General features: G+C 36.9%; 1 pseudogene; it reads left to right on the top strand.

The window, feature by feature from the left end:
- Nucleotides 1-32,581: 32,581 nt before the first annotated feature.
- Nucleotides 32,582-46,322, top strand: LOC102952349 (annotated as a pseudogene).
- Nucleotides 46,323-72,089: the final 25,767 nt, after the last annotated feature.

Below are 72,089 nucleotides of genomic sequence, written 5' to 3'. Positions count from 1 at the left end.
ACCTTTTTAAATAGAAATTCCAATCTAAAGCATTTATTTTATTTTCACTCCCTTATTTTCTTCTTATTTTTTCCTTTATTTCTGCACGTTATGCTGATTAATTTCCATGATATATAGGATTTAGGGCTGGGCTAGGAACATATAGGCAGCGGGAAGAGTGCAAGTCGACTTGGTATTTCTGAGGAGGCTTTGGAAATTTTGGTATTTTACGGAAGGCATAAGGGAGCCAGTAAGTATTACATACACTCCTGTACTTAGTGAAACTGTTACTGTCACAGAGCAGGATACTTCGACCACCCCAAATCTCATGTTCTCAAAGTGCCAGTCTATCATTACTAGCTTTGAGGATATAGTGTGATCAACGGTCTGTTAAATTTCAATGCTGTGCTCTGAATTAAAAAGGTACAGTCTTTTCCGGCCTTCCACAAAACTAAGGAAAACATGGAAAAAGCTGATAACTCATTATAGAACTTAAAAGTACAAACAATAAGCAACTTGTTGAAAACTATGCAAAGTCTTCTTTATAGGCAAATAGAACTAAAGTTAAGAAAACCTAATCTGGCTTGATATTATAATACCCTTAAATTTTGCCTTGCTTCTTAAAAAAAAAAAAAAAGCAGAAAACGATTTACAATTTTTCCACAATGTCAATGGACTTGGAAATTCAAGGTCTGAGCCAACCAAGAGAAAGTATTCTTTCTCTACTCTGCTAAATATTTTTTGCCTCTTCCCTCTTGCTTTCTCCACCTTCCTTTTCTCTGCTAACACTGACACAATCATCCAGAGAGAGTGACTTTCAGAAAACCAGCAGATTGTAAATAGAGACTTATGTACTAGGTTATGTTCCCTGCAAAACCAGTGAAAATAAATCCATACTGATATTCACCTTGGGAAACACCAAAACAAGAAATATAAAACAAAATAGTATAAAATATGTAAGTAAACAAAAACAAATGAAAGTTACCTATGGAGGAATAAAACTGAAGCTAGTTTTTTTTTTCTTCTGACAAACAGCAGTAGACAGTTGTGGTACAGAATTTACTGCCCAACAAATATCTGTCTTTCTGTATGTTGTCTAATCCTCTTGTAATGGGGCACAGGCAAGTGATTGGGCTCTGAGTAAAAGTCCCTTCTGTGTTGAAAATTTTACAAGCTTGACTTAATCTCACAAAGGTTTCAAAAGACCCACAGATCCGGCTTATGGAGATCTCAGATCCTAAATTGAGAGTTGGAATAAACATTCTTGGCCACTGAAAAATCCCTACATTGCCTCCCTATGTGTGGAGTGAGGGCTATCATGATAGGAGGATGGGACAAGAGAAACTCCTGGAACTGCCCCTTACCTCCAAATCGGTAAAACAAAAGGCTATATTCCTTGATATCCTTTTTATGGCTTCTTTACAAGTCAGATTCTAGGTAGCAGGTGAGAACAGCACCTTCAAGGCCTCTTAAGGCTTAGAGTTAGAAGTCTCACAGCATCACTTCCGTGGCTTTCTGCCAGTTCAAGCAAGTTACAAAGCCAGTTCTGATTCAAGCAAGGGGTGGAGAAATAAATACATGCTATTTCACATGAAGAATCGCAAGATCCTATTGCCAAGAAGTGTTGTATAGGGATGTGAGGTATTATTGCTTTTACGTTTGCAAGAAATCTACCCCATCACAGGAATTGGCAGGGTGATGGAAAGCATTTCATTTTCACCTGACGTAAGTAGAAGTGTCCCTTCACTGTCAAGGCTGTCTTTTCAAATCTCTTTATTTAATATAGTCTAGTGAGATGTTGATTCTTAGAAAGAACAGTCCCCCACACTCAGTCTTTCAACTCCCTCTCACCATGTAAAAATGGGCCTTGGGCTTGGAACACCTCCTTACCAAGAGACAAATAGTCTACACAGTCTGTTGCAGGCTTATCACCTTGTGTGGGAAACTGTTTCCCTTTTTCAGGGTCAAATAATGGTTTTTTTGGGTCTTTATTCAAAGTATGTGAGATATATGGCACCTGGCCGAGCCCACTGTTACATCTGTCCTCTGCAAGGAGAAGACAAAGTTTTTCAACTATGGTACAAGAGGGGTACTGCAGGCAAACTGCTCTGTATAGGCCACAGGAAAAGTCCTGAAGCCATGGGAGAATAATACCCATTACTGAAGCTGATCTTGCTCTGCCTGTTCTCTATAAAACTTAAAAATTTTTCCACCCAGTGCTTGACTGGATTGTGTTCTTCTTGGTGACGCTGATAGCGAGATGCAATGGGCAGAAAGATTTAAAGTTCCTCCCTGGGATTGGCAACTGATGCGTGGTAATCTGCTCCAATACTGATCATATAAGCATCTTTTAGAAAATCATGCTGTGGTGCACTATGTTGATGACATCATGTAGATTGAGCTGTTGAGAAATAACAAGTGTTCTAGACTCCTTAGTTGGATACATGTATACTAGAATTTGAGAGACAAGTTCTATTTAGGGACCTGCCTGGTCAGTAAATTTGGGGAGTGCAGAAGTCTTAGGCTTTTTGTGATAACTCTCCCAAATAGAAGGTGAGATGTTGTACTTTGCACAGCTTACTATTAACAAAGGAGTATAGTGCTTATCAGACTTTTCTGGAGGGCTTTTGGGAGCTATGCTTTATTCCATTTAATGAGTAACCTATAATTCTGCATTTTTTGAGTGGAAGCAAAGCAAAAGAAGATTCTACAACAGGTTCAGGCTACTGCAAGCTTCCCTGTCATCCATCAACTTCAATGATGTTCCCAGTATTAATAATAAGTCAGGATGACATATAAAACCTCTGCTAATCTACATTAAAGATGAATGGACAGTTCCTGAGGATTGGCAGGAAAGTCTTCTGCTAATAAGGATTTGATTTTGAGAAGCAATTCCTGGCTTGTTATTGAGACCTGGTAGAGGCTGAATGTTAGCTCATTGGACACCAAGACACTATGTAACCTGAGATGTCCACTATGCATTAGGTATTATCAGATTTATCCTTAAGACTGTGAAGGATCAATCACTATGACTTATTGGGTAACTGTGGTCTAGAGTATCATGGTCTAGACTCATGAATATATGGAAGGAACAAGAAAACTTCATGGGCAGTTGGTTCAGACTCTCATGACACCTACTCATGCTGAATTGTCATGATTCTTTTCACCCATACCTATGGCTTCATGGAGATTTTCTTGAAAGTAGCTGACTTATAAAGAAAAAGCTGGCACCAGCTGGGAATGATATATTGCTACCTTACATGCTCACTCAGAGGTGATGGTCTAGTAAAGGAAAAAAGAGGCAATATATATAATTTTCCATTTTGTTTGGAAGGACACATGGCCTAAGGATCTTACTCATGGGTGGTAACAAATAGCTTGGCTTGTTGGTAAGGAACTTGGAAAGAACAGGATCAGATGATTGATGGTGAGAGGGTCTGAAGAAGATGTATGTGGATGGACTTCTATAATATGTACAAAGTGGGATGATATTGTGTCTCATGTGATTTCTCATAAAACTATAGCCACTGTAGAGGAGGCTTTCAAAAACCATTAAGGTAGATAGCTCATTTTATGAATGCTGGCTTCTTTCTCCAGGCATCCAATAACAATGCATAAAGTGGCTATGTAGCAGGGATGGAAACTTTGCAAGGATTCAACAACATGGCCTTTACTCCACCAAGGGTGATAAGGCTATGGCCTATGCTGGCTGCCCAACTTACCAATAGCAGAGGCCAATTCTAAGGACCTGATATGGCTCTGTCTCCCAGGGAGACCAATTACATTCTAGTGGTAGGTTAATTACACTGCCTCTCTTCCATTGTGGAGAAGGCAGTGATTTGTCTTCACTGGACTAGATATTTATTCTGGGTTTGAATATTCCTTCCTTACTCACAATACTACTACTAAAAGCAACAACAACTGAGGACTTAGAGAAAGCCTTATTCATCATAATGATATCCCACCACAAGTTATGTAGCGGTGAGTTTTTATTCCCATGGTAGAATGTCTCCAGTAGAGAAAGCAACAGTGGCTCCACCAAACTAGAAGTTCAGACCACTGCCTAGGTTTTTGACACCTTTTAAACCACAGAATTCATAGCTAGAAAAGGAACTGAGATGATTAGTCCTAATTGCAAAGGGGACAATTGAATTGCTTTTGCAAATGGGAGCAGTTGATATTATTTTACAACCTAGGGATGAACTGAGACACTTCTTAGTAATTTCATGTCTGATAGTAAATTCAGTGGAAGAATAGAGCAGCTCAACAGAGACAGGAGCACTAAGGACTCAAACACTTCAGAAATTAAGATTTAGATTATCCTCCTAGTTAAAAATACCAATAAGCAGAGGCTCTGCTGAGGGCTAGGGGAACATAATGACAGTAGGAATAAGAAACTTAAAAATATGGCCTTGGAACTAGGTACACACTCAAGAATTATTATATATATATATATATATATATATATATGAATGCATTATTACATATATATGTATATATCCTAAAGGTATATATGACTCCTCCTTCCAATATTATTTTTTAGATGTGATGTTGACACTTTAATTCATAGGTCATGGTCCATAGGTAACCATATCTAGACCTGAGTGATAAGGACTAGTTATCTTAGAGATCGTAAACTTGAATTTGATTCAATGGCTGATGGTTCGTAGTGTGTCCCCTTGTTGGGAAGTGGATGAGATTATCTATATTTGTACAATGGATAAGTGCTTGTTGGTCAGGAACTTGGTGGAAACACGGAGTTATTAAATATTAGTAGGATGAAAATAGATGCTGAATAATAGAAGAAAGTGAACAGTGAAAGCCTTGTGCCTCATGGTCCTCAGATACATTCCTTATCATCTCCTTGTTCTGTCATATATCACATGGGTCTAACTCTCATCAACCACTCTTTTCAGCTGTCTCCTTCCACAGGTTTAGCCAATGCTAGGCCTCAGTAGAAGATTTAAAGAATGAAGGTAAGTAGCTCCCGCCACAGCATAACTAGCCAAGGTTGCATCTCCAGGATGGGTCCAGCTCTGTCTGGACAGGCCTATCATAATTACCATGGGTGACCTAGGCCAGGATCACTGCCTCCCCTCATATCCATTCAGCTTAGGGACAGTAGTGTCTCCTTGCTTTTGCTAATCTCAGGGTTACTTCACTGTCTTTTACTTGGTTTCTCAGCCAGCTCTTTACCTGTGCAGCCAATTTCTTGCATTAAATTCTTTGTGTCTTAAGGCAAAGTGGTTTCTATTTTTTTTTTTCTTTTTTACTTTGACTGACCAACTAGTTAAATATATAAAAATAAAATTGTTATAAATCTGCTCAAAAACTGAACAAAACCAACAAAAAACTTTTCTCAAAACAAAAATAGATATTATATAAAGAAAAGATGAACTAACAATTTCCTGGAATTAAAACTCTAGATAAGTCTAACACAGATCAAGAGGGCGTTGGTGAATAAACTGTTTGGACACATGTAGTCAGACAGGAATTTCACACATTTGAAGGAGGAAGTCAATACACAAATTATACCATTTTGCTCTTGGTTGCAATTTTAATTACAGTGCAAGTTTAATGCAGTTTTTCAAAGTCTTAAAAGTTAATAAGCAAAGAATGGAAATAAGATATACACCTTACAAAAACAGAACAAGGAGGCTAAGAAAATATATTTGTATACAAGGAAAATGGCAACAAAAATAATATCAAGGCAGCATTTAAAGTATGTATTAAAACATAACAGATGGAAGTAAAGCAAGAAGTAAAGTACTTATTTTTAAAAACATAAAGGAATTAAACCAGCCTGTGAAATAAAAAAGAAAATCTCAGTTTGGGTCAAAAGCAAATATATTTAAGCACACATAAATATTTATTAAATGAATAAAAATAAAAGTAAACCAGATGATACAGCAGTGTCCTGAAACCGAGATTTTATATAAAAAGCAGTTAGTAGATCTCAGCAATCACAAGGTAAACACATCTGTCTAGCATGGTTCCATTTTCAGCAATACCTGGCAATTCCTGGTCTAGAGACTTCCACTTTACCCTATCCAGAGGATAACCCTTCAGTGTTTACTGGAGGCCTGGCAGGAGATTAAAAGGTGGGAGGAAGGGAGAAGCCAGTGCATTTACTGGGTCTGGGAGCAGTTGCTTGATGCTTGAAGTGAAGGAAAAGGTGGTCAAGGCCAACTGTTGATTCCTACCCCAACTTTTAAACAACCCTCCACGTTAACAACCCTCCACGTTAACTCCACCTTTAGCCTCACCCCTCCCCCCCCCCCGCCCTGAGCTACCTCCAGCTGCTATTCTTAAGCCTTTTGGGTTTGCAGCATAAATGATGATGCTTTCCTATTTTCCCCACTGCTCAGTCAGGATTCAGTTTACTTAGGATTACTGTATCAGTTACCACTGTCCATGGCTTTCCTGCTTCCAAAGTGCAGTTGCTAGTCTCATCTCCTAACCCTGTTGCCTTAGTGGGTTGCATCTTTTCCTCTCCTTTTTATCCCTTCACTCTTGTTTCCTTAATACCGTGAGGGGTGAGGTGGGGGGGTAGGATGGGAACTCAATGGTAATGCATGAGTGTAAGTGGTCATCTTTAGACACAAGAACACTGCCTGTCTATTGAGCTTCCATATTCTGTTTCTGTAAGGTGCATATCTTATTTCCATTCTTTACTTATTAACCTTTAAGACTTTGAAAAACTGCATTAAACCTGTACTGCAATTAAAATCAGAGCTCTCCACACCTAGAACACATTCAAGTCTCCCAGAGAAAACAACCCAAGTCCTATACATTGATTGTGTCCAAAGAATTGCTCCCCATGACCCTGTGACTTACGACCTGGCTAATGTGTTATCTGTGGCCTCCTAACATCTAACACGCAATGGAGAGTTTGAACTAGTTAGCTGAGAATAATTCTTAATTGGAAGAGGGAAAGCAGGAAGCACACAGCAGTCACTGCATCATAGCCATAAAAAACAATCTTGCTGGAAAGGACCTGCATTGACTCCCTGCTCTGATCATGGAGAAATTTCTCCCTTTCGACATTGATTATGCCCCCTGGGCAGAACTCTGTAACCCATTATTCCGCGTGGCCTTTGGATGTGACCTCTGAGGGCAAACATTACTCCATTATCTTTTGTAGCTGCATCAGAAGTAGTACTGGAAGTTGAACAGCTGTCACCACCTGCTTCCTGCTGATTTGGTTTGGCTCTAGGGGATTATTTCAGAAGATAAAACTGTCACATGCTTTTGAGGGTCAGGCATATGATTTTTTTGTAATATAATTGCCCTTTCTGACTTAGTTCAGGTCCTGGTTTATGTGTTCAAAGATGTCCTTCAAAAAATTGTTAAAACTTCCAACATTCCTGTTTTGTTATATTGCCTTTTGCCTGACTCTTCATTTTCTACTTCAGTTTTATTTGGACTACCTTGACGCCATGTGCAAACTTAGGCTTCATTGGGCATACAACACTCTTCAACTGATTTTTCGTGCTGGGTTGCCTCCTACTGTCTCTCATTAAAAAAAGAAAAAAAGAAAAAGAAAGAAAGAAAAGAAACGAAAAAAACCCCTCTTAATTCAAGGCTCTGAAAGCTGAAACTTTTTCTCCAAACTTCTTATAATATAGCTTCTATAATCAACTACTTATTATAATTAGCTTGAGTAGAAATTAGCTGAAAATAGTAAAGAGCTTCCAGTACACTCACCAATAAATTCTGCTAAAATTAATAAAACTCTGTGGACATATAGTCCACCTTTCAACCTGCAGAAAATGACAGTAAATTTATCATGGCACGATAAATATCAACTTGTCATCGTGCAGCATTGTTGCCTTCACTACCCACTAATAAATAGCTAACCTAATGCTTTTAGGCTTACATTTTGACATCACTATACATTCAGGTACTTTTATCGTGGTATTTAAGGTAGAGGCTAAGTAGCTATAACTAAGACAGCCTACAATCCAGTGGCTGATACATGTGATTTGAGGGTGGCAGGGCTGAAGGCAGCTGAGCCACTTACCTCTGGGCTATTGCAACTCTGAGTCTATAGTTTTCATCCACTCCCAGCCAGTACAATACACGAACATGGAAAGGCTGATCACTATGTGGCGCATATCTCTTCCCTTTTCATTCCATTTGTCAGTTAAACGTCCTCATCAACTTGCAGGGAAGACTTTGGAAATGTCATGTCTACTTGGACATCCATCTACCCAGTAAAAATAAGGAGGTATGTCTTTAAATTATTATTAAAGAAAGGGTGTGTGGATATTTTTGACAATTAGTCTCTGCCAATTGGAGGCTAAGCCATTAGCATATTACCAATGACCTTCTTTTACCCCTCTCACTCATCCTTCTTTTGGGGAGGAACATCAGTAATTGATGATTTAGAGATGAAGAACTGGCCATGCACAGTTCTGCCTCTTCCTTTCCCCTTTTCTGTAAACATAGTATGTGCTCAATTGCTCATGGAGGTGTGATCAGCTTAGTGGTAAAGAATCAGACCTTTCAGGGTAGGCCTGCAATGATGTCTAATGATACTGATGACTGATTTGGTATGAGTGTCTATTAATGGGATTCATTAGCCTACATGTCCACAGAAAAGGGCCATTTTCCCTAATATCAGCTTTGATAATTTAATCTTCATTTGTCTGATCTTTTTCTATTTCTGAATTGGTTCAGCACATGGATAGAGAAGAAAGGTGCTATGACTAGGCAATATTGCATCTTAACAAGTTGGTTCAAGGAGAGCAGAACTAAAATGTTCTTCCCAGACAACAACAACAGAAACATATTGGTCCATAGAATTAATTATTATTATTATTATGTTATTTAGTGGACTATACTTATCTTTCAATGTATAATTGCTCTCTTGTTTTTGGTTTTTATTTTTTTATTTTCATTTTATTTATTTATTTAAATTCAAGTTAGTTAACGTAAAATGCAGTATTGGTTTCAGGAGTAGAATTTTGTGATTCATCACTTACATATATAACACCCAGTGCTCATCCCAACAAGTGCCCTTTTTAATGCCCATCACCCATTTAGCACATCCCCTCACCCACCTCCCCTCCGGCCACCCTGTTTATTCTCTGTATTTAAGAGTCTTTTTTGCTTGCTTTTAAAAATTAAATTATATTTTGTTTTATGGTCATAACTGCCACTTTTTCTTTCTTTATCTTAGCATTTTCATGCTACATTCAATTATTCTTTGTCATGTTATTTTAAATAAACCTTTTATAAATTATATGAAATGGATTTCCATCAACCTGACATGTGCTTATTGACTTACTGAAAATTGTTGTCATATTTTTGTGTTTACTTGTACCTGATTTTTTACTCCTGTATTATTTTCTGTTGAATTCATAAACTATTTTTTTCTTCCAACCTTGAGGTTTTGTAGTTTTGTACTTTATTTCTATTCTAAAGTTAACTTCAAACTTTTCAACATTTTTATTGTATAACACACATAGAGAAAAATGAACAAATCATATTTTACTGCACAATAAATTTTTATGAAGTACATTACTACTTATAGCTGAATAATCAGCATATAGATGAAGAAACAGAATATTATCCCAGAAGACTTCTTCATACCCGTTTACAGTTGCTCTCCTCCCCCACTCCCAATATATGACTGTCCTGATTTCTATTTCCTCCATGTTGTTTTTTAACTTAATACCTCCTTTCTTTATGCTGCACAGTCCCTCACTTATAAAACATTCTGCTGATCTTTGTGGGTATATGTTTATATTCATTGTGGTTTTAAGTAGTATTTCCTTATTACATGGATGACATTTACATGGGTTATATTAAAATGGGGTTTAGAATCTGTTTCACATGTTCATTGACCATGGTATTTTGTTTGTAAAAAAAAAACTATTTATGTCTTTGCCCAATTTTCTGTCATATTTTGCCATTTCCTGATTGACTCATTTGATGTTCTTTATGTATTTTAGATACCAATTTCTTGTCAGTGACATGTATTAGACATATTTTTTCAGTTATTTTCTTTTCATCTGTTTATGCTGCCATTTGGAGAGCAAAAATTCTTGAATTTAATACGGTTGAATTTATTAATCTTTTCCTATATGACTTCCACTTTGCTATAGATTAAATTGTGTCTCCCCAACACCCCAAGTTCATATGTTGAAGCCCTATTCCTTACTGTGATGGTAGTTTAAGATGAGGCCTTTGGTAGGTAACTAGGCTTAGATGACTTACAGGGATGGGTCCTCATGATAGGATTAGTGACCTTATAAGAAGAAACACCAGAGAGCCTTCTCTCTCTCTCTCTTCCTCTCTGTCTCTCTCTCTGCCATTTGAAGCCCCAGAAAGAAGGTGGATGTTTGCAAACCAGGAGAACGGTTTTCAGGAGAACCAACTGACAATGTTGGTCCCCTGTCTTGTACTTCCAGCCTCTAGAACTGGGAAAAAATTAATTTTTGTTGTTTAAGCTACCCAGTCTATGATATTTTGTTATGGAGGCCCAAGAAAACTAATAAAACTTCTTGAGTCTTGCTAAAGAGTCTTTCGTATTCTAAGTTTGTACAGATAATCAGCTATATTTTCTTCTAAATATTATGGATTTTTTTTCATTTAAATGAAGCTGAAGAATTCTAGGAGTTTCAGGCTGTCTGAGATTATAGCAGCAACCTACATTGGAATCACCTGAAACATCCTACTAAAATCCACATACAGTAAAAATAGATCAAGTTAACACTCTCTCAACTACCATACGGTAACTGGGAGACTGAGACAATTATAAACTCCTATTTGCGTGTACTTAGGGAAAAACACACAAGACAAAGTTGTTGCCAGAACCCCTAATATTGCATAGAACCCAGAAAAAAATTTCACAGAATACTGTGAAGTACAGAGGCATACCGGCAGTGGTAGAAGCCAGAAAACATGACTATAGGGGTTTACTTCTAGAAGGTAGGAGTCCCACCCTAAGGGAACTGCTAAGAGCAAATGTGTGATAGGGTGGTTCAGAGGACTTACAATGGAAGAGTTGAATGGAACAGGCTTCTAAGTGCATGGGACTGGAATTGGCAATCCTAGGAATGAATCAAATCTTGGGTAGAAAGAGTAACAACCTGGAAATTGGAGGTGTCCTTTGAAAACAGCAAGCAGTGATTAAAAAGGTAAGTAGCCTTTCTAGAATATGATAGGAATGAAAAGAGAAAGGCCAGAGAAAGGCTGGCCACAAAAAATGACATGCAATATAACAACTTCCCTTAGTTGTAGCAACAGAAGAGGAAATCTTCAAGCTGAAAAATCAGAAAAGCCACTTCAGTCACCTGCTATACTTCAATCCATAGAATCCCCTTTCCAACTAAAATACCAGGAATATCTAACATCTTTAAAAAAATAAAAACCAAAAAGCCCGAACTAACGTGCAAATCCTGCAGAGATACTATAAGAAAATAGTAGATAATGAAGTTAAAAATTATTTTGCAAATAAAAGTACTTGAGAGAAATGCAGACACAAAACACAAGAAAATTGTAACAAAAATAAAACTGAAATAAAAATAAAGCATTCAAACATACAGAAAACCATTAGGAAGGAAAAATGCAAACAAATTAGAAGAATGGCTGAAACATCAAGAAGATGTAAAAGAATATCTTAGAGAACTAAAAATATTTTTTGAAAGGACAAAATCATCTCCAAAATTAAGATAAATTATTGACACACAAAGATGAATGAATATAACTATACAATAAACAGACATGCATGACAGAAATGAGGAAGGTCAAGAAAACTATGCAGGTATAAGGAAAGAGACCAAAAAATCTGAGAAAAAATTGATAGATATGGAAGAAAAGCAAAGTAAACCTAATAAATATGTAAATGAAAACCCTAAAGAAGAAAAAAAATAGAGCAGAACTAATATTTCAAAATGTAATTCAAGAAAATTCTCCTGAAATTATGGAAGATTGACTCTTCCATTGAATTGTCAACTTGGAGAATATCCTAGCATTAGACAGTAACAATAAACTTCTCTGGGTTTCTGACAAAAGGACCAAATTCTTTCAAAGGAAATCAAAGCAAGTTGGCATCTGACCTTTTAGCAACAATATTTTATCATAAAATAGTATAGCAACATCTACAATATGTGAAAGGAAATAATAAGCTAATGATATAATATCTAGTCAAGCTATCCTTCCAGGTTCAAGACTAGAGAAAAACTATTTTGAACATGCAGAATCTAAAGAAATATTATGTTGATGAGCTTTTCCTGAGAAATCTGCCAGAGTGATAAGTGGGGGAAAAATTGGTATTGAACACTAAATACAAATGTCTAAAACAATTATTGTCATAAGTATGGGTGAAAAATAGTGTTAGTTTTATATGCTCAGATAAGGTAGAAATAATAACTTATGAAGAAAAAGATAGAGGAAAATTTGTATGATGGCTACAGTGATGTTTAATTTTAGGTGTCAACTTGGCTGGGCCACAGTATATAGATATTTGATCAAACATTATTCTTGATGTTTCTGTGAAGGTGTTTTTTTGGATGAGATTAACATTTAATAGACTATAAAAAAGGCAGATTACCCTACATAATGAGTGTGGACCTCATCCAATCAGATGAAAGTCTTAATAGTACAAAAAATGACCTCCCCTGAGCAAGAAGTTATTCTGCCAGCAGACTGCCTTTGGACTCAAATTGCAACTCTTCTGAGTCTCTAGTCTTTTGGCTTCCCCCATCATATTTTGGACACACCAAGTCTCCACAATTGCATGAGCCAATTCCTTAAAATCTCTCTCTCTCTCTCTCTTTTTTCTTCTCTCTCTCTCTCTCTCTCTCTCTCTCTCTCTCATTCTTTCCCCACATCCTGTTGGTTCCATTTATTTGGGGAACAATAACTAATACAGGGATATAGGTGATCATTTTACTATATTTTAGTTTTTAAGTATGTTCAAACATTTTAATAATAAGCTATGTTTAAAATTAAAAGTTTTCAGGCATCTGCCATCCTTGTTATTGAATAACCTGTCCCTTTACCACTGATTTACAATGCCAGGTTTGTCCATAAACCAAGTTATATGTATGCATGACTCTCTCTTTTCCTAGGCTCTTTATTCTACCCTTTGCTTTATTCATTTGCTCTGTTCCAATACTACACTGTCTTATGCAACAATATTTGAAAATGAGCCCTGATATCTTGAAAAAGAAGTCTTCTTCAGACTATCCTTCCTTTTTTTGTGAGCTTTTTGGTTATTCTTGGATATGTGCTCTTCAACATTAATTTTAATATTTCATTTTCAAGCTTTATGTAAACCCTGTTGAAGTTTTAACTGTATTTTAAGGTCAGTTTGGAAAGAACTGACATTTTTAATACCTCCATTTTCTATCCTACTGTACGTTAAGCATTGCTTTTTTATGGTGCCTTATTTAATGTGCTTTAATAAAGTTTATAATTTTCTTTATGACAAGCACGAACCATATTTTTGATAGATTTATTTTTGATTACTTTTTATTTTTTGTTATTTTTTAAATGTCATCTTTTAAAAATGATATTTTCTGAATGATTTTTTTAAGTTATATACAAATATAATTGGATTGTGTATATTGATTTACTATTTGGGCAATTTATTGCATATTCAAATATTTTCTTAAGTTTCTTTTAGGATTCTACATCCTTGGTTGCATTTTTGAAAATAATAGCACTTTTCTTTGTAATTTTTTTTACTTAAAATTTTTTAAATGTTTTTATTTATTTTTGAGAGAAAGACAGAGTGAGTGAGAAAGGGGCAGAGAGAGAGAGGGAGACAGAATCTGAAGCAGGCTCCAGGCTCTGAGCTGTCAGCACTGAGCCCGACGCGGGACGCAAACTTGGTAGCCATGAGATCATGACTTGTGCTGAAGTTGGCCGCTCAATGAACTGAGCTACCCAGGTGCCCTTCTTTGTAATTTTATTTTTTTTAACCTTATTCTCTTTCTGTTTTTCTGGCCAGGGCTTCCAGGACCATTATGAAAAGAGTGGTGATATACTTAATGTATTCCTAATATTAAACAAAATGTTTTGTCATTACAAATATTATTAATTATGATCTTTATAGTTTTATACATAAACATTTTAAGGAGCTTTTCTTCCTAATTCCTAATTTACTCAAAGTTTCTACCATGAATATGTTTTTGGGTTTCATCAAAACTCTTTTCCTGCATCTGTTGACCTTGCCAAGTTTATTTCCTCTAATTTGTTAATGTGTAAATTAAATTAATCAAATTTTTTAGTATCAAGCCAGTGTTAAGTTTTTGGATAAATCTAAATTGTTCATGACATATTTTCTTTTATATAGAGTCTTTGATTTGGTTTAGAATATTTTGGTTAGGATTTTTGTATCTATATTCACCAGAGTCAACTGCCTGTAATTTTCCTTTGTTGTATTTGGCTTTTCAATTTTGGAGTATTGGTAAAAAAAAAAGTTGAAGCATTTTCCTCTTTTTCTAGTTTCTGGAAGGTTTCTCAAGATTGGGATTATCTGTTCCTGAAATATTTGGCATAATTTTTTTTTTTTAACTTGTCTGGGCCTGGTGTTTTCTTTGTAAAAATATTTCAATTACTCATCAAATTTTTTAGCATGGTTACAAACCAATTCTGATTTTCTATGTATTCTTTCAATCAGTGTAAACATTTACTTTCATTGGTAAAAGGAAGAAAATGTGGTGCCTGAGTACAAAAATAGGCAAAATTTTAGTCTTAAGTTTCAGGATATTGATTTCTCATGAAGAGAGGGATACTGGAAAGGAAGGAACATGGAGGGAATTCTTTACTGTAGGTAATGTTCATTTTTTTTGTTGTTGGGGTGTTGGTTACAAAGCTGATGCAACCTGTGGAAATTCATTGAATTGCATACTTATGAGTTGTGCACTTTTACATTTATATGTTACACTTAATTATACATTTAAAAAACATTTAATTTGACAGTGTAAAGAAAAATAAAGAATTACAAAGTGAGATTGTTTTCAAGATATGTAAGAATTATTAAGCAATAGGATCTGTATTATTATAACATCACTTTAATAGATGAAATTAAAATATAATGTTTTTTTAATATACGCCAAAGGCATTAGCAAAAATTAAAGAGTGATTTCTCTTAAAGTCAGAGAAGTCAAATATTTCTTTAACATGTAAAGATAAAATCCATAGAACAGATTTATTTGAATACATAAAAATTAAAAATTATTTTTATGTAGATAAATTAAAGGACAAATGATAAACTATGAAAAATCCCTGCTGCTTTAATGTTAGATAATGAATCAATATCATTATGATAACAGACCTTTCACAAATCAAAAAAAAAAGTATGCCTAAGCAACTCACAGGAGAAAAAAATTAATATTTTTTCATCGGTTTATTATCATTTGTTTTTTTTACATTTATATTTCATACTGTTTGATTAAAGAATTCAAGTTTCAAATGGAACCTATAAAATGTGTGGGAATTAAATGTGTAAGAAATACCATTCTTATGCATTTTCTGTGGGGATGTAAATTGGCATAAACTTTTAGAGAGCAATTTGGCAATATATCAAATGTCTAAAAACTGACTTATTTCTGACATAGCAATTCTATCAATGAAACCTAAATAATCATTAATGTTTAGAGACATCCATCAATTGTTTCATTATATTATCTTTATAATAGCAAAAATTTGGGCTCCAATTATATGTCAACAATATGGGATAGATAAACTTATTCAGTTAGAATCACACATCGGGATACCAGACAATAAGATTATGTTATTGATGAGTGCTAAATGAGATGAAGTAAATTTCTTTTCTGTTGTTAAGTGCAAGAACAGGTTAGCAATTATTTTTGTATATGTATACATATACAAACACACATAGACACATATATATGGATATTTATCTATGCAATGTATATATGGATATATATCCATATGCATATATTCTCAACAAATTTTTAACAGTAGTGGCATCCTCTGTGTGAAAGAATTATAAGCTATGACTTCTTACCTGTAACTTCTACATTCTATAAAATGAATATGTATTTTTGTTTGTAATGAAAAGAAATACGAGAGGTGTTATATACATGCTGTAAGAAATTATTTTTAAATTTATAGAAAGTAACATGGAGTGAAACCTACTTCTTAGATTTTTGTGTTGGACCCATCAGTCACAAGGCCACCATGTTCAGTATCCTTCTCTACTCGAAAGTGCACCTCACTTCCATATCTCAGTGGAGCAACACTGTTTCTTTTGCACACAAATAGGCACTGATTGGACTGGAAATGTACCTGATCCAAATGTGTTCAACACATGCCTGTGGGAATCCATAACTCCTCAGGGTATAAAGGGTTTTTCTTAACGTAGGAGCTGGTACTTAGATATCCAAATTACTCCTGTTCTCTGTGGAATTTATACGGAATGTGTTAGATTAATGGCCTTTTTTTTTCATGTTGAGAAGACAGATCATACACTCAACAAGAGGCAGAGAGGCCAAGAGAAAAAGATAACATGAGAAGGGAGGATGGGAAGAAGAAGAGATAGAGGAAGAGAGGGAAAAACTTGGGTTCATCTCCATCTCCAGCAATGGAGATGGCCCTAATAGTTTGCCAATTCTAATTTATACATATCCTCAAGGTGGTCTATGTAAACCTTTCATCCTTACTGCCCAAAACTGCCAAGTGGTCATCTTCAGTTATGGGAAGGAAAGTTGATAGATACAATCACTCCTTGGATACTACATTTAGTTTACACTTGTTTAGGCATGTGGTACTAAGAGCTACTGGAGTGCATGATTGCAGAGGGGATTGTCTTTGAGACTTCTTCCTCCACGTTCTCTATTCTGTACGTGCGTGTGTGTTTGGGTCACCTATTTCACTTAAGTAGAAGTTATATTTGGGAAAAAATTTTTTTAAACTTGTAAACAAAGGAGATGCTGAATGTGCTTTCACGATAGTGCCAGCTGGGTTTCTAGAGGTTGGGCTCTTTTACAGTTCCTTTTTTTTTTTAAGTTATTTATTTATTTATTTATTTATTTAGAGAGACACAGAGACAGTGTGAGTGCGGGAGGGGCAGAGAGAAAGGGAGAGACAGAATCTGCACTGTCAGCGCAGAGCCCAAAGCGGGGCTCGAACCCATGAAACCACGAGATCATGACCTGAGCTGAAACTGAGAGTCGGATGCTTAACCAACTGAGCCACCCAGGCGCCCCTCTTTTACAGTTCTGTACGGCTGAGGTTAGCCTATAGATTTTTCTCTGGTAGAGATGCAGATAATTTCTTTCCTGTAGAAGAGACAACCCCAAAGGATATGGCTCACTGATTTCTAAGAAACAAATCAGCTTTGTTTCTAACCCAGCTAGTCTAACCTAACAGTTCTATATTTAATTGCACATCTGAGTAGCTTCTCAAATGCTCCTTGACCTGGTCATAACATTTTACAAGTTCTCTCACTAATTAATGAATTGAATAAAATCCTTGACATGTGTTCATTTCATAGTTGTATGAAAATCCTGATTTTTACTTTTTTTTTTTTTTGAAATTATATTTTAACAGTGCTTTTCTCCATAAGTCCTCTTTTTCTTTTGGGGAAAATACTCAGTATGGTACAAGCTGACTATTGTATTTCCAGAATTCTTCCTTAATCCCAGATTTAACAATTTCTTCCTTACTATGACTCTTATATATTTAAATGGAAATATTTCATATAGGTTTTTGCTTTTGTTGTGTTTTATATGTAATTGTTGCTTGCCATCTCCAACAGATTTTGCTTGGCATAGAGCAACCCATTCATTCTTTTGAGTTTCTTTTCATGATGCTTTAAAAACAATAGGCGGTAAATAAATGTTGTTTTATATAAGCGTTTAGTAGCCAATGTTTACTCCCTCAGAATGTCTTAAAAATTTGTTTAACTTGAAGATCACTCTTTGTCACCTACTTTTAGTCATCTGTAATGATGAGGAAGTCCACTGAGTTTTTCTCACTCCTTTACTTACAGTTCCCACTTGGTAAATGATGACATAACAAATGAGATCATTTTTTTATATCCTCCTTTATTTCTTTTTCCTGTTGACAAATATTCATTGAGACCCTCCTCTGTGTTGTGTACTGATCTGGAATTTGAATATGTATGTGAATTCAGGAAATCGCATACTAATTAGGAAGGATTATTTGCTAAACACAGGTTTAAAGAAAGGGAGTTACCTGCAAAATTTCCAATTTCTATTCTAAGATTATTTTTTTTCAAGAATAAAGATGGAAGAAAGCAATGGAACAAAAACATCTTCCCCCTTGAACAATTTCCTTGAAAAACTAATAAATTCCTTCTAATTTTTCTATTTCATAGATTCAATGATGATTTTTGCTTTATGATTTCCTACTCCCATTCTGATCTAATTCTAAACACAATTCTTTTACTTAAGGTAAACAAACTTAGTTAATAATCATTGCCATTTTTCAAATGACCTGCCTTCACCAGTATTAATCTTTGCTTTCCCTAAGGAAAATCAACCAAAACAAAAACAAAAAACCAATTTGTGCTGGCATTTTTTTTTAAAAGCAGCAAAAGGGGAGCCCAAGTGGTTCAGTCAGTTAAGCATCCAACTCTTGATTTCAGCTCAGGTCATGATCTCATGATTTGTCTCATGATTTGTCATACATCGGGCTCTGTGCTGACAGTGCGGAGACTGCTTGGGATTCTCTCTCGTCCTCCCTCACTGCCCCTTCCCTGCTCACTCACTATCATTCTCTCTCTCTCAAAATAAATAAATAAACTTTTTTAAAAAGTAGCAAAAGCTTAAGGAAAAAAATCGGCAGTTAGAACTTGAAGAGAAATGTTTCATTTTACATTATTCTTTTGCTAGAAACAATAGAAGTGGTCATTCACCATAGATAAAACAGTGTAAAAAAAAAGGAAGTGAAAGCAAAATAAAATGACCCAATATTACAGTTGACCTATTGATCACTCTTTTCAATCCATACACTAACAAAGGAGTATTCATAGAAATTGACATGACATGGTGAGTCATGACCCAAAAGTGTCAATTAACATGTATGAGTTCATACAGCAGATTAAATTGTGCCTACATACAGCCACTGACTCAAAGATTTGGGGCAGAAATGTCTTTGGCAACCATCTAGGATAGGGTAAAATTATTTTCAAAGTTAAGCGAACGTTGTGGGTGGATCCATCAACATGCCAAAAATATTGAAGTCAGTAGTCATAGTTCCATTGGCTTTGTGTGATTTCTGAGGCTGGCTTGGGGGGCAAGGACAGAGACTGTTGCTGGAGTAAAATGAGAGGGAACTTGGAAACAAAATCCAGAAAGAAAGAGCAGAATGTCACCAAGTATTGAGAGAGTACTTTCCCTGGTAGTAATTAATCCAGAAGTTGTTCTCTTCCTCTGGTCTCATGCTCACTGCTGCATGAGATGCAGAACAATTGCTTCAAGCGATTTTATTTCGTTTACTTGGTGGAGTATCAGCATTCCATGCAGATAGGGAGAGCTATAGAGTATGAAGTAGTTAGAGTTTTCAAAATAGAGTTTAATTAAGCTGTTCTTTTTGAAGTCTGAACTTTGAGCAAGTGCCGTATCAGTTCTGGTCTGATAGAGTAACCATGGTTCCAGTCTGGTATGTAATGCTGACTAGATAGAAGCACACAGGATAAGAATGATGAAGAAACAGATGATATAATAAGTGATTCCAGTACAGAGGGAGAGTCTACTACCTGAAGAACTTTAATCCTCATAAGAAATCTTTGAGACAGGTATTATTATGCCCACTTTCCAGCTCAGGAAATTGAGGCTCAAAGAGATGAAAATATTTATTGAGAACCTAAGGACTATCGCCATTTTTGTTTTCACAGCAAAATCCCACGTAGCTACTCCTGGCTCAGCATTTAATCACATCTTTAGTGAGGAGAACTCTACTTACCCAGAAAACGATTTTGTAATGACAGCCATACGTAATATAGGGGCACATCTATGCATCTATATGGATAACGGCTCTGCTGAGGAATTCTCTTTGCATGCAACAACCTGACTCCAACTACTTACGGAAACCATAGAATATATAGGCAGGACGTCAGGGTCTGTCTGGAATGGGTGGTCAAACTGGAGAAACTGACAGGAATTGGGCCTGCTCTGAGGACTTCAGTATCAGAGACTTATGTTTTTCTCATTAGACTTTCAGTCACTTGTATTTCCCTTCAGATTTCCACATCCTTAGTAAGAAATTCTTCATGGCTTCCGCCATTTCATGTGGGGGTCAAGTGGGTTGTTATGAGATATGTGAGGGAGTGTTAGCAGCACTGATATGGTATGTGGGGATAATTGTTACTTCTATGTGTGATATGTATGTGCATACAGGTAAGCATACAGTTGTATTTGACTTTGGTAAAGCATAAAGACTAAATTACAGTGGATGTATCTAATTATTCTTAAGACTTTGTTTAATCTAGGGTTTACTTTTTTAGACATTACTAAGAAGAGGTGCACAAACTAGATGGGCTAAAACTATTATTTCGCAGTAAGATTTTCCTGCCCCAAGTGAGAAAATCAAGTCCCTAAAACTTGAACTTGAATCTTAAACCTGAACAAGAACCTAATATTTTTCAGAGGTTTTATACTTAGCACTTAACTATACAAAGTGTTTGACAGAACATTAATTTCCTTCCTTTCTATTCATAGTTTTTCTTCATAAAATGTGCATAGGTGCTTAGCCCAAGAGAATACACAGGAGCAGTAGTAATGTTTTTAATTTAATGAAGCTAGGCTTTTCAGGATGAAAGGCTTTGGGCAGATTAACAACCACCAAAGACTTTGTTATACATTTCACTTTAAAATATTTTAGAGCGATATCATACACATGAATTTAGTCGCTCCCACAGTCTTCTCGCTGAAGTGCCTCTTCTCAACGCTAGGAACAGCTTATCATGTTTCCTAGAAAGGAAGAATGTACTATACAATGATTGACATTGAAAAGATCAACTTGTCTATCTACTGAGAGTGATGCATTTACCAATACTGTGCCAATACTATCTTCTATCATTCTGGTTTCTTCTTCTTGTACTTTCTTGTAGAACTAATAGGTGCAAAATCCAAAAAAGTCTATTCATAATAAATACTGTGAGTTTTCTCCAAAAGCAAAATTATTCGAATATAACAAGAAAGTAATGCAAGTGAATTCGTGTTCCTTAACTTTTGGGAGGCTTAGGGGAGAGAGCGAATCATATGGAGGGGATATTTTCTTTTCTCCTGTGCAAGGGCACATGGCTTTGCTCATCTGAGCTCTGAGAAGGGAAGTAATCAGTAGTTGATTTCTCTTTATTGACATGTTTTCTGTTGATTATCAAAGTAATCTTCAAAAGGAAGTAAGCAAGAGTTATGATGTATTAGATGCCTGGGTGGCTCAGTTGGTTAAGCAGCCAACTCTTGATTTCAGCTCAAGTCATGATCTCACAGTTTGTGAGATCGAACCCTGCATTGGGCTCTGCACTGACAGTGCGGAGACTGCTTGGGATTCTCTCTTCCTCTCTCTACCCATCTCCGGCTCATGTGTGTTACATTCTCTCCCTCAAAATAAATAAATATATAAAATTTCTGAAAAATGAATTATGATGTATCAATTTCATATTAAGGAACATGAAAACACAGAATTCTGTACCCCAGAAACATTCATCCAGCATGCCAACCAAATTCTTAGATCTTGAAACCTGTAGGCACTATCTTCCTGGATACAGATCCTGCTCCTTTTTCCTATTTGTGAATTCTGGAAAGCTTCAAGAAAGCAAGATGCCAATCATAGGGTAAACTGACTTTTGAGATACAACCTCCCTTGAGGCTTTACTTTACTTATTAGCAAGTGTTTCTGGTGAAAGTCGCTACATTTTCTGATGACTTCCGAGTTAGCTACTGGTAAAAGATAAATACAAGTCAAAGTAAACTTTGAAATAACTGACTTCTGAGGGTCACCTGGGTGGCTCAGTCAGGCGTCAGACTTCCACTCAGGTCATGATTTCGCAGTCTGTTGAGTTTGTGCTTGTGTTGGGCTCTGTGCTGACAGCTGGGAGACTGGAACTTGTTTTGGATTCTGTGTCTCCCTCTCTCTGCCCCTCCTCCACTCATGCCTCTGTCTCTCTTTTTCTCTCTTTCTCTCTCTCAAAAGTAAATAAACTTAAAAAATATATTTTTTTAAATAACTGACTTCTGAGAGCTCTGCGGGCTGTGCGTGTCTGTGCATGGGGGACAAGGGATGAGGTTGTTCACTCCCTTAGCCAAGTTTTACAGTTGTCATATATGTGAGTTTCCAGAATCTTAAAAGACAGTGAAAGCACCCTATATGTAAACAGTGTTTTAAATTATTTTTATTAATGTTTATTTTTAAAAAGAGAGACGCAGAGTGTGAGTGGGGGAGGGGCAAAGTGAGAAGGAGACACGGAATCTGAAGCAAGCTCCAGGCTCTGAGCTGTCAGCAGAGAGCCTGATGTGGGGCTCAAACTCATGAACCATGAAATCATGACCTGCGCAGAAGTCAGACACTTAACTGACTGAGCCACCCAGGCACCCAAAGAAAACTGTGTTTTAAATAAGTAAAGACTTACACAATCCATGAAGGGAAATGAAAGAAAATAACCATATTCTTTCTATTTCATTTGAAAATGCAAAATATCCAGAAGCCCAGGAACTTCCCAGTTGCCAAGAATGCAAACCCTGGATTATATCTTCCTTCCCCAGACAATATCCCAAGTAGGTGTATGTTCTTGCAAATGGCTCAACATGCTGTCTCCCCAAAGGGGTAGCAGACAGTGTCTCTGTTATGTGCAGTCCTTATGTCCTTCCAGATGTATATGATTTATGATCTAAGTCTCAGAACTAAAAATAGTATATTTATGATGAATTTTTATGTAATCTGGCTTTTCACCTGTCAAACGGTAGGGGTGGGTGCAAACATTTCTTTTTTTATATATATAAAATTTTTTAATGTTTATTTATATTTGAGAGAGACAGAGACAGTTCACAAATGAGGGAGGGGCAGAGAGAGAGGGAGACTCAGAATCTGAAACAGGCTCCAGGCTCTGAGCTGTCACCACAGAGCCTGACACGGGGCTCGAACTCACGAGCCCTGTGAACCATGAGATCATGACTTTAGCCAAAGGCAAACGCTTAACTGACTAAGCCACCCAGGTACCCCTGGGTGCAAACATTTCTATTCCCAGAAGAAAAATCTCTTTGGAAATGGACTCTCTCCCTTGGTTCCCTATAGGATGGCCTGAAGATTGTAAGGGCATCTCTTAACCTCCTATAACATTGTCACTCTAGAACATGGAAGAAGTCATATAAATGAAAGCAAAGAAACATAGCTGCTATCCAGACGTAGTTGTTAAGAGTTCAAACTTGGACATCCAGCAAAGTCTAGGCTGCCACCTACTAGCTAGGTGTGCAACACTAGGCAATTTAGCCTCCCCAAATCTTAGTTTCCCCATATGTACCAATGATATTATGTATTGCATGGGAATTTGGGAAGATAAAATAAATAAAGCAAACAGCACTATGTCTAGCATATAATAATGTTAGCTAGATTATTATTGTTGTTGTTGTTACCAGCATAATTGTATTAAAATTAGGAGATTGAATCTAATGGCTTACGACATTGGTCACCCGTATCTACATACGTACTATTTTGTGTGCACTGCACAGCGATGACATTCTGCATTAAGTGATTTGTCTAGTCACAATCACCACTGATTCCACTCCTATATATGCTCTTATCTGGTTTTAACTGGGCATGTAATTAGAATGTTTTCTAAGTTATCTTGTGCTCCTATTGTTTCCTGTTTCTAATAGCATGGATCATTGTTCGGAGGACACAATATCTGTATGAAACATTGAACTTCAGGGGCACCTGGGTGGCTCAGTCAGTTAAGCGTCCGACTTCAGCTCAGGTCACGATCTCGCGGTCCGTGAGTTCGAGCCCCACGTCGGGCTCTGGGCTGATGGCTCAGAGCCTGGAGCCTGCTTCCGATTCTGTGTCTCCCTCTCTCTCTGACCCTCCCCCGTTCATGCTCTGTCTCTCTCTGTCTCAAAAATAAGTTAAAAAACGTTAAAAAAAATGAACTTCATAGTGCATGAGGAACTATGAAGGTAGTTACTTCATACTATTCTTTAAATTTAAAACTTTTCAGCTATTACATATCATATTAGCCCTTGGTGAAAACCTCACTCACTGAATTACAAATCTTGGTGAAATAAAGAGAACAGATTGCCATCTGTGTAGGAAAAGAAGCGTAGTGTGGGTCAGTGTACTTGACCACAAAATAAGAACTGGAAACAGAATTAGAAATGGTTCTTAATAACCCAGACTGGGTTCAGTTTTCCATTCAATAAAACAATGACCACCCAATTCTTTCTTCAAGGATCTCTTTCTGCATTCTAATTAGACTCAGTGGAGCAAACTTCACCAAACATTGAGCTTCTCTTGTACAGTTCTTTCCACCAAGTCCCAGAAATTAGAGCTTTCTTCCTGTCTCAAAATTCTTCAGCCATTACTCTATTGAGGCACTGCTCCTCGAACTTTTCCTAACCTTTGGCCTGGAAAACTACTAAAACTACAGGATAGAGATGAGAAAGGAATGGCAAGAAAACACATGGTTTGACCAGGACACATTAGAGAAATGATATTCACAAGCCAGGATAATAAGAGAGAAAGGATGGATGTAGATGTCGTGTACTTAATTATAATAACATGATTCAAAAGGCCAAAAGAAAATCATAGTAAAAATTCTATATCCTATCTCTGCCTAGTCACCTAGATATTTTCTCCAGAAGCAAAGTGATTAGTTCCAAAGTGTAGATTACTCATACACTTACACATCTGTATCTTTCCCTATATCAGTATTCACAAATGGTAGCATACTATATACTCTGCACTACATTTTGCTTCTTTCATCCAAAATACATAACTTGGAGGCATCTGGGTGGCTTAGTCAGTTAAACTTCTGACTTCTGACTTCAGCTCAGTTAAGCTCAGTCAAAGACCTGACTTTGACTCAGGTCATGATCTCATGGTTCATGAATTTGAGCCCCGCGTCGAGCTCTGTGCTGACAGCTCGGAGCCTGGAGCCTGCTTCAGATTGTGTCTCCCCCTCTCTCTCTGCCTCTCCCCCATTCATGCTCTGTCTCTCTGTCTCTCTCTCTCTCTTCTCTCTCAAAAATAAACAAACATTAAAAAAAATTTTAAATAGGCAATTTGGAGATTATGCCACATTAATACCTAAGAATCCCCCTAATTATCTATTTAGTTGCTATGATACCTATTTATATAGTCTCTACATATTGATATTCAGCTTTTTGCCATTACTAACAACACTACAATGAACAACTTTGAATGCATCTCTTTGCACATATGTGGGCATGCATTACTCAATGTTCATCTCTGAAAACAGAAACCACTGCATTTTAGGGAGGCAGGGGTTTCATACAGCGAACTCTGTACTTACAAACCATTAGAGGTTTTTTGGCACAGCTAGAGCTCTTAGGGTGATCCTCGAGGAGCATCTCAGACTTGACAGGCCATGGGAACTCTCCTGCAAGCTCTCCAGCTATTCCTGCAATATTGAGTTCCAAAACATATCTCATAGCTGTCATTCAGGGATCAGGAGGCTGAGATCAAGAAAAAGTTGCCACCACGGAAATTGCTTTTCCTTAGAATAGTCCAAAGAAGCAAAATACAGCTTCATGTGCATTTCTGCCTTCTAAATTTACTTGATCACATATAATTGATGGAACCCAATTTGCTTTTAGGACCCTGATCCATAGGAGTCTGAGAAATAGGATTTTGGTTTTCTAGAGTGTGCAGCAATATAAGAAGGCACTCTAGAAAAAAAGGGAGGAATCAAGGGTGTCTGAGTCAATCCAACAGAGAACACAACTGTCACTTTAATTGATGATGTTGTTCTAAAGAAATCAGAAAATCTCACACAGAAACACTGAAGATAAAAGTTTCATTAATATTACTAATTGAAATGAATGTTTTTTACTGACATTTTTGACTACCGTGGGTCAGAGCAACACTCACCTCCACTCCTCCCCAGCAACCTGCCCAACATATTCCCTTTAGCCAAAGAGGATGGTCCCAAAGAAACAAAGTTTCCTCTAGAGCAAACAGTCAGGGGAGCTTCCATATACACATATAGCTCAAGCCATGGTGATTCACTCAGGAAAGCAGCAGTGGGATTCAAGACTGTGATATTAAAGCCTCATGCCCATGGTAGGGTAAAAACAGTGGGGAAAAGGGGAGAAAGCAATACCAAGATGCTAGGCACTTGATAAAATATTTGTTTCTTGGAAGTAATCATGTTAAAGAGATTTTCTTTTTTTTTTTATTTTTTAATGTTTATTTAAATGGAGACAGAATCCGAAGCAGGCTCCAGGCTCCAAGCTGTAAGCACAGAGCCCGACCCGGGGCTTGAACTCACAAACCAGGAGGTCATGACCTGAACTGAAGTCAGATGCTCAGCTGACTGAGCCACCCAGGTGCCCCAAAGAGATTTTCTAATAAAGGTTGTCAAGTCACTGTAAGGGGCAGAAAAGTTAAGATGCAGTGTAAAGCAAAAAGACTGGATAAGCTATTGATTGGAATATGAGGTAATGGCCCATGATGCTAATAAGTGATCAAAATAGAGAAATAAAGCATAGTGATTGCTGTTATGTATTTATAGAAATGAAGAACCATGTGATCATGCTCATATTAAACTAGAATGTTTAAGATAGGAGCATATACTTACTCACTATTTGCACGTAGAAAATGACAAAGTGTGGTATGAGCAGCAGCACCAAGAAGGAATGCTCAGAAAGAATATGTTAAACTCCTCTTAGAGGAGAATTTAACTAAAAGTATCAATGCTACGACTTTGATGGAGAATCACCCTACCTTAGCTGTGGAGAACTCTGTTCTGATTTTTCTGAGAATTTCTTGGAAAGGATGAATACTAACACCGGGGCTAGGTTTTCTCTAAGCTTGGCATATCCATTCTTTCATTTGCTTGGGCTAAAATACTTGCTGTCATCTTTGTTTTTTTTTTTTTTTTTTAACGTTTATTTATTTTTGAGACAGAGAGAGACAGAGCATGAACGGGGGAGGGGCAGAGAGAGAGGGAGACACAGAATCGGAAGCAGGCTCCAGGCTCTGAGCCGTCAGTCCAGAGCCCGACGTGGGGCTCGAACTCACGGACTGCGAGATCGTGACCTGAGCTGAAGTCAGATGCTTAACCGACTGAGCCACCCAGGCGCCTTACTGGGTGTCATCTTTGACTTAGAGTTTGACTGCTTCCTTCCTTCCTTGATTGATTGATTGATTGATATTTTAGAGAGAAAGAAAGAGCATGAGTGGGGGAGAGGGGCAGAGAGTATCTTAAGCAGGCTCCACGCTCAGCAGAGCCTGATGCTGGGATGGATCCCATGACCCAGGGATTGTGACTGGAGCTGAAATCAAGAGCCTGATGGCTAACTGACCGAGAGCCACCCAGGTGCCCCTAGTTTGCTTCCTAAAAAACAAAACAAAACAAACTTAAAAAATTTTTAATTATGGTAAAATACACATATCATAAAACCTGTAATCTTAATCATTTCTACATGTAAAGGTCAGTAGTGGTAAGTACATTCACTTTCGTGCAAAGCGTCTCCAGAACTCTTTTCATCCTGAAAAACTGAAACACTATATCCCTTAAGCAACAGTTCTCTATTTCCCTCACCCCAAGCCATGCCTTTTGTGGCAACAAGCCTTCCAGTTTCTGTCTCTGAATCTGACTACTGTAGGTACCTCATATAAATGGAATCAAACAGTATAATGTGTTTTTGTGACTAGCTTATTTTACTTAGTGTAAGGTTCATCCATGTTATCAAATATGCAAGAATGTCCTTCCTTTTTAAGGCTGCTTCTTTGCTTCCTTTGGACTCAATTATCTCTCTCCCAGTCTACATCCAATTACTATGGAATCCTCATACCTTCAAAATTAATGCAGCCCTGACCAGTTCTTACTACTGTCACTGGTCCCACGTGATCCCAGCCACCATCATTTCTCACCTGGATTTCTGCAACTGTCCTTCTACTTCTTCCCTTGTTCCCTGTGGTCTCTTTTCAACACAGCACCCACAGCAATCTTGGAAAAATCAGGTCACTTCTTTGTGCAAAATTCAGCAATATCTCCTCATTTTGTTTAGAAAAGAAACCAAAATTCAAGGCGCGAGGAGCCTGCTAGCTCACCACCACCATCTTTGCTCTCCTCCAGCTCCCCTTGTCTCACCCACCCCTCTACCACGTCATACTCGCTTTCTTGTTTGTGGAACAGGCAGGCATGATCTAATAGCAATGCCCTTGCACCGGCATTTCTTTTGCTTAAGCATTTAAAGGAAATCACCTTATTGAAAGTACAGTTGACCCTACCACACATAGCCCCTTATTCCCTCCACCAGGCCTTGTCTCCTCTGACAATTATCAGCATTTAAATTGCTATGTAATCTCCTTATTTATTGTTTCAATGTTTATTGTCTGTATCCCCTTGCTATATATGTACCTTTACCCATTCTGTTGAGCAATGTATCCCAAACATTTAGAGCTATGCCTGACAGCGTGGGCATTTAATGAACAAATGACTGTTCTTACTGAGAAGATCACCTCTTCACACTGACAGCAGGTTGGGCAGGTGCTCTCATAGTTCATACAAGGCTGTGATAGTATATGAGTAAAGAGGGAAGCAATGAAATGCTCCCTATTTCTAGTACCCTTTCCACCCACATTTTCACACCATTAGTGCTTGCTTGCTTTTCAGGGTCCGCTGAAAAGGAGTGTGGTGCAAGCGAGGGGTTGGAGTCTAACTCTCCAAATCCCAGCTCCATTATCTAGTGACTGAATGGCTTGGTGGAAGTGAGACTTTTTATACTGAAGTTTCTTCATCTATGAAATGGGGATACTGTAAATTGGGTATGCCTCATAGGTTATGAGAATTAAAGGATATAATACATGCAAAATGCTGAACATTCAATAAAATACTTGTAGGTAAGTATAATTATAAAACACTTAAAGACAATGTATTTAGCATGCTATCTATTCCTCTATAATCTCACTTATGATTTTAATTTGCTTAATAAAATTCTCTTTTTATAGGAAGTGTATAGATAAACTTCATCCAAGCTCAGATCTGTATTAGCAAGAACTCTGATATACTAATATGTGAATTACTTTAGCATTTGTGAATTCTCAGAAGTTAAGTCCATATTCAAGTGAAAGTAAAAAATGTATATATATATATGTTCAAATATAAGAGAATTTTGATGGTCTATTTAGCTTTTCTATAGTGCTGATCATCAAGATATGACTCACTATACCTCCAGTTCAATGGTATTTTCTCAAAATAATATTACAAATAGATAATGAGCTCTTCATAGGTTCATCTTTCAAACAATATTATTTGATGTTTCTGTTTTTAACAAAGCTTTTTTCTTAGGTAGGCCATCTGGATTATACCAGTTTAACTTTTTAGAGTTGGTATTTCCAATTAGCTTCAATGTGTCAGTTATACATCTGCATTAAGTACTTGTACTAGATATTAGTCACCTTTGGGAACAAATACTTGCATAATTGATTAGTAGCTCTTGATATGGTAGTAATTTCTTCAAGAACATCCTTTAATTAAATGTGGAGGTTTAAACCAATTGTAATATATTTTTTTCTTATATAAATCTGGTTTTCAATTTTTGAACCCATTACCCTAATGTTCAGTGCTATTTCCCATTTTGAAAACTCATTTTATGTGTGGGTATTTGAAATGATCAGAGATATTACCAAGAAAATGACCAATAAGCCATAAAGCTACTCAACTCATTACTCGTACAATTTATTTATTGCTGGGAAAGTTCCACTTAAGAATAGTTTGGAAGAGAGTATAAGTGTATATGTAACAGTTCCCTGAGTGTAAGCACTTATTGTCCTATCCATAATTTATTCAGGGTTTCTGCACTACCTATTAAATAAGTGTAAAATTAAGGCCATCGCGTTTAAAAATGTAGTACAGAAATATGAACTTTCAGTGGAATCAGATAAGAAACCTGAGAAATGTGCACAAATCAAAGTCTTTATTTCATTCTCCCTACTTGCATAAGAAAGCTATCACCTCCAAGTAAGACATTTCAGTCTACAAATTCACCAGCATGTGGAACAGCATACAAAAAAAAAAAAAAAAAACCAACAAAAAAACGCCCCAGAAAAGCCTTCTGCAAACAGGCTTCCCCAAACAGGATACATAAATCTTTCTGCCAAGACTGAATGAATTAAACCCAAACCAAGGACTTAAATTATATCTAACCAAGGTGATTTCCATCTGAATTCAAACTTTTCATCATTTTCTGGTAACTGGAGAGGATTTTGAATGACTTGCAGGAGATCTTGGTCAAACTCTTCAACACAAAACATTTTTTTTTTTTTTTTGAGAGAAAGCATGAGTGGGACATGGGTAGAGAAAGGGAGAGAGAGAATTCCAAGCAGGTTCCACACCATCAATGCAGAGCCCTGTGAAGGGCTCGAACGCATGCACTGTGAGATCATGACTTGAGCCGAAGTTGGATGCTTACCTGACTGAGCCACCCAGGTACCCCATAAAACATTTCTTTTAAACTTGTTAAATAAAAGGAAAAGAGGCAGATGGCAGAGTGGTGTTCTGTGACCTTCCATTGGCTAGAAAGGAAGGCCCTATCTCTTAATCTTTAGAAAGCTTCACATAATCACTGAAAAAGATTTCAGGTATACTTCAGAGTATATTTACTTTTCACCTCTGCCAATAAGTGGCATGAAGGTACAGCCTATTTTTCTTTGGCTTTCAGTGGGATTAAAAGCTCTCCTTGAACATTTCAAAAACTTGTAAGAAGAAGGTGCTTTAGAGCAGCTGGCAAGTATATAAGACTATCGTAAAGCTTAGTTAGTTGTCTTTTATAAACACTTTAAAGATCTTTGGACCAAAGGAGCAATTCACAGAAAACATTTTTAGTTGTTAAATAGAGTATGTGTCCATGTATGGATTTTCTTTATTTTTATTTTAGTTCATAACTACTCTTTGCGGTAGATAGGGGAAAACAAAAGATAAATATGAGGTGTTCCCTTCCTAGAAAGCAAGTGATGAGGATGGGATCCGTTTCTAGAAACGAATAAGGTGAAGCGGGAATCACAAGCCTTTGAGACATGTAAGCTGTAAACTATGATAGTTATCATTGTTCACTGTGAACTCACAGAGTCCATGCAAGTAGGCTATTGTTCTAGATTATGGAAGAAAAGGTGTTAGAGGATGAGAAAAATTCAACTCATGATCCACCATAACAATGGCTATGAAGAAGCTCTGTCTCCAGGGAAGTGTTGCAGTGTTACAGGAAGTAGGGGTGCATCCAAATGTCTCCTAATATGAGAAAAGATTTTTAGCCTTGGTCCCAATCAGTAAGTTATTCTTCCTGACAACACTGGAGGCATGTAATCCTTTCCCTCGCTGTAGTGCAGATAGAATAATACAGGAGAAAAGACATAAGAAATAGAATTATCAGTTCATGGTGGAGAGAAATACAACACCATGGTAGAAGCCAAGAGAAAAAGCATTTCCCAGCATAGGTTGCGGGTTTGCTTGGAAGAAGGGGCACAATATAAAGGTTAATGACATGATTTTGAGATCAGTCACACTTGCATTCACATTCTAACTTATGGATTTAGGCAGGAACCCCAAGCCTCCATTTTCTTTGTTATAAACTGGAAATAAAAAGACAGCAAATGAACTAACATAGTTTCTGTGAGAGTTAAGTTGTATAATGCATGTAGAATGCTTAATTAAATGCCTGATTAAAGGCTATGTGTACAAGGGCTCTAGAGTTTGGGGCTGCTCTTATTTGCCTCAACAAATCACTGATAAGGGCTATAGCTAAAATTAATTTTTTGCAAGTACATGTGCACTATCTGAAAGCAAAAGCTTTCCACTGAAATATGGACCACTAAGACGAAGGACAAGTGTGGCAAACAAAAGTGTTATCAGATTTAGGAGAAACAGCATGGATTGAACTAGAGATAGGATTAAAGGCTTTTGCAGTATCCCTAAAAATTAACATAAGATTTGTTCTTTGTTGTCTAGATTTACATCAAGATTAACTGCAGCGTGTCCTACAGATGGTTCTTATTCTAAAGTATGTGTTTATTTATTTTCAGTCCCTACTTTTCATCTGTCTTGAATTAATAAACTTCTCCAGGTTTAGAAGATCCATTCGGGTTAGTTTCCATATACTTGCTGCAGTCTAGATTTTGGTGCCCAGAAAAAGGAAGAGTTAAAAAGTAACATTCCTTTATAGGAACCTTGCCTTAACAAGCTCTGTTCTATCTGTGTTAGTGTTATATATACACATTTGAATGTATTGATCTTAAAATGCTATGTTCTTAAATATGGTTAAAAATGTCATTTCGAACTTCCCATGAACTTCATGGGTGTCCAAGGAAACAAAAGAAAAAAATGTCTCTGTTCAGCTTTCCTCATCTTTCTGACCAAAGGAATTGGAGAAAGAAACATTGGATTCGTTTCTCTCTGATTGCTTACTTTTTGGCTATGGAGCCCTTTTTAAGGGATGCAATGTTCTTGGATCGGACAGATTTGGTTGGGAAAGCAGAAGCCACTCAAGATATAGTTAGTGGAAAGAAAATTAATATCAAGAATTTGAGCTAGATAACTATTGGAAGAGCTGCAAAAGCAAGGATCTGAAAAGGCTCTTTCAGGAGATCTGTAAGTATAGGATTTCATGGAAGCCCCCAACAATGATTTTAGTTGCCAGTAGAGATGAAATAGGACCACAGTGAAATGCCCATAACATAAGTGAGCCACACTTCATCTATTTTCCTCTCCAGATCTTTTCTTCGTCTCCCCTTCCCTGCTTTCTGTCCCAGGACACCGACTTGAATGAACTGCACTGGAGGTCCTCCTTGTCCTCCCGTTTCCAGTGGGATTTGGCCCATGAAGAGTACCAGTAGATTAGGGGTGGGGAGAAGAGTGACATTAAGAGAATTATTCTCCTGCCTCCCTTCTTTCAAGCTTACTTCAGAAAGTCTGTGTCCTATGGCTACAGGTCCTTTCTCCCAACATCTTCTTTTCAGGTTGTGGTAACTATTCCCTTTTCTCATCCTTTAAGGCTGAGGGATGATAAGAGCTCTTATTTGCCCCAGGATCCTGCACCATCCCTTATAATTCCACTATGTCTTGCAACATCTTTGTAAATACTCCTTTAGTAGATAAACACTCCTTGAATTATTCTACCATGAGCATACCAACTGCTTCCTGGTGGGAACCTGGCTGATATGGTATTTCATACTATAAGTGGACCCAAGAAATGATCTTTAAAGATGGGTGTCAGGATTTGGGTGATTCACATTTGAAGGAGCTCAGGGATAACCTCCTGGCCAGGATAAAAGGGACATGAGTAATCTATGGCATGTGGTAGAATCTCCCTTCCTCACATTGTCATTTTCCTCTTTGGGCCTCAGCAAGCGTAAATGGGAATTAGGAGCCATAAACATATAAATAAGAACATGGGATTGGAAGGCCCCATGGCAACTTGGAATGCTTTCCTCCTCTCCTGAGGTTGCATATCTGGAAGTATGCCTGCAGAGTTTCAGCCCCAAATTAAATGCTCAGTCCCTGCAGATCTCTCACCCTAAAACAGGGACACTGGTGGAAAGAAGTGGGACCATGAGATCTGGTGTCTTCGACACTTGGGAAAATACGGGCTGAGACTGAGATCTTTAATCTCCATCTTCCCCTGAAATTCCCAGGCATGCTGGAGGAAGGGCCTTCTCTTTCTTTCAGTCCTCCTCTGAATTAAAGTTACCATATCGCAGGCAGTTGCCTCAGGAGCTAATACTGATTTATCCCCCCAGGGCCCTCGCTGACTACTCACTGCCTTTGATCTGCCTTAATAATTAAATACCAACAAAGCCCTAAGAAGTAAAATTATCAACAATGGCTAAGTAAAATATTTCAAAATATTTGATAAAATAAAATAAAGATAAATATGTCCTTTAAGACTACACTATCTTTGGGTTTTCAAAATGGTCATTGGGTAACACAATGCTTCCCCTTTCACCCTGTAAAAGAAAGGACCATAAAAGTAATCAGGCTTGCCTAAAAATTCTACAAATATTAACTAATTCAAAGCTGTTTTGAAAGGTTTTGTCTACCATACTTAATATATATTTAAAAAACTGATAATTCAAAGAAAGCTTGACTTTTTAGTAAATATGTGGATGTAAATGATCTTTTAATGATTGAATATTTTTCAAATTAAAAAATAAAACATATTCCTATTTCAGCTCAAAGATAGGTATATAACAGTCACCAAAGCAATTTGTTTCCGGGATTCTCACTTTAAAAACTTTTTTTTTCTCTCCTCTCTCCTCTCTCTCTCTCTCTCTCTGTCTCTCTCTGTCTCTCTTTGTTTTGCTGTTGTTGTTCATTTAAAGTCTGAATAAACATTAGGGGTATGATTCAATAACATGACAATCATCAGAAGCCTGTTATTTCAGTCTTTCTTTAGATTCAATAACCAAAGCATATCCCCTTGACTAAGAGTGATACAGGAATAGAAAAACTTAAGGAAACCAGAGCTGATTTAGTTTTAAAATTCCAAATAAGCTTAATGGTTTCCCATATTATACAAATTCTTCTATTGACAAAATGCCTGAGTACTTTTTGGCCAGGTGTCAAATTATGAAATAGTGTTGCTTTCTCCATTCACATGCAACTGCTCAGCATTGCAATGCTCTAAAGCTGGATAACTTCTTCTTTTACAGGAAGAAGAATCCCATGATTATTTAGCTTATCTCAGGGAACATTCCATACCTTGTACAGATTTCCTAGATTGAGACTCTCTTGGACAATTCTGATTTACTTCTGTTTATGAATGTTTGATTCTTAAATTTTTTTTTCCAAGTAGGTTATTTTATCAGGCATGAATTTTTCTTAAAATTTAAGTGTCTCACAGAATTAAGTCAATTTAGGTAGCTAAATTAGTTGCTATTGCTCAGACCTGCCTTCTGGAGGAAAAAAAAAAGGTAGAAGACTATTTATACTTAAGGGGATATAAGATTTTACGTTAGTCCATCGCTTTGAAATGCTTGAGTTATTGAAATTTCGTGACTGCTACAGAAACCCTTAGAAAATGAATGACAAACTAAACAAATTGGAGCTTCTTTGCTATCATTTAAGGAGATTGTCATGATAAAGGAATGTACCAAAAAAGCTTCATGATATGACTTATAATAGCAAAATAAATATAAAATAAATTAAAAATTTTTAGTTAAAAAACTTAGCAAAAATAAATTAGCCTAGATTCTACTCTCTTAGAAGCTGAGATGACCAATTATGCAGGAGACTCAAATGATACCTCTAGCTTTATCGCCAATAGGTAAAACCGTATTTCCAAAATGCCTAGCTAAGCAGCCTTTGCATGATCTGAAGCCTGGAGATCTGAGCTTCTGAAAAAGGCATCAGAAAAAAAAAAAACCTGCCCTTAAACCTCAACAGAAAAAAAACTTAAAGGTACTGTTAACAATTGGTACTGCAGTAAAATTCCAAGGTGTTGATCCTTGGAGTCACGTTTCTCAAATTGAAATATATACAGCAATTCCTTCTGACTACTGGACTTCCATTCTAGCAGGAGACCCTAAATTGATGATTTTTAGGAATTCTGAAGCTGTTGACTATATAAAGTGGACAACCTCTGCCCAAAATGACAAACTGCTGACTACAAAAGTTGGCAGTTTCTGCTCAAAACAATGGAACCAGATTAATTCTCTGATTTTTCAGCACTTCTTCCCTTTACCACCAATCTTGCTTATTGTTGTTTTTTGTCATTCTCTATTTACCAACTAAAAGTTCTCAATAGGACCATCATCTCTACCCTTTTACTTTTGGTCCTTCTTTTCTGCCAATTAAGAAAGATCAGAAGTCTCAGGTGGTGTCTTTTGCTTACACTGTATCTACTGCTCTGATTTAACTGACTACTGACAACATTTAATAGCCATGCTTTTAAACGCTTCAGAAGTAGATTCACTTTCACAGGTACCTCTTGGCACTTATGTTGACTTCATACATCACAAACTTCAGGCTAATGAAAATTAGACTTTGACTTCATGTCAACAAATGCTTCTGCTAATGTTATTACCATCCCATCAGTAAAATCTTATTCATCAGGAATGAGATCTATTTTAGGGCCATCCTTGTTACAGTAGTCAGTTAGTTTTCTTGAGAGATGCCACAAACTGTTTTCAGAAACTCTTTGTACTCCAGGAAATTGCCCATCTTGAGGGACAGAAATTGATTTACTTCTTATGTAAGATGATATTATTAATCTCAATGCAGTCAGTGTCCCACTAGGTTACCACTTCTTACGTGGACATCAAGCTTACTCCCACCTGTCACATCCCAACTTATCCTGCGTTTTCAGGATAACTGTTTGAGATTTTCAGATTTTTATAATTGGCAACCTCCAATGGATTATGTTTCCCTGAAAGAAATACTCAGAAACCTCTCCAAAGAGGCAAACACAGGCTACTTAGGAAAACTAGAGTGAATGACTGACTCTTTGTGCGTATTGCAGGGTAATACAATTGGAAAAAGTATTCCAATGCTGGAAGACAAAATAAATGACACAAATTCTATCTGTAAGCCCAAAAAATAATTTTAAATCTAAATTTATTATCAGAGTTGTCATGGTTAATCACATAGGTCTTAATTTATACTTAGCTACCCAAAAGGGAAAAAATTATTCTATAGCAAACACTTTTTTTTGTTCCTGTGATGTTATAATTCAAGTAGAGTAGTGCATTACTAGTCTAAAGAAAAAACAAAAGCCACCTGATTCTCTAAAACAAACTCAGATGGATTCTGGGAAATATTTTTATTACCTGGATTTTATAATTTTGCCCCTGATTTTGAGATTTTGTTTTTGGATTTTTTTGTTTGTTTTGTTTGTTTGTTTTGTTGTTGTTGCTGTTTTGTTTGTTTTTACAAACAGAAATATTGTATTTAGCTATTTTTAGAGGGAAAAATGTTGCCCATATTGTAACTGAAGCTGGTGGGGTAAGCCATACCAAATCCAATTGTTTTGAGAAACAAGAATACATCATGAAGACATTTTAGCTTGATGTGGTGAGGATAGAAGCTAGATTGTAATGGTTTGAAGAGTCATTGGGGAGTTAGAAAGTGGAAAGCAAAGTCTAGACTGCTTTTTCAAAAAATGTTATTTTGAAGGAATGTGCGAAAGAGAAATCTAGAGATGTGAGTTATGGAGATGGGAATGCCATCCAGTGCCCAGTTGTGGGGTTAGCCATCAATAAGAGAGAACCACATCTGGTAACACATGAGGAAAGAGGTCTGTCTAAAGAATGGGGATGGTATAGGCAGGTTGTGGGCAAGATAAATGGAACAAGAAGTAGGTACTTAGGACATCACTGTTTTGTCTGTGAATTAGGTATTGAGATTATCTGCTGAGACTGAAGGTAAAAGGAAAAGGATAGAAGGTTTAAAAAATAAATGGAAAACAGATGTTGAGGAATGGAAGAGGTAAGTGAGGGCACACAGAAGTTTTTTCTGAGGAGCCTCAAATGCTGTCTTCTATTGGAAACTGAATTTGTAAGGGAATCAATGTGCAGGATTATATATATATCTCTAGTAGGACTCAGAAGTAGCTATTGTTTAGGAAAAGAGAAAGTGAGTTGGTGGAGTGATGCAACTGAGATTATGTTTTATACACATGTGGTAAAATGACAAGGGACGGAGTAAGTCATCAATTAGACAAGAATACATTTAAAGAGACGGGCCATTGGATCTGAGGTATCAAAGGCATGGACAGCTTGATGATTCATTTAGGGAACTGTACTATGTTTGTGAGGCCTCCAGCAGAAATTTCCAGTGAGCAAAAGAATGAAGATATAACATGAAGCAGAATAGAAATGTCCGGTAGACACTGAGAAACCTGAAGAATTTGAATCTGCTATAAAAGTCAGCAATGCAAACGTAGTGAAGGAAAGTGAAGGAAAGAAGGAAGAAAGTGAAGGAACACAGAGTTGATGGGAGAGTGACATTTCAGTTAAGGGAAAGCAGTATTCAGTCATATGGTAAATTTTGGTCTATGAAATGTAAACATTGCAACTAATTTTTTTTAAAAGGGAGAGCTCTAGAAATATGTTGTTTTGCCGATACTTTAAGTATCTTGCCCACACATTATGATTTTTAGAAAGTTAAATCATTTCCCTTAACTTCAGTTTCCTCATTTATAAAGTGGTGGCAATAATGCCTGCCTTGAAAGATTTAGGAAGAGGATTAAATAATATGGTAGGAAAGTGTATATCGTAATGACAAGCATAAAACCAATGTAAATTTGCCCTATATTTTCCATAATTAATACTCACATCATGTCGCTTAAGTATTTAAAAAAAGCAGTAGGTCCCAAATTAGAAAATAGCCAATATCATCTTTTCAATTTATCCCTATCAACAGAAACATAAATTTAAGAATAGGATAGTCGAATTGGAAAATTATGTAACTTAAAATGTCAGTGCCAACAGCAGGAATAATTTAGTTAAATGGGGCACTTGGGCTCTGACTGAAACACCAGGGAGCGAACCACCCCCGGAATCTCCACAACTTTCTCATATCTCCTTTACACCAGGCAAGGAAGTTGTGTGACTATGTGTGGGTGTTTAAATCAGAGCTTTGGAGGGCTTGGGTGTAACTGTCATGTTGCCAACTGATAACTTCCAAGGTACACATCTAGACTAGATCTCACTCTGGAACTGCTTGCCACACTTCTTCCCCTGGATATGGCTGTACGTATATTCGACATTGTCCAGAAATAAACTCAAACCCCAAACATGCTCTCAGTCTATATTTCCTACTGTTTTGGGGGACAACACCACACATTTAGATACCCCAAGCTAAAAATATCTCAATTTCAGTTTCGAATATTTTTTCCTCCCTCACCAAATACCCAATAATCTAAGATTTCCCAATTTTTTCTCAGTCTGATTACTCACTTTTCATCCCTACCATGGGTCTCAGAATCTCTCACATGGACCATTGCATATCTTTGCTACTCTAAGAGTCTCAAATTTAACCCATATCTGTGGCTGTATCTTTCTCCCTAGTCACCCATAAAACTTAAATGCAGGATCCTTATAAAGTTCCTGGTCCATGGCGAGTACTCAATAAACATTTGTTGAACTAAACAGAATTGAGGGAAAGTGGATAGTCTTTATCAAAGAGGAGACTCTGAGAGTTGCCGTTGGAGATGAAAACTCATCTCGATAGGGTGCCCCCAGACTGTATTTTCTTTCCCCTTTTTTAATTGAAGTATAGTTCACACACAATGTTACATCAGTTTCAAGTGTACAAATAGTGATTGGACAACTCTATACATTATGCTATGTTCACCATAAGTGTAGCTGCCATCTGTCACCGTATAACACTATTGCAATAGCATTGACCATATTCCCTATGATTTACTTTTTATTCCCCTGACTTACTCCATAACTGGAGTGTGAACCTCCCACTCTCCTTTACCCATGTTTTTCATCCCCCACCCCCACCTGGTAGCCATCAGTTTGTTTCTCTTAGTGGTATATGATAAAATACAGGAAGAAATATATAAGGTAGAAGGAACTAATCAGTTTGCAAGCAGAAATTAGAGAAAATAGACAAGACCCAAGACTTGCTGGGTTGAAAAATAAATCACCTCTCATCCCCTCTCTTCCAGCTGGTAAAAAATTCTCAATCAAATGAGGCCTGTGGATAAATACAAAATTGTGTGAGTGACTAGGCAACCCTTTGCTAAAGGGTATTGCTATACTTGTGCAATCTGGAAGAGGGGGACCTCTAAAAACTTTAAGAGTGTTCTCCCATTGCAGTCACCCACACAAACTAAATTCGAAATTTGGAAGTCATCAGCAGTAGGTAGTACATTAAGCCAAAGAACCGAATGAGATGGGCAGACAAAAAATGGCAGGTCAATGAATAAGGGGAATCAACACAGTCAAAGAGTTATAGCAGTTTGGATTCTCTAATCAGCAAGAAAATAGAAGATGGTAATCAGTATTGGCTTGCCGTTGAGATTTCAGAGGTGCTACTCTAGTTATTAGTGATGACATGAGAGTATGTGGCAAAGGGGGAAGCAGAGGAAAAGATGAGCAGATGTGAGGAGCCACAGCATGTGATGACTTCTTTGTGGTTGTTGACATCACCAGGAATGATAGTGGGCTTAGTGGTGGAGGGGAATCCCATGTTCTTCTGTTTTTATCCCTTGTTATATCAAGATCTGGGTGCTTTTGTTTTTGTCTCTGTCTCTTCTAAATGTCTTAGATTCTACAGAGAAATAGAAGAGATTTTAAAAAACAAGTTCTTAAACTATGGCAACTCATGAGGATTATTTTGGAAGACAATAAGCCCAAAAGATATAGGCATGAGAGAGACCAGAGCTAAGGAAGTCAGGTGGCAGATCTCTCAATTCAAGTATGTCCCCCCTTCTAGAGTGAGCTCTTCTGGAGAAGGAGGAATCTGAAAGTGAATGCTTGGGACATATCAACAAATGATCTAATATATGAGACCATATTCTTTCTAATGGATACATTTATCCATTAGAAATATTAGCATATTCTCCAGAAAACAATGGTGAAAACTAAATGAGAGGTAAAATAAAGTATTGCATATTTAGCTCTTATTCTGTTGCTAGAAATAAGTTTTTCTGGAGTCACTGAAAATTCATAGTCTCTACTGCAATCTTTTAAATTCAGCAGCAGAAACAGTTTGAGTAGGAATATATCTCTAACATCATTTCATACTTAATATTATATAGGTATATGTCCATACTTTTTTCCACAGTCACTGCACCAATTTACATTCCCACTAACAGTGCATGAGGGTTCCTTTTTGTCAACACCCTCATCACTTGTTATTTCTTGTCTTTTTTATTCTAGCTATTCTGACCAGTACAAGGTGAAATCTCATTGTGGTTGATTTGCATTTTTCTGATGATTAGTGATATTGAGCATCTTTTCCCTTGTCCGTTGGCCATCTCTAGTTCTTATTTGGAAAATGTCCTTTTAAGTCTTCTGCTCATTTTTAATTAGATTGGGGTTTTTTGGGGGGTTTCTTTTTGGTATTGGGTTGTATAAGTTCTTCATATATTTTTTATACTATATTTTGGATATTAACCCCTTATCAGATATATCATTTGCAAATATCTTCTCCCATTTATTAGGTTGCCTTTCTGTTTTGTTGATGGTTTCCTTCACTGTTCGAAAGCTTTCTATTTTGGTGTAGTCCCAATAATTAATTTTTGCTTTTATTCCCCCTGCCTGAGGAGACATATCTAGAGAAATTTTGCTAAGGCTTATGTCAAAGAAATTATCGCCTGTTTTCTTCTATAAGTTTTATGGTATCAGATCTCACATTTAGGTCTTTGATCTATTTTATTTTTGTGTGTGATGTAAACCAGTGGTCTAGTTTCATTCTTTTGTATGTAGCTGTCCAGTTTTCCCAGAACCATTTATTGAAGAGACTGTGTTTTCCCCACTGTATATTCTTGCCTCCTTTGTCATAGATTTAATCAACCACATAAGTATGGGTTGTTTCTGGCTGTCTGTTCTGTTCTATTGATCAATGTGTCTATGTTTATGCCAGTACCATACTATTTTTATTATTATAGGTTTTTTTTGTAAACAGTATGGGAGTTCTTCAGAAAATTAAAAGTAGAAATACCATATGATCCAGTAATTCTACTACTCGGTATTTACCAAAAAAACAAAAACTAAAGCATTTCATTTGAAAAGACAAATTTTGTCTTGAAAAAACAAAAACAACAACAACAAAAACAAAAGCATTTCATTGGAAAAGACATATGCACCCTTATGTTTATTGTAGCATTATTTATAATAGCCTAGATATGGAAGCAACCTGTGCCATTGACAGATGAATGGGGAAAAAAAGATGTGGTGTGTATCTATTTATCTATCTATTATCTATCTATCTATCTATCTATCTATCTATCTATCTATCATCTCTCATCTGTCTATCTATAGATAGATAAAAAAGAATGAGATCTTGTCATTGCACCATCATGGATGGAGCTAGAGGGTATTATGCTAAGAGAGATAAGTGAGATAGCAAAAGACAAATAGCATACGATTTCACCTACATGTGGAATCTAAAAAACAAAACAAATAGAAAAAACCAACAAACAGGAAGCAGAAACCCATAAATAAAAAGAACTAACTGATGATTGACATAAGGAAAGGAGGTAAGGGGATGCGCAAAATGGGAGAAGGGGAGTGGGAAGTACACACTTCTAATTATGGAATGAATAAGTCAAGGGGATGAAAGATACAGCATAGGAAATATAGTTAATGGTATTGTAATAGTGTTGTATGGTGACAGACTGTAGCTATACGTGTGGTGAATATAGCATAACGTAGACTCGTCAAATAACCACGTTGTATACCGGAAACTAATATAGCAGTTTTTCAACTGTACTTCAATTAAAAGTATATACATTATACGGGTCTACATTTTCATGCTGACTAGACCTAAGGAAAATGGTCCAACTTTTATTACTCAAGAAGATCCATTTTAACATCTCCAAATTACAAATATTTCCACAGAATCGCTCCATTTGTTGAAAAAATACAAAATGCTACTTAAAATGTTGTAATGCTTTCAAGTAAATTGGTACTTTAATAACCATAATAGTAACATACATATTTAATAGCAACATATATATGTATATATATGTAGGTATGTACGTATATATGTATATAGGCATATACAAATATATATATATACACATTTATACATATGTATATATACAAATATATATATAATATTAAAACCAATGTTTTTTGTGGTTAGGACATTTAAGTTAAGATCTATTCTAGAAAATTTCAAGTATAAAATATTGTTTACTATATTTACATTGCTGCAATTAGCTTTCCAGAACTTATTCATCTTGTATAACAGAAACTTTGTACCATCTCCCCATTTCATTATGTGAGGTGATGGATATGTTAATTATCTTGATTGTAGCTCTTATTTCACAATGTATATGTATGTCAAAATATCAAGTCATATATCTTACAGCTATTCCACTTTTGTCACTTATACTAGATAAGGATGGGGGGGAATTTAAAAAAATACATCAAATGTAGGCACTGCAGCATGAGGCCATGGAAAGAGGTGCTAACTGGGTGTCCATAAACCCATGCTCTGATTCCAGCTCTCCTATTAGTCTATCCAAAGAAGATGTTAGAGGTATTAGATAAGATCAAGCAGCTGATCTACTCCCTCTTTTGACTTTACTCATCATAGTCTATTTGGGACTTTGGCAGGTGATCACCTAGGATATTCTTCTTATTTTAGCAGTCATCTCTGTCTCCCAGCTATGTCTTTTTTTATTTCAGTTTGGCTCCTTCTAGGATATTCAAACCTCATTCCTCAGCTAAGAGTTATATGTAAAGGCATGACCTGTAACTTTCGATCAACAAAAGGTCAGTTATGATTTTATTTTTCTATAACTGTAAGTTTTCAATATCATAATGAATATAAATCACTTTTTTCTTTGTTGACATCATGTGAATGAGAAGAATCCATGTAGCTATGGTAGCTATTTAAAAAAACAAACAGACAAACAAAAACGCCTCTAAGGACGCCTGGGTGGCTCAGTTGGCTAAGCAATCGACTTTGGTTCAGTCATGTTTTCACAGACTGTGGGTTTGAGCCCTGCACCAGGCTCTGTGCTGACAGCTCAGAGCCAGGAGCTGGCTTCAGATTCTGTGTCTTCCTCTCTCTTTGCCCCTCCCCTGCTCACACACACTGTCTCTCTCTCTCTCTCTCTCTCTCTCTCTCTCTCTCTCTCTCAGATAAATAAACATTAAAAAAAGTTTTAAAAATTAAAAAAAAATCTTCTAATCCTCCATGGAAAATGCACATGGACAGTGCACAAAACTACTGTCTCCTCAGTTCTTTCTTCTTGCCTTTCTTCTTGAGCTTCTGTCTTTTAAAATGTACCCCCAGTATTGTCCAATTTGCTTCGTAGTTTTGACTTTCAACAGAAGAAACCAACACAAGCTTTTACATGGCCACAAACAATGAAAAGAGGTCATAAAAGAGGCACTCATTACCTTTCAGCGTAAGCATGGGGTGGGTTGTCATATGTGGAGAGAGTACATTCAAAAGGCTTAATGCTGTAGTTTCATGTGACACACTTTTGAGAACATGGGCCCCATCTTGCTCCATTGGCCGTAGGCAACCAAGGTAACGATGAGTGCTCAGTGGTGATTAGACCATGTAGTCCGTTAAGATAAAGATGAGCACTCAGTGGTTCTTTCCCACCAGGCCCTCCACCTCCACCCCTTTCCCTCTCTCTTTTTTGTGTGTACTTTCTTCTCTTTTTTTTTCATTGTTCAAGGTTTATTTGGTGTTTTACTTGGCATGACACTCTGATAGTTGGTTGCATTGTTTATATGTACATTTTCTTTTTATGCTATATGGCAATGTTTGCTAGCTCCTCTGACACATATAGTTCATACAATAAAATCCTTTAGAGCAGTTTTGCACTATTGGATCACTCCCTTTTCCTCCTCCACAAATGTCTATCTTATACTAGCATTTCAGAGATTTTTAGAGGAGGAGTGCTGGGGAAAAACTTGCTGAATAACAACCTGCTTTAGCTTGTGCTTGAAATTTCACTATTAGAAAGTCATTCTTCCATGTTAGGCAATTTTTATCCGGGTTATTTCTTTAAAGTATTAAACTAACTTGGGGCGCCTGGGTGGCTCAGTCAGCTGAGCAACAGACTTCGGCTCAGGTCACGATCTCACGGTTTGTGGTTTCGAGCCCTGCGTCAGTCTCTGTGCTGACAGCTCAGAGCCTAGAGCCTGTTTCTGATTCTGTGTCTCCCTCTCTCTCTGCCCCTCCCCCACTCATGCTTTGTCTCTCTCTGTCTCAGAAATAAGTAAAAACATTAAAAAAATTTTTTAAGTATTAAACTAACTTGACAGAACATTATGCAATTATGCATTGTCATAAGAAAACAATTTAAATTAGCTAAGCTACTGCCATGCTGCAAGTGACAACAAATGTTTTCTCTGGCAATAAGAGAATTAAAATTGTAATTAACTCTGCACTAATGGATTACAGTTCCTTTCTTGAGATAGCCCCGGGAGATAACTTTTTTTTTCCTATGTGATTGTGAATATTTCTCATAATGTTAAATTTCTGTTGCTTTCAGAGGAGCCAGGGTGGCTCAGTCGGTTAAGTGTCTGACTTTGGCTCAGGTCATGATCTCACGGTTTGTGAGTTCGAACCCCATGTCCGTCTCTGTGCTAAAAGGTCAGAGCCTGGAGTCTGCTTCAGATTCTTTATTTCCCTCTCTCTCTCTGCCCTTCCCCTGCTTCTCCCCCTACTCTCTATCTCTCTCAAAAATAAACATTAATTTTTTATTTTTATTTTTTTGCTTTCAAATAAATCAATATTTAGATTTTGGAGGGCCTATTTACCTGGTTTTCTGACTAACTTCAAGAAGACATGAAATACATTATACTACTGACCCTTGAAGAACAGGGTTTGAAATACATTTATACATGGATTTATTTTTAAAAGAATTAAGCACAGTACTCTAAATGTATTTTCTCTTCCTTATGATTTCCTTTTCTCTAGCTTACTTTATTATAAGAATGCTGTATATAATAGATATAACATACAAAGTATTTGTTAATCAACTTGATCGGCAAGGCTTCCAGCCAGCAGTTGGCTAGTAGTAGTTAAATTTGGGGGGAGTCGAAAGTTACACATGGAGATTTGCAGCTAAGCGGCAGCCTAAGGAGAAGGGGAAAGGGGTTGAGTAGGAGGTCTCTGTACCGTGGCCCATACAAAGCAAACTGCCCCAAATCCACCAGTGATAAAGCACCCAGGAAGCAACTGGCTACAAAAGCCATTCACAAGAGTGCTCCCTCTACCGGAGGGGTAAAGAAACCTCATTGTTACCGACCTAGTACTGTGGCACTCTGAAATTAGACATCATCAGATTCACAAACTTCCTTTCCAGCATTGGATGCGAGAAATTTCTCAGGACTTCAAAACAGATCTGTGCTTTTAGACTGAAGCTATTGGTGTTTTGCAGAAGGCAAGTGAAGCCTATCTGGTGGGCCTTTTTGAAGACACCGGCCTGTGTGCTACCCATGCCAAACACAGAACAATTGTGCCAAAAGACATCCAGCTAGCACACCACGTACGTGGAGAATATGATTAAGAATCCAGTATGGTGAAAAACCTTTCATTCCTTAAAAAAATTTTATTGGGGTGCCTGGGTGGCTCAGTCAGTTAAACGTCTGACTTTGACTCAGGTCATGATCTCGTGGTTGGAAGGTCCGAGCCCACACCCGGCTCTATGGTGACAGCCCAGAGTCTGGAGCCTGATTCAGATTCTGTGTCTCCCTCTCTCTGCCCCTCCCCATTTTGCACTCTATCTCTCTCCCTAAAAAATAAATAATACGCATTTTTTTTTTAATTTTGTCTTCTTTCTGTTATTGATAGTTCTGAATGTTAGGTATTTTTTTTCCATAGTGTCAAAAGATAACTAAGTATATGACTGCAAGTAGAAATATAGGGGACAGAAATCAGGTATTGGCAGCTTTTATATTTTCATGTGTGTGCGAATGTTTAATATAAATGTGGGGCCATAAAGCATTAATGTGTGCCAAAATGTATCAGTAAGCAAATTTTAGTAGTTTGACTTTATCACAATTATAAACAAATCTGTTACATTTTTCTGGACAATGCAAGCATTTGGATTTTTTAGAACAAGCAAATTTCTTCTTGATAGCAACTAAATGGTGTTTGTAGCATTTTTATTCAATAGATTCCATCCATTCACTATACTTTCCTGAGTTCTCTTACATGCAATTATGTGTTTTTAATGTTGTCTGTCTTCTGTGCTGTTCCTGTAAGTTTGCTATTAAAATATATTAAACTATAAAAAATAGATTATACATGGATTTTCAACTATGTAGTGGGGGTTGGCACCCCTAACCCCAATGTTGTTCAAAGTTCAACTATATTTGTTTTACAATCAGAACTGCATGTTCTACTGTATAATCAGAATGGATCAAACATAACTATGGCATCCATCACCAATACAGCTTTTGTAAAAATTAGAAAAAGAAAGGTTCCTTTTTACACTATCTTTTTATGATCATTTATATGTGTAAATACATATACGGCTTCATTGTATTTATTATTTATTTATTTCCTTATAATTCTCCAGACTACAAGCCACTCAAGAACAGGAGCCATGTTTGTTTTGTTCATTGTTTTGTTTTGTTCGGTGTATGTCCAACGCTGTAATTAAAGGAGAAAACGATATAAACCCAACAATTCTATGTATATATATATACACATACATACATATATACATACACACATATTATATATGTGCAATACATATGTACACAATATTATATACATACTATATGGATATATAACCAAAAACAAGAACAAATATTGGTTTGCTTCTTTCAACTACACAATTTTTAGGAGTGTGGATGGAGAGAGGGTAAAAGGTGTGGCCGTAGGTAGGAAGTAGTTCATAGCTAGGAATAAACATCGTTTAATGAAATTCATGGTTATTTCCCAAATCTCACTGTAAGCAATAGTTTTAGCATACTTTATCCCTAAATCTTTATTTAGAATATTTTTTAAATGCCATATTTTCTAAATTTTTCCATATTTTCTCTTAGAGCTAGGGATGATTAGTTTACATGTACTAATCAGGAGAAGGAAAAAAGAACAAATAACCCTCTGTGTACAACATATAGTAGATTATCATCCCCTTAGTAAACATTAGCCAGGCAGAGAAGAAAGTGCATAGGCTTTACAGTCAGGCAGATTCAGATTTAGATGCAGGCTAGAACACACTTTCTACAAGAAAGCCTTGGTCAAATCACTCTGACCTTCAGTTTCCTCTTTGGAACAAAAAGGGATGATAAAACCTACCTCAATGGATGGTGTGGGGATTAAATGGGATGAACTAGGGAAAGCACCCAGCATAATTCATAACATATGGTAGAAGGTCATAATTTTCCCTTTGTTTTTCTCACCCTTGTCAAGGAGGGAGTGCTTTTCTAAATAGATTTGATTATATCGTTCATCACTTTCCTGTTAAATCTTTGAACACAGAAGGTCAGTATATTTAGCAGCTTACAAAAAATTCTATTAAGGTATCACTCTATGTTGTAATTGTTCACTTGAGAACTGGTTATGAGTCTACAGTCTGAACATCTCCAGGACAATTCTATGTCCATTCATCTCTACATCCCACTAGCTTTGTGCCTGGCATGTGGTGGGCACTTGATAAATGCTCCTTAAGCAAATATAGAGAACATAGAGTATATGAAAGGACGGAACTGCCATCATTTTAAAATTCATGAAGGTTCACTAGACAATGGTTCCCAAACATGACTGCCCATTGAAATGATGCCAAGAACTAGTGAAAAATTGAGGTAATAGCCACTTTGCTCTTTGTACCCAACAAATCAACAGAATTTAAACCTGGAGGTTATGGAGCAAAATAATTTGTGGGGTTTTTTTGTTTGTTTGTTTTTTTGTTTTTCTTTAACATCCTGGGTAATTTTGATGACCATGCAGGTTTGGAAGCCACAGTCTAGTGATTGGTAGTTACCAAATCATGCTTCTTAGTCTAGCTGCACCCAAGTCATCTGGAGTGGGGCAATTTTATGAAATGCAGGCTGTGCAAAACAAGGGAACCAAAATCTCGGGGAATGTGTCCTAATGATCTGCATTTTTTATGTACCCAAAAAAATGTGGATATATACCAGGAAATTTGTGAACTTGTGTGCTAAGCAGTTGAAAGACTTTTTTTTTAATTTCTTAAAATTGAGAACGGGAAGTGAAATAAGTGATTATTTCTTCAATGAAGAGCAGAATCATTAGAATCTCCAAGAGGGGTTTTCATCAAAATAAGCAATGCCTTCCAAATTCTAATGTGCCTTGGTTGGGGGGAGGGGAGAGTCTTTATGTTGAATTTTAAAGAGCCTTGAGATTAGGATCATCTGCCCCAGGCCACTTTAGGAGACACTTTGTTTCAGAATTTTAACACATCTAGGAAAATCCCATGTGAGTTGTGATTTAGAAAGTTTTGCTTTTTTGCTAAGAACTACTTCACTAAAGAAATGCTACTTTATATTTCAGTTTGGGATAAATCAGTAGGAAAATTTGTTCTGCCAAGACTAATGTTTCATATCTTTAAAAATGCTATTTTTTCTAATAACAATGCAAAAAAAAATTCTATTGATTGATTCAGAAAAGATCTGCAATTTTCTATACCTACCTAACTTAATTTTAAGACTTCTAATTCTTCTCAGTACTTTTACCGATTGGCTTAGAAATAAACCTGCTGTCAGTCTTTGCAATGAAAACTCAGTCCAGAGCTGGTGGAAAACAATGCAGCAACCTAACATTGTGTATTAACTTATGAAGCTCCTTATGATGCAGAAGGAGTGATTGCCTTGTTTACAAACACCACTTAAATGAAAATCTAGGGACACCTGGGTGACTCAGGTGGTTAAGCCTAGCTTCAGCTCAGGTCAAGATCTCAAGATCTCACGGTTTGTGAGTTCAAGCCCCACATTGGACTCTGTACTGGTGGCACAGAGCCTGCTTGGGATTCCCTCTCTCTCCCTCCCTTCCCCTGCCCCGCCCCCCCCCAAATAAATAAGATATCTTTCATATATCTTCAGATATCTTTTCTCCCCATCTGTAGCACGAGTTTCCTTTCTGTCGTTCACAGAGGCAAAGTTTTGGTTTTGATAAAGTCTAATTTTTTGACTTTTTCTTGTATGGATTGTGCTTTAGATGTCACATGTAAGAAATCTTCACCAATCCCTACTTCCTAAAGATTTTTTCCGATATTTTCTCCTTAGAGTTTTATGGTTTTACATTTTACATTTAAACCTGATTTGTTTTGAGTTAATTTTTGATTAAGTTGTTTCAGTTTAAGGTCCCAATATATGTATTTGCCTATAGATGTCCAATTCCTCTAGCACCATTTATTGAAAAGACTATCTTACACGCATTGAATTGTAATGGCATCTTTTCAAAAATGAGTTGGCCATTGTATTCTACTGCTGCTGTAAGAAATCACCACAAACTTGGTGGCTTAAACAACAGCAAATTATTATCTTATACTTGTGGAGGTCTGAAATACAACAGGTTTTCCCTAGGTTAATTCAAGGTATTGTGGAGGTTATATTCTTTCTAGAGACTCTCAGGGAGAGTTTTCTTTTTCCCTTTTCTACTTTCTAGAGGCTACCCGCATTCCTGGGTTCATGACCCCTTCCTCCATCATCAAAGCCAGCGACATAACATCTTCAAATCTCTTTTTGACTTTAACTCTTCTGCCTCTCTTTTCCACTTATAAAGACCCTTGAGATTACATTGTGCTCATTTAGGTAATCCAAGATAATCTTCCCCTCTCAGGATCCTTCATTTAATCACACCTGCAAAGTCCCTTTTGACTAGTAACCTACTATAGCACATTTTCAAGGATTAGATATCTTTGCGGGAGACCATTACTGTGGTGACTATAGTTTTGCTTGTGTGGGTCTATTTCTGGCTTCTCTGTTCTGTTCCATTGATCTGTGGATCTATCCCTCTGCCAATACCAGTCTTGATTACAGTAGCTAAGTAGTAAGTCCTAAAATCAGGTAGACTGATTCTTCTCACAATATTCTTTTGTCTCAAAACTATTTGAGCCATCCTGATTCCTTTGATTTTCTGTATAAATTTTAGAATAATCTTATCTATATAAAATATCTTGCAGATATTTAGAAGAGGAATTGTGTTAAACCTCTATATAAATTTGGGGGAGATTTGACACCCTTAATATGATGAGTCTTCTAATCCACGAACAGGTATGTCTCTGTTCATTTAGATTGTCTTTGATTTCTTTTTCTCAGCATTGTAGTTTAGCTTTCAAGGCCTTTATGTATTTTGTTAGATTTACAGGTAAATATTTAATTTTTTGTGAGCATTTGTAAATAATATTTCATTTTGGTTTTCATGTGCATGGTCCTTACATATAAAAATACAACTAATTTTTATATGTTAATTTTATATCCTTTGACTCTACCGAACTTCCTTATTAGTTTTAAGACTTTGTTTCTGTTGTTGATTCCTTGGGATTTTCATGTCATCTGCAATTAGAGATAGATCTTTCCTGATTTGTATGCCTCTTCCTTTTCTTGCTTTTTTGCACAGGCCAGGACTTCCAGTACTATGTTGTATGAAAGTGGAAAGATAGGAAATCCTTGCCTTTTTCCTGATCTTAGGCGAATTTCCCCTCTATTCCCAGTTTTTTGAGAGTTTTTACCTAAAATTTATGTTGAATTTCATAAAAAGCTTTCTCTGTACTGATTGATATAGTCACGTGATTTTTCTTCTTTAGTTGTTAATATGATAGAATATGTTAATTGATGTTTGAGTGTTGGATCAGTTTTGCTTTTCGAGAAATTTTTCCACTTCATCTATATTGTCAAATTGATGCATGCAGAGTTGTTGGTAGTATTCCGGTACATGCTCATTTTGTAGTTATCTATGACATTTTATTTACTTATTTAGAATACATTGTTGTATTTATTTTTTAAAAATGTTTCCGGTGTTGAAAGAGAGAGAGAGAGAGCAGGGGAGGGGCACAGAGAGAGGGGGACAGAGGATCTGAAGCGGGCTCTGTGCTGACAGCAGAGAGCCTGATGAGTAAGCCGAAGTCAGATGCTTAACTGACTGAGCTACCCAGGTGTCCCAAATATATTGTTTTATTATAAATGTCTCTTTGGAGTACTTGAGATATGCATAATTCAGGTGATCATTCTCGAACAGGTGTCATGGGGTACCCAGTGTTGAATAGAAAAATGAAAAACTATTTTATTCTATCTTTGGTATAGAGAGTACAAGTAGATATGGCATAAAGTTTGTTACGAGTCCTGACAGCCCAAAGTATTTTGCAAAAGCTTTTTAGATTATATTTTAATCCTTCATACAAACAACAGTCAGATTCTTTTTATAATATATAATACATATATATTTACTTCACCTTGTATTCCAAATATCCCAAGTATACCAACTTAATACCTACCTCCAAAAAAAAAAGCTATAATCTATCCTATTAAAGATGAAAATATATGTAGTATTAGCAATGATTAGGTGCAACTCTATTTTTGGTTCTCTAGGAATTTTATTTTGCAACAAAATCACAGTGACATCGTTTCACGTTCTGCAGAGTTTTTTGTTTCTTATTATCATTTGTACTTATTTTCAGTGCAGCCTAAGGCAAAACTGTTGCCTTGGTACCACAAAAAAATATATACCCTTTTATTTCAGCAAAGCTGAAATTCTTGTAGTTTACGCCATGCCCATTTTGATGAGTATCTCAGGATGGGGATGTCATGTACATCATATTCCTGCTTCCACTCACCATTTCTGCACCAATGGAAACATACCTCGTTAGCCTGCCAGGGCACTCTATTCCAGAAAGTAAGGCAAAAGATTCTTATTCCTTTTAACATAACCTTTCAGGCAACTATTTCCTACCCAGAAACATTACCCACAAAATGAAGTCCAGCAGCCTTCCCTATTCTATATGTTTTATGAGGAAATTATTTGAAAATAAAACAAAATAAAAAGCATGACACTGAGTTTAGACCTAAAACTTACAGGTGGCCATTTATAGGTAACATTTAAACAAAAAATTATTTGGAAATGAAAGCCTCTTTAAAGTATGCAATAGACTGACAACAGAAAAATATTATCATAACACCATTATTCTTACAGCCATACTGTGCAAAATATGCTGAAATTTGTATGCTGCCAGATATCACATTAAACTGTGGTTCTGTGTGATTCAACAGGGATGTTTTTAAATAGTGAACACACTGGATCATCATTATCATTATCATTATCATTATCATATTATAACTTCAAAAAGTTTATCTTAAATAAGATACCGTAAGAAAGATTTTTATTCACTCACTCATTCCACAAATATTTCTTGAATGCTTAATAAATGTCAGCCACTATTTTCAGCTCCGAACATAATTGGGAAACAAGGAAACCAAAGTTCTGCTCCCATGAGGGATGATAAAGACAACGAGAAACGCACAAACATTCATACATAACTGTATGCAGAGTACTGAGAAAGGATGGTTAGCTGGAGAATACTGGGTGACTAATTTAGTTTGATGGGGGAGGGGTGTCTTCTCAAAGAAGCTGATAATGTGATCAGAAATGTGAATTACATAACAGAGTCAGCTTTGTGAAGTTGGGGACAGAGGAAGAACATTCCATGCAGGCAGCTGACCACATAATTTATAGACCCCCTCGCAAAGGAAAATGTGAGACCCCTTGTTCTAAAAGCAGAGAAAGTTACCATTAAATGTATTAAAATATAAAGCTTTCTCATTTCTTCTACGGTCTTTCTTTGGAATTGCCATAGTGGTTTTTTGTTTGTTTGTTTGTTGGTTTGTTTTTGTTTTTGTTTTTAGTTTGTTATATTAACATTACTGATATATTAATGTTATTCTAAGTGAAGAAAATTAAAATTTCTAATTATTAGATAAATGTTACCATTCATCTTTACATTGTGTAGTGCCAGTTTTAAAAGCAAAAGTAACAGAATTTAACTCACAGTTGGCATCACGAATACTACACAATTTTTGACTTCATAGTTTGGATATACATATACATTTAACTGATACCAGAAACATTGTACAAAATTGACTCAACTATTTTTTCAGCTATTTTTTTCACTTCTTGATAGGCACATGTTCTACAAACATTCTCTAGCTTGAACTTAGTTATAAGTAAGGAAGGATTAAATGAAAACGAACCAAGGGTTGCCCTATCTTTCTCTTTCTTTCTATACCATCATTTTCAGAATAGGTGGTTAGCTAATACTGGGAAGAGCAAAAAAGGTGATGGATAGGGCTCTTTGATTATTCGTGCCTCTTAGGACACCACTGCTTCCTTTCTATGTTTGAAGCAAGTTCTGGTTCTCAACAGAAGGTGTGCTCTCTCGGAGCTCTCGGTGTCCCTACTTACTCTGTTCTAGACATTTGCTTACCTTGTACTCATTTTGAGCCATAGTGAACTCCTACTGCACGTCGTAGGTCTGCCAGAATTCTGTGCTCCTGAGGCGCTGTAAATGCCACATGCAAATGAGCTGGCAATGAACGATGGAAATATTGTGTGTATTTCCTCTGCTCACCCACGTGCTCCAGTGTGCCACTGAATTTCAGTTATGAGACACAAGTTAAAAGATAAAATTATTAAAAGATTGGAGACGGCATCAGTAGAGTACCACACCAAGTACAGTGCCCTTTTGACACCAGGGCCCTGTGTGATTGCACAGGTCACACACCCATGAATCTGGTCTTCCAGGCAGATCAAGAGCTAATATAAAAGCCTGAAAGCAGAAATGAACTTGTCACTTTTTAGAATGAGAAAGCAGCCATTGAAGCTTGGTGGGTGGAGAATGGAGGAGATGAGGTCGTTGAGGAAGGAGGTAACAGATGACCTTTGCCAGGCTTTGCTTGCCAGGGTAAGAGGTCTGATGTTTACTCTGATTTTGTTTGGTTTTTTTTTAATGTTTTTATTTATTTTTGAAGGAGAGAGAGACAGAGCATGAGTGGGGGAGGGGCAGAGAGAGAGGGAGACACAGAATCTGAAGCAGGCTCCAGGCTCTAAGCTGTCAGCACAGAGCCCGATGCGGGGCTTGAACTCACGAACTGTGAGATCATGATCTGATTTTGATGGGAGACTGTTGAAATATTATACACTAGGAACAGCATGGTTTGGTCTACATTTCTAAAAGACCATTCTTCTGTGGAGCATGAAGTAGTCTCAGAGAGGTGGTGGGTTGAATTATGGTGGAAATAGTATATAGACAGAGAGATGCGCAAGATTCAGGATATGTTTGAGAAGTTACATGAACATGGCTTCTGTTGGGTTGGGTGTATGGTATGAGGGGAAAGAGCAAGAAGAGATTATTAGGGTTTTTTTTTCCTTACTCAGTGAAGTGAGGAAGTCTAGTGGTAGGGCAGGTTTGGTGGAGACAGCATATTTCTTTTGGCCAAAATGACTCCGTTGTCTGCTAAAACTCCAAGTGATTTTGCCAAATTGGCTATTTAGAATGATAGACCTAACAGTTGGGGAATAAATAAATATAAACTAAAGCAATATATAGAGTAAACTTACAAATAATTGTAGATTATTTGCTAATTTCTCTCTGTAGGAGAGGTGACTAGCTCTTCTTCAGATGGTGCCGAGCTAACAAGTTCACAAATAAAATCTTCCTTTTATTTCCTCCTCTTAATAATGGGTCACTCACGGTACATACCCAGGAAGGTCTGTAGGCTCATCCATTAGAGAAGAAACAAAATCTTAGGAGCAGCGAATCATGTAGATTTTGGAATTTGTGAAGGTGGTATAAAATTTTGTTTTAATAATTACTGACAGATTACACATCCAACAGAAATAGCCTCAGATGAGATTCCAGAGGTCCTTTACTTTTGTTAGTCTTCTCTGCACTTTTCTATTTTATTTCTCTGCTTTTTTGGATCTCTTAAATTTAAGTGGTCAAAATCAATGGGTCCTGGAAGGTTACAACCAGAAGACTAGTATCTTGACTCTACCTTCAGCCACTTGTGTTGTGGTGACTCATACTTAGTGAGAGATTGCTTGGGCTGTTTGCGATTTGCAAGAGTGACATTAGAACAGTAATGCACCACTCTCTTACTGATATCTATCACTTCTCATCCCACAGCATCTAGGAACGATTATGTGAAAAAGAGTCACTTTCCTACCACAGGTGAAGATGTGAAAGGGGAAAGGGTGACGGGAAAAAGCATCCTGTTACGCCTCAAATAGCTACAATGATAGAGCATCTATCATATGCTAGCATTTTCTATCTTCTGTTTTTAAAACTTGAGACACCAATGCAGGATAAATGACTTAATTCCTCATTTTACAGATGATAGAGCTGGTAAATTTCATCTTTGGGAATCAAATTCATATTGTCAAGTGACAAAATCTGTTTTCCACTATACAACACTGCCTCTATAAACACACACACACACACACACACACACACACACACACACACAACTTTGCCATTGAAAGTTTCCTTTTTACATACCAAATATCCATTTGCTTTTGTGTTCTAATTGGGCTCCCTAGAACGTTACTTTTAGAGGCTGATTCAATATCTAATGTTACAAATAAGAAAACCAAAGCACTAAGAGGTTAGCTGACCTATCCAATGCCACATAATAAATACATTTAATGATAGTAGCTTACTAATGTTATATATGAATTATCTAATGACATTTGCAAATTGTCCTGTTAATCAGCAAGAAGGTGTTTAATAACTGTAAGATGGGTTTGAATTTCACTTTCCTCCAAACTTCTGTGTAAAATGCGAGATTTTATTATGCATAGTTTAAATGAATTTGAATAGAGAAATGCAATTAGAGATAGGATTAGATTGTCTTCTATTTAGCCTAATTCTACATTTTAGGACAAATACAACTTGTCCTTATTATTTATGAAAATTGGTTCAACTGTAATCTCATTATGTTTATTCTCAAATAGAAGCAAATATCAGAAACTATACATCCAACATGCAAATGACCTTTTTTTTTTTTCTGAACACATAACAAGAAAAGTATGCCATAGAACTTTCCTGTAACACAAGTTAAATTGGCATGATTTACTTGGGACCATAGCAGGATCCACAAGGATTTGGATATTTCTTAGTATCTGCAATTAGATAAAATGTTAGTCACTGCATGAATGAGGCTAAGAAGGAGGGTTTTTCAGATATTATACAGCCTGAAATAAAATTAGAATGCGCTTCATTAAGGAAAGAGGTTAAAAAATTACCTCTTGGGTTTTTTGTTTTTTTTTTTCAGTGTCTCCAAAGATTTCTGAGACCTAGATAAGCTGTTAACACTGTTTCAAAGTTTGTGATATTTAGGTGTTAACTCTGCAGGATGGAAACTACTTGGTTAGAAAAATAGGAAGAATAGATAATATTTTGCAGCACTGTGAAATTCATCCAGGACCAAGTGGCCGAATGCAGTTAAGCATAACACAGTTTTAGTGGCTTATGCAAAATATTGCTAATTTGTCCAGATCTTAATTGGAACAACTTTTCTCTGGGAGAAATGTTACTGTTCAATACAGAATGCAAGAGGTAGATGGAACATCAGGTAATGATGCCTATGCTACATGCCAAGGGAACTGTGTAAAGACTGAAGAGCAAGTAAAAAAATTGCAAGAGAGAAATGTGCTCATAATGTACTCTTCGGTGAATAAAGGTTATGCTTCTATAAGGAGAGACATCTATGAAGTACTTGACGCCTCCACTAAAAGTCGCGAAATTAACTATTAGCCAACAAATAGATCTCAAGAATCTGTGTGCTCACAATTGTGATTGGTCCAGTGAGAAACGCAGTGGCCTGTGCATGCCTGCCTTCAAGGAGTGCCCAGGGACGTCACTAGGGAAAGAGGCTGTGACAGTAAGCTGTAAAAGGTACAGCCAACATACACAATAATATTTTCCCACTAAGCCTAAATGTGACTCACAGAGCCATTTTGTATTCAGTTTTATAATCTCTATCATGGTAACTGTTTCGGGAAATACTATGATGAATGTCTAGAGCAGATTATGTGGATGTAGCTGTGCAATTAGGGCAATTCTCTCTGTGCTTGGCACGTGTAAAACGAGGGTAAATAAGAGTACTTCCAAGTACGGTTATGAGATTGAAAAAAAAAGTACCAAAACTGCTTAGCCTGATCCCAAGTCCTTCCAGTCATTATCATCAGCATCATTATCACCATCATCATCACACAGCAAAATCTGCATGGACATTTTGTTAATGGATAGAATTAAATGAGAATAAGAATAGAATTTTCCTCCTTATTTGCAGTAGTTTCTCTGCTAGGGAAAATTGCGAGTGTGTACCTATCTTAATAGGGAACCTCAGTCCTGACATTGCAATTGCATTCACTCTTAAAAAAAGAAAAGGACTGATTATAATTCATTTCAATAAACAATTACTCAATGTGTGACTAGGCATGGTAGTAGGCATGAGCCTACGAAGATACATAAAATTCATCCCACTTTCAAGAACTCTAGGCTATAGAGAGAGATTCCAACAAGTAGAGATGTTCAGTAGCTTGTGATCAGCGCTCTGATAGAGCCATTACAAGGTGCTATGGGAGCAGATTGGAAGTAGGCCTATCCCAGTCTGGAGGAGAAAGGAAGCATCTGTGAAGATTTCTTGGAAGAATTATGCAATGGGTGAGTTATATTTAGATGAAGGGGATTATAAGAACAAAACAAGGAGGCTTGCATAGACATTGTGTTTTGAGGGAACTATAAGTAGTTTTTGAATGCCTAGACTAAAGTGTAGTGTAGCAGACTTGAAAAAAAGGTATAAATGTCAGCAGGGTCTAGATCACTAAAGACCTTTGATCAGACTAGAATGGCTGGTCTAGATGTGATGGCTGGTAAGAATTACCATTCAGCTCATGTTCATATTTTCTTTTACTTCAATTTACTACCAATATCTGCAAATAACTCATGAAAGGATTCATGAATGAGGAAATAAGTCAGTAACTGGCCTCAAATCCCACACCTATCTAAAGTGATAGGCAGTGTGAGCTATTGTGTGAAAAGTCAGATAGCAGAGAAACTATCCAGGCTTCTAACCTTTATCACATTGGCCTTGGGGAGAGACTAAATCACCACTCCCATGCAAAGCAATCCTAGCTGAAGCCTGATTACATTCCTTAGATATCCATTTCTTCTTCATTCATAAGAATTAAAATTGGCCATAGCCTAACACAGCCTTCTATGCAAGTTCAGGGAATTTGGACTTGACCAAATAAGAAGTATTTCAAACTAATTAAGTTTCAAGTATAAAAACAGTATGATTCCTTCCATTTTGGAAATCACCCCCACATCAGCATGTTTCCAGATATCATTCAAATATATTGAAGATTACAGTAGGAAATGGCTGAAGGCCGCAAGTGGGGTGAGAAGACTTGACTGAGTCTAAGCAAGAAAAAATGAGAACCTCAACTAGGCCAGCTGCAGTGGGCATGGACTGTGGGTAAGTCTAGGAAAGACAGTCATGAGACAAACCATCAGGACTCACGACTGATATACAGAGAACCAAACAGCGATGACAGGTTCTATGTGCTTTGGCTTATTTCTGAGATGTCCACTATTCTAGAAATCTGTAACCCAATTGGCTTAGTCATTTAGGATCAGGGCCATCTCTTCAATGTGGAAATAGATTCTACAACCCCCTTTGGACCATCTTTGTCTTAAGAATGCTGTAACAGCAGATCATAGGGATCTTACCAGTTTTACCTCTCACGGTCATGGACTATGAGAAACCAGTAATACAATATTTGATTGTATTCTCTATTTTGTATCAATCTCCTTGACCATAAGGCAGGACAGATCTAATGCATACACACACATACAGAGGTATAGACAGTTATGGCATAAACTCATGATGAAGACTTGAGAATATTTGAAAATCATCAAAGGAGTAAAAGTAAATACGGAACAATTCTACCCTAATAACTAAATGCTGAAAGGACCTCAACCAAATACATAATATTTGGTCAATTAGGACCTTCACCCAGTGATATCTATATGTTTCCATATAATTCATGTTCAGTATGAAATTCTAATTTTCAAAAGCAGAAAAGTTTCTCTGTTTTTATTTTGATATCAGTTCCTGTTCCAGTGATATGTGGGGAGCAGTAAGAGTTCAGGTCTGGATTAAGAGGGGTGTCCGGAGGGGGCTCTGTCAGTTAAGCATCCGACTCTTGATTTCAGCTCCGGTCATGATCTCAAGGTTTGTGGGATCAAGCCCTGCATCACACGCTATGCTGCCAGCATGGAGCCTGCTTCATATTCTCTCTCTCCCTCTCTCCGTCTCTGCCCCTCCCTCCCCTCAAAATAAAGAAAAACTCTTTTTAAAAAAAAAGTAGAATAGCCTTACCTGTAACTAATCTTATTTAATACGTCTGAGTGGGCCTTGAACAAATTTATCTTTGAAAAATAAAGGTTCTCAGAGCGATTTTATGTGCATTCAGGGTTGGAGGACAGATTTCCTAAATAAAGTTCAAATTCCTTATTATGCCATATATGGTCCTCTATTCTCTGACCCTTGCCTGCTGCCCTAGCCCCACTTCCCCACTGCAGTCTGCTTTCTACCCGTACCAAATAGCCTGCAACGCTTCAGACATGTTAGACTGAGTTGTGCCTGCCTGCCATGTCTGTCTGTATAATGCAAGAACCCAGGTTAAAATTGATTACTGACTCCATCGGCTCCTCCTGCATTCTATAAGGACTCCTATCACAGACTATGAACACCTTGTATCAGGATCAGAAATAAGGCATTTAAAGTTGCCTGCAGGCTGCAGCTATTATACCAAGACTGTTGGCAAAACCAAAACATTCAGAAAAGCCCTTCCTTTGAGGAAAAACACTTTAGTAAACCTTTTTTTATGCAAAGAAAAGATCCTGATCCTACTCTGAAGGGAAAAATGGGGAGCCATAGGGGACCTAAAAGCCTCAGGATAATAGGGCTGTAGAGAATCTTGGTTTTCTGGGGAAAGAGATGTTCTGACAAGGCAAGACCAGCTTCTGACTGACAGAGAAGACAGAGAGTCCCGGATTTCAGCATTCTTGGAGGGTCTCAAAGCAGCAGGCTGCATTCTGATCCTAAAGCAGAGGCTCTTACCCCTACTGTTTGACTTGATGCTGACTCTGGTAAGCCAGAGGAGGTTAATGGACACAGAAGGAAATTTGAGAGTTACAGGTGCCCCCCTTCTTTCTGTCAAAGACAGCAGTACCAGAAAGTGTTCAAATAACCATTCACTCTCTTAAAACAAAACAAAACAAAAAACTGTAAAAGGTGATTGTTATTAGCTTATCTACAACTCTAAAAGTCCCTGGTGTGGAGGATGAAGTAGGATCTATAAGCACACAATGAACTAGAAGCAAAGACAATGTCATAGGGTGGGTCTGTTTGCATTAATAATTGATACCCTTTGAGTGCTAACTATACTAGGCACTGGATGTTTCTTGGTTCATGTAATCCTCACTGTTAGTTCCACCCTGGAGTGAGATAAAGTTGCGGAAGTAGAGACGTAGAGAATTCAGGGTCAAAACATCGGGCAAGTGCCAGACTGTGGTTTGCCCCTTCTCTCAGTCTAGCTAGAGCCCCTTCTTTTGACCATGTAACTTAAGAACATGCAGCCCACAATGGCAAAGGTAAGGAAAACCTACCGAAAATCTTTATTACGAATAGCAAAGGAGATTCGAATAGAAATTTTACCAGGCAATCACTTAAGTACAGCACTGACCACTGAAAAAAACTTATATATGCTACAAAACAAAAAATAAATCAATGAAAGTTTTATTTAGGGCCTATTTCACAGTAAAAGCAATCTCTTGTTCTGTTTGTGGCTAAGTTGCTTTTTCAGTAATAAATCTCGTTTGACGGAGTCAATTTCTTAGTATTTTGCCTGTACCGCCATAAATTTTTATTTTATTGAAATGTGTCTTCTTCCTTGTTCCATTTTATTCCATTTAATGATATTCCCCAGCTTTAATTGTACTAAAAAACCTCCTCCACCTTGTTAAGTCAATTTGGGAGTTTGTAGAAGAATCCCTCTTTGCTCCTAAGTAATTCATTTTTCTATTTGTAGGGAAAGAAATATTTTACCAACACTTTTAAAAAGAACCTGCACTGGATAGAATCTCTTCTAATTTTAAGAAAGGTAAGTACTTTTCCCACTGAAAATACAAATTCCCATAAATATGAGGTAATACGAAGGAAGCCATACTAGATAAAGCCATGTACATAAAGTACAGACACCAAGCTCACTTAGTATTTCTTTAAGAGATAGTCTTATTGTGATACCATAAAATGACCTATCTGAAAGGATTTTGCTTTTTCAGTTATCTGATATAAATTGAATTTGGATAATATCGCATTGTGTTTCACACAAGTTTCAGTGGCTGCCACTAAGCACATATTCATTTTGTCAGAGCAGTAAACTATAGAGTCTACTTGGTGGTTTTCATGATGAAAAACTATCAGAAGGTAAAGAGCTCTCAATGGATTTGAACTAATCAAATCAGTAAAAGTTATTTGTGGCCAACTCAAAACTGCTAGAAAATGGCACATCAAGTCCTAAAGAGTAGGATAAGGAAAAATAAGTTTTTTTTTTCTATTCTCTTATAGACCAAGATGTTGTGAAGCATTCTTTGCCAATATAATACTCCAAGGGTTAGGTTTTGGTAATTAAAACTATTCACCCTTATTATTAAAATTTATGTGTATTTAAAATCTGAAGTCAACCAGCATGAAGAGCTAAATCATAATTAGTTTAATAAAACTAACCAGGGAAGTTATATGATTTGGCCGAAAACACAGAAAGTCAATGAGATGGGTCTTCATTTGAGCTTTATAATTGAGACCTATCTGTTACGTATGCCCTAACTTACACTCTTTATTTTTTAAACAAGTTTATTTCTTTCTCTTTGAAAGAGAGGCAGAGAGAGAGCAAGGGAGGGGCAGAGAGAGAGAGAGAGAGAGAGAGACAATCCCAAGCAGTCTCCACACTGTGTCAGTGCAGAGCTTGATGTGGGGTTCGAACTCACAATCACAAACCATGAGATCACGACTTGAGCCAAAACCAAGAGTTGGACGCTTAGCTGACTGAGCCACCCAGGCAGCCCCAATCTACTCTCTTTAATACGAAGATAATAAACTTCATCACAGGGTGGGCATGATACCAGTCATTCAGCACTGCTGTTTTCACTACTGATGTCTGGCCAACAGTCAGTGTACTGTTGACAGGGTGTTTTTTGTTTGTTTGTTTGTTTGTTTGTTTGTTTTTTCTGTTTTTCTAATGCTGGTCTTCCAGTTTTCCCATGGATGAACTGCCTTCTCTCAACTCCCCTGCTACTTCCCATTTTCCATGTGGGTCCAACTCAAATGGCCTGGCATGAATCGTTTTAGTGTTAGGAAAAAAAGTTTGAATCACCTTTAAAGATTTTTAAATTGTGAGTTATGGTCTAAATACTTGTCCTTGCATCCCAGGACTTGTCGTGTATTAATGCTTTGGGGGGAGGCTGAACATTCTCAGGCACTGATGGTTAGTTTTCTATTTCATTTTTACTGGTATCTAAGTGTCCTAATACTAATAGTAATACTTCCAGGTTAGTATTAAAATAGATTTGTGATAGCTTCCATTCCCAGATACCCAACTGCTGGACAGAGACAGAAGACAGCTGAGATCACACAGAGTAAAGAGTGGCAAATTTAAGGTGAACATAAATAGAGTAGATGATTAAGAAAAGACTTCAATCCTCAGATCAGTAAATAATGGATCAGTTCTTTTAAACCTGTCTTTTTATTCCTTTCAGTTTGTTTTTTAACAAACTTGGGTATTAAGTACCTATAAGCCTAATTAGTGGAAACACCATTGATTTTGGAGTCAGACCGATTTCAGTTCGAATTTCAGTTTTGCTTTTCATTAGCTATGAGAGACCTGGATAATCTGTTCTTGCTAATTCTCAGACCTGCCATTGATGAAATAAGGAGAATAGAAGACAGTGAAATTTAATGCTGACATGTAAAGTACCCAGCACGTGGCGAACGTTACCCTAGTTTGTAACATTACATTAGTGCTCCCTCTGCACTCCTACCCCTCACCCCACACAACACACAAAGGTGTCGGAAATAGAAATGAATATGACAACAGCCACCAGACTGTAAGTTCTTCTAGGACAGATACTCTTTCCTATATACTTTTGCTTCTCCGGTCCCTGGCTCAGTGGCTAGCGTATTGTAACTCAACATGTTTGTTGGGAGAACAGGCTGTGTCGGTATATAGGAACTCACAATCTATACAGGCTAAAGATGGGCCCTCAGAAAAAAGTAGGAAAATTACACTGAAAACCACCTAGGATGTAACTCATGTAAATAGCTGGTAGGGAGAGGGAGCTTAGTAGTAGCTCAGCTCCTCTGAGAAGGACTAGAGCCCAGAAGAAGAGACTCTAGGAAAGGTTAGGAGGTGCTATGAATGAAATAGAGAAAGAATAGGTCACTCTTTTACACTCTCTGTCAGATCTTCGTGAGACTTTGGGAGAAGAAAGATCTTCCGGCTGCCATGGAGGAAAGATTTTTATCATGAATTTTGGGTCATTGCTGAGAAATATCTTTAAATTAAATAGCACCAGACACAGAATCTAGGGAAATCAGTGGCCTGGCTCTGTCTTAAAGTAGCCAGAATGCATTTTGGAAATGTTCATAGTCTCAGGCCTCATTTTCCCATATGTGAGTAGAGACAATCATTAAGATTATTCACTTAACGTTGATTCCTCACAGTGATTTTCTCCAAGAGACCAAAGCACTGTTCCTTTCCCTGTTCAGAGCTCTGAGAGAAGGGTGGGGTCTTTCCTCCAGTTGTGAAAGGACCCTTAAAAGCGCTACTGAGAAGACAGACTTTTCACTACCCTAAATTTACCTGCTTTCATTTTTATCATGACAGGACTTATTCTATATATGTTAAATAATGGTTGCAAATGGATTCTGTTACTGTGAAATAAAAGTTAAGATTCTATTCCAGTATGGTCTTAGAATATATGTTAGCAGAGCTTAATTATTATTGAATTGCGAGTGAATAATGACATGGCATCTTTACACCTGGGAGCTAGTCCACTCCCTCGGTGCCTTCTATTATCCACTTAACAAGAGTTCTCCAGCGGTTTGGCTTCATATTTTCATTATTTGACAGGCACTGACTATAGCACATGCATAGCAGTTCACCACTTCTCACCACCTTCACTGCCACTACTGTTGTCTAAGGCGCCATCTTGCTTCACCTAGATTTCCGCAAAACTGTCTTTAATCGGTATCCTTTTCTCCGCCCTCATCCTTCATTAGCCCCTACTACTGTCTTCTCCATATCGCACATAGAGAGATGATAACACATTGTGAGTCATGCCACGCCTCTGCTCAAAATCCACACTGACTCCCCTTTTGGTGCTTCATAAAAAGCCAAAGGCCTTATGGGGATCCACATACTATGAGTGTGTATAATCTGTCCCCAACTTGTCTCTGCTTTGCCCTCTTCTCTTACTCTCTCCCCGTTCTCTTCATTCCAGCCATACAGGTTTTCTTGCTGTTTCACAAAACTGTCATGAATGTTCTCACGTAAGGAATTAGTGCTAGCTGTTCTCTCTGCCTATGCTGAAAAAGCCCATATGGCTTTTACCTTCACTTCCTTCGTGTCTCTGTTCAAATGTCATTTTCTGTTTGAGGCCAGCCCTGACTCTATTTACACCTGGAAACCATGTAACTCTATTTACACTTCTAAACCTTTGTCTTTGGCCCTCTCCAATCCTCCTATGTTGTTTTGGTTTTTCTTTTCATAGCATTTATCACTTTATAAGAAACAAAAATTATTTTATTTATTATGATTATTATTTATGTCCTTCTAAACTGACATAAGCTCAATGAGGGTAGGATTTTGATGGTTACTGAATCTTCACTGCCTGTAATAGCGCTTGGCATATAGTAGGTGATCAATAAATATTTTAAATAAATAATGCATTTTTTTTTTTTACTAAGTTTATTTATTCTGAGACAGAGAGCAAGTGGGTTAGGGGCAGGGAGAGAGGAGGGAGAGAGAGAATCCCAAGCAGTCTCAACACTGTCAGCACAGAGCCCCTTCCAGTGCTAGAACCCACGAACCATGAGATCATGACCTGAGCCAAAATCAAGAGTCAGACGCTTAACCGACTGAACCATCTAGGAACCCCTATGATGCATATTTTAATATTATATGTAGGCATAATAAAGTCCCAAATTTTTAAAGTGCCAATAATTAAAGAAAAAAGAACTATATATTATTTATCAATTGTGTGAAATAAGTGCAAAAGAAAGAAACAAAGAAACAAAGAAAGAGTAAGATCCCTCGGAGTATGTATACTGTACAAAGACTGCATTTTTTCTGTTGTTTGTTTTGGTTTACTACTAAGAGATTGAACATACAAATGGACAATGGCCAGACCATATATACAAATAGAACTTTGACCTAAAATCTTCAGCACCTACCAAGGAAACCAATCCCCTTATCTATAATAAACAACCCAGAAAGCCAGCTTGCTGAAGTCAGACTTGCAGGAAGCCAGATTGCTGTCTCTAGTGACAGTCTAGGAAGCTAAACAATAACTTCTGCAACAGTCAGTCCCAAATGGCTTGGACGTCATGGATAACTGACAGCTTCTCTAGTTTTTGTCCCTGTTTCCAACTTAAGACCAACCAGAAGAAGCCAAATATGTGTCCCGAAGCAGTCACATAGGACATTCCACTTCTAGTTAGCCCACCTATAACTTCCTCTTGGAAAGATCCTTCAAGCAGACCTATTTTCCACTGTAAAACTTTCCAATTTTCCTTGAATCTCTATCAAAATGCAAGCGACAGTAGCTGACTCCCTTACTATAGCAAGCTCAGAATAAATAGCATTTGCTTTTTTCATTTGGTTGGTCTCTCTTTAGTATGTCTTAGTATGTCCTGAACTCCTAGAATAACACACAGTACAAACTAGGTGCTTAGTGAATACTCATTAAATGAATAAATGAATGGAGGACTAACATCATCAAGGAAAATGGCAATGTCATGACATTTTTTTAACTTGCCTTAAAAGAAAAAAATGGAAATTGTTTCCCATGTACACTTCCATCTTGAGGCTGTTTAAAGCTATCTTAACTCTGTCCTGAAGAAAAAGAGAAAACTGAGTCATATTAGTAGAAGACAGGTCTTTCTGTGTGACTCAAGAAAGGATAATAAATATAGCATCTGAGGACAAGTTTTCCTTTGCACCCTGCTCATTGATTTGTCTTTGGTATCCTGAACTTCAAGGATTCCATGTAGTTTATGTGGTGGAAAAGTATCTCCTATTTCTTACCCTATCTCTCAGAGGAGTTGTCATAATCCACACGTGGTCCAGGCCAGCTTACCAGGAAACTAGGTTAGAGTCGAAACCTCAGTTAGTAGAATGTGACTGTTTGCCTATAGTTTCTATAGACAAGCCAGACAAGTATATAAAAAGAGTGACTGTGACCATAGTAGGCAGCTGGTAGGAAATTAAGAGGCTTCAGAATATGGCTACCTTTTTGTTATTTTCTACTAAAAATACTTTACCTGCTTCTCCTAATAGAACTTCTGGAAAGGTACAGGGCTGGAAATGGAGAAGGTGACTAGGTGTGAACATTGGGAACCATTGAACAATGTGGTCTATAGATCACAATCAGATTTTGCAAAAGGAGTTTGAATATAAGGTAAGCAGGGAAGCAAGTTCCTTGAAAAGAAAAGAATACAATATAGTGGTGTTTTAGGAAGACTGGGCTGCCAGCCTGTGGTATTTGCCAGTAAAATTAAATTGTCAGATTTCTGTAAAATTAAATAGAATAGGTGACATTACCTCAATTTAAGTTATTTATTTTAAATAACTTTCTGATAATTATTTTGGATCAAATTCAGGGAAAGAAATTTCAAAGAAAACAAAAGTAAGTCCATTTCTTCCTTTTAACATCAATCTTTTCTCATAAAATGTGATTAATTCATTTTATATCAAAATATAGATTAATTTTTTGTAATGAATTAAGGCAGACAATTAACATTATATGGGTAGGAAAAACTTAAGGTGTATTTAGACTATTAAAGGGTTCATGTGGTGCACAAAGTGAGCTTTTCAAATATTAATCATGTGTGTGTACCTGTGTGTGTGTATGTGTGTGCATGCATGTGTGTGCGTGTGAAAGAGGAAGAGGAGAGGAGAGGAGAGGGGAAGAGAGGAGAGGAGAGAAGAGAAGAGAACGGAAGGGAAGGGAAGGGAAGGGAAGGGAGATAGGTGAAAAATGTATCACAATTTTTCTGAAAATTCAGTCAGAGATTGTTAATGGCAAGTTAATGGCTTAAAAGGAAAGAGTTTCAGATTTGAGAAAACCAATATAACTCACTCACCATATTCTTTTGTATATATTTAGTAAATATATATAACTGAATTTTAGGATCTCAGTTCATATTTTGAAGATGCATTTCAATGGCAAAATAGAGACAGCTTGCTAAAAGCCTTAGCAAATCTAATCGCATTAAAATTTGGAGTTAGATTCAAAAGGTAATTGCAGCTGGTGATTAACAACTATATTAATAAGTGAATCAGAAACTCAACCCAGGTAACTTCCTTTATAAACGTTTTCTGGTGATACTATTATAAAAAGGAACATTAATTATTTAATCTACTATAGTTGATTTTCAGATATTAAATTGCTGCGCTGAGCTTTTGGACTCGTGATAATCAAAATACTAAGAACTGCAAACAAGCATTCTCTGAGCCCAGAACCACTCAGCAGCTCATCTATGATTGGGAAGAGCATTTAAGGCTCATTTGTCAATATTCATGGTCAGGTTGAGCTAGGTGAAAACATTTTCATGATATTAGAGATTATATTGTAATAAGAATTCCTTGGGAAGCCTAAAGGGGTGTGTGGTATACGGCTGTTATGCTACACATTTCTGGGAAATTTTGACCAAAAGAACTAGGTTTAAACTAAACCATCTGACCTTCTAGATGTGTGACCCTGGTTATATTCCTTCTTTTTTGAGTTTGTTCTTAAGGGTAAGATCTATGACCTAGGGCAGTGGTAAACGTGAAAGAAAGCCATTTTTTTAAGTACTAAGAGAGTATCTGTTACATAACAGTGTCTTAGTAAATTATTTGAACAAAATAAATATTATGAAAATCTGAATAAGAGAACGAGTGAGCAAAATAAGTCTTTTGTAGTGAAGACTGGATAATGTCAGGCTCCCTTACTTCGTGAGTGTGTTTGCTGATACCACTTGAGAGCCTCGCAGTAAAGTTTAAAAGGGCATAATCTTAGGACTCTGCTGCCTGACCAATTTAAGTTCAATCATTTACTATCTTTGTATATTGGACACATTTCTTCATTTCATTATACTTCATTTCCTCGTCTGTAAAACGAGATAAATTATCTATATACAGAGTCTTGTAGGATTAACTAATATGAGGCAAAGAAATCACATAATACCATGTCTGCAACTTGGAGTGTGGTCTTCAAATTGAATGTATGCACCTCGTGAGGTACATGAAGTCTTTCCAAAGGTTGCATGGGCATCGAGAGTTCGAGTGAAGTGACTAGACATATCCCGGTTTGTTTATCGCAGTCCCCACTTAGGTCTATTCTTACTGACCTATTATAAATGTCACCCCTCTTTACCTACACAGTGTGCGGGTTTGGTTAATAAATGTACAGTCACGCTGGTTTTAAAAGTATCAACTTCCAGAGTCTCAACTTCCCTATGAATCTTTATTAAAATAATTTATCTAAAAATGCTCCTATTTCTAAAAATAATTTATCTAAGAATGGTCAAAAGTCATGCCAATTGTTCCTTCTCATATTCCTTTATGTAAGCCACCCTTCTCTAACTTCATAAAGGATATCTTTTTCTTGTCTGAGACCTTGGAAACAGAAATTTCCAAAGGGGGCAAAGCAAAGAGGGAATTGGTAACTGTTACACCCAGACATCCAGTCCATGTCCAGCTTCCAGATCTGTCTTTCTTAAAGTTGGGACTCAGAGGTCAAATGATTGGCAAAGGGATGTATATTAAAACATTTACTTTAACTGAAAAATTCAGCCATACGTTACCTGACTGAAAATAAATTTCATTGGCTTGATGAGGAGGACAGGTTTTGCCTATTTAATTTACAGCAAACATTTTATAATTTTAATGAGCTAAGTTTGCAGTTCCAACCCTTTTGAAAGAAACATATTTAAATTGAAGTTAAATAATTTCTTTAAAAAGTAATGTGCTGGAAAGTGTGTATTAAATTTGACAACATGTTGATATTTTCAACCTTTTCTAAACATACCATGGCAATTCTAGCAAAAGAGTTATAAGCATAATTAGTAGTCATTTGCTAAGTCTCGATAAAGTTTTTTTGGTATATTTCCCAGAAACTGAAAAAGTGAATGATTCACACTGACTGGGTAAGAAATCCTTTGGTGAGTCAGATGGCTTCTACTTTACTTTAAAAAAAAAGAAAGAATTGAGTTGCCCACTGGTATATAATCAAAAATATCTTTTGGTGAATGTTCACTATGTGATTTGTGATATGTAACTCTGAAGGAATTCAACAAATTGAGTGATAGTGCCATAATAAACCTCTTTTCATCAACTTATTTATATAAGCAACTTTTCTCATTGCTTATATATATATATATATATATATATGAAAAGGTGTTCTAGTAAGAAGTAACATTTATTCACAAATTAATAAACAAATTAAAAAGCCCCATTCATTTTCGTGTGGCTTGAACTTCCAATAAAAATTACTTTGCATATTTAATATTTTTCAACAATTAGAAAATAGTTTTACTTGAATGAATTTATATTAGTAATGATTGCAATAGTTCAGTCAGATGATTGAATATGTTATTGCAATAAGCAAAAGGTAAAACACTTTTAATTATTTAAACTATGAAGAAAAATTTTAGATGTGTATGGGAGAAGCTTGAAGATCAGTAATCTAGGAAATCTATCCCTGTCTCACCCCAGTTTTCTAATATATCTCCTTAAAAATTCACAGGTATTATTTTTAAAGAATATAAAGTATATTTATTTCCTGCATGAGATTTTCATTTGTAAATGTCATTAATTTTGTAATTATGATTTCCTTAGTCCTATCCCTATCTTAATCTTTCTCAACTCTCCCTTCATTGTTTTCCAGTACAAATGCCCAGAGGCCTCTTAAATATGCTCCAGCTTGACCCACTGCCTTTGTCTTTATACTGATCAATTTTAAAATGTTGTTTGCTACTTGCTCTGTTAAAAGCCTCTGTTCATTACCACATAGCCCCAAATCTCACCTTCTCAACAAGGCCTGTTCTCACCAATTTCTCTTCTGGGTCATTCGTTTTATCCTCAAATACCCTGCATTCATACTTCTCTATTTCACTTGTGCACATCTTGAAATACAGTTAAATTCTCACATACACAGTCTTCCTCCTATGCTACCACCTTCCACAAGCACGTCATGCTCCAGCTATGTGGAGATGCAAGCCACTTCTCTAATAAAACATTTCCTCCGTCTAAAGAACCTTTTCCCCAATACCATATGATTTTACTCACGTGCGAAATCTAAAAAACAAAACAAATTAATCCGTAGCCAGAAACAGAATCAGATCTATAAATACAGAGAACAAACTGTTGATTGCTAGAGAGCAGGGGTGGGGGATGGGGGAAGGAGAGTGGGAGGTACAGGCTTCCAGTTATGGAATGGATAAGTCAAAGGAGTAAAAGGCACAGCACAGAGAATATAGTCAGTGCTATTGTAGTAGCATTGCATGGTGAAGACGGTAGCTACACCTGTGGTGGTTGAATCACTGTGTTGAGCACCTGAAACTGATGTAACATTGTGTGTCAACTATAATGAAATTGAAATTAAAAAAAAAATTAAAGTGGCACCTGGCTGGCTCAGTCAGTTAAGTGTCCGACTTCAGCTCAGGTCATGATCTCACAGTCTTTGAGTTCAAGTCTTGCCTCGAACTCTGTGCTGACAGTTCAGAGCCTGAAGCCTGCTTCATTCAGATTCTGTGTGTGTCTCTTTCTCTGCCCCTCCCCCACTCACACTTTGTCTCTCTCTCTCTCTCTCAAAAATAAATACACATTAAAAAAAATTAAATTAGGGGCGCCTGGGTGGCTCAGTCGGTTGGGCGGCTGACTTGGGCTCAGGTCATGATCTCGCAATCCATGAGTTCAAGCCCCGCGTCAGGCTCTGTGCTGACAGCTCAGAGCCTGGAGCCTGTTTCAGATTCTGTGT

This window comes from Panthera tigris, chromosome B1 (genome assembly GCF_018350195.1).
Source record: "Panthera tigris isolate Pti1 chromosome B1, P.tigris_Pti1_mat1.1, whole genome shotgun sequence".
Lineage (NCBI taxonomy): Eukaryota > Metazoa > Chordata > Mammalia > Carnivora > Felidae > Panthera > Panthera tigris.
This window is presented reverse-complemented; position numbering and strand designations above follow the sequence as displayed.